Here is a 71,538-nt window from a genome sequence, read left to right as displayed (position 1 = left end):
CTTAGATGATCCATCTATTGTATCCCTCCTTATCCGGATCTTTTTCATTCTAGTAATCCTATCAATCGAGAATCTCTTGCTTTGCAACTCTATTCTTAGTTGGTCTTTTACTCTTTGGACTTCTATTTGGATTTGTCGATCTTTTGCAAGAGATTCTACCTTTGGTCTTTCCTTCGCACTTCTATCGAGTTGGTGGTTCGGGCCAACGAGGATAACCGATTGTGTGTGTGTGTGTGTGTGTGTGTGTTTGTATCGTGTTCTTCGCGCTCATCCACTTCCCCGCGAATCCCCCTCCGCAATCACACTCACCCGGGTCAATTCGTGAGATCGGGCAACCCACACGAGCTCAGCCCGCATCAATGAGTATGAAACTGGAGATGATGTTGATCCCAGTGCTCTAGATGAGGATGATTATGACAGTGATGGTTATGATGCTTTTCCTTCTGAAGCTCAAACTATTGTTGTCTCGCAGCGTGTTCTTAATGTGCAGTCAAGTGCATCTACACAGCGCTGTAATTTGTTCCAAACAAAGGCACTAGTTGGTCCTGATAAAGCTTGCAAGTTCATTATTGATGGCGGGAGTTGTCGCAATCTAGCAAGCAAAGAGTTATGTGCCAAGCTGAAACTGAAGTATCAACCGCACCCGCACCCGCATCCATATTATATTCAGTGGTTGAGCAATAATGGTGAGATGAAGGTGAGCCACATGGTGCGTGTTGATTTTGAGATTGGACCGTATAAGGATTCCATTGATTTTGATGTGGTTCCTATGACGGTTTGTCACCTGCTGTTGGGCCGGCCATGGCTCTTTGACCGTTCTGTGCAACACAATGGCCGCGCCAATACATATCACTTGGAGTTCAAGGGCAAGAAAATTAACTTACAGCCTATGTCACTACAGCAAATTGTCAATGAGTCTCGTCAGAAGATTGAAGTAAACTTGGAGGATGCATCTATAGATAGGCGAGAGAATTGTAATGCCATGAGTGATATAACGAAAAGTGAGAGAGTGAATTCCTTAGTCTCATTAGCCACCAAATAAGATATGAGAGAATTTAGTGAGAATCCTACAGCCATGCCTCTTGTGCTCTTGTACAGGGGTACGGTTTTGGTTTCTAACGACATGACCCCTCTTCCTCTTGGTGTTTCTAATGTTTTGCAGGAATTCCATGACGTGTTTCCGGAGGATGTACCCGCGGGACTACCACCATTGTGTGGTATTGAGCATCAAATAGATTTGATTCCCGGCGCCTCACTGCCCAATAGGGCGCCATATAGAATGAATCCCGAAGAGACGAAGGAGATACAGAAGCAAGTACAAGCGCTACTCGACAAAGGTTATATCCGCATAAGCCTTAGTCCTTGTGTTGTTCCTGTTATTCTTGTTCCTAAGAAAGATGGTACATGGCGTATGTGCCTAGATTGTAGAGCGATAAACAACATTACTATTCGATATCGTATCCTATTCCCCGTTTAGAGGATATGCTAGATGAATTGAGTGGTGCTGCTATTTTCACTAAAATTGATTTGCGTAGTGGTTATCATCAAATTAGGATGAAAGAAGGGGATGAGTGGAAAACATCCTTTAAAACAAAATTTGGTTTATATGAGTGGTTAGTAATAACTAATTTATTATTGCCTCTTGGGCATATCTCCAACAGATTTCGGGTCAATCGCGAGATCAGGCCACAACCTAGGTCTTAGACCTCATCATATGGTATCAGCAGCTTTTGGTTACCGCGATTTTGACCCCCCACCCACCCAATTTCGTCTCTAAATTTTTTCCAAAAAAAATAGCCCTAAATTGCCTTTGGATGGATCTGCGATTTTGTTGAGTTTTGAGTGGTTTTGATCCATGGATTTGGTGTTTTTAGTGTTGATCTACTATTTCCCCCACCTTTTAGCCTCCAATTCCTTCGTTTCCCTTCGATTTGATCTTTTGGTTTTGGTTTGGGGAAGAACAGGAGAGAGAAACACGACCAGTCGGTTGAGAAACCGGTTGACCGGCCCCCAGACCGGACAGACCGGCCCAGAAACCGGTCCGACCGGCCTCCTGACCGGGCCATCCAGCCGACCGGGCGCCAATCCGTTTCCGACCCGAGTTCGCATTTCGATTAACACCACCACCACCACCATTGCAGGTATAACTTGAACTTTTCCCTTGTAGCCCTCTTCTTTTTGCGATCTATCCCACCGAGCGAAGCTTTTCGAGTGTTGCGAAACATTGCAAGAAGTCCCGACCGTGAGGGTGTGCGTTGTGTTGAGTAAAGCTCTTAAGCAAAGCTCAGGGTGGAAAGCAAAAGTGTAAGAGCATAGTGTGCTAGAGAAAAAAAAAAGGAGAAGAAAAAGAAACGTGCAAGTGCCACCGATACAAAAGGAGTTGATAAGCTTGGTATTTCATCTCTATGCAACCTAGCTATCGCCTCTCCTTGAGTTAGTGTGACATCGAGCATCAACTTCGCTAATTGTTTTTTTCCATTTTTCCGCTCACTCCTTGGTTGCACTAACCCCGCTTATCCCGTGTGTGCGTTCCACAACTTTTCCGTGTTTATAGTGATCTTCACTTTGACACTTGATTTTTGGACCTCACACACTTTTAACAACATACTTAATTTTGGATTTCATCTTTTGGTTTTCCACCATTCTCACCTACCACTATATTTGCTAGCCTTTGCGTGTGGCATTGCGTGTGTACCCGATACATTTGGTTTTGCTCTCGGTTCGGTTGATCGCCTCAATACTATCACACCAAGGTAACAGTGCGAGGTAGTCTTCTTCCACTAACATACACAACATAGTTCTTGTCTTTCTATCATGGATAGGCACGGAGACGAAGCAAGGGAGGATGAAGTCCTACGCAACACCGAGAGGTTGGCGACCCAACACAACCTATGGGTGCAACGCCAAGAGTTCAAAGAGCAACTTGCCTTATTCAAGACACGCATCGACGAGCAATATGAGGAGGTGGCCAACAACTTCTCCATCGTCAATCAAGATATGACTCTCCTTCAAGAAGCGGCGGACAACTTGAATGGCCAAATGGCGGCCAATGATGCGAACATGGAGCGGCGCATGGATAGTCTCGAGCACGCCATCAACAACTTGGATCGCCGACACCGACATCGCTCTACTTCCTCATCATCATCAAGCTCGGCGCAAGAATACTACTCTCATGAGCGCTATACGTCCTCAAGCTCCAACTCAAGGCATGAAGACCATCATCGCCTTCATCGCCCACATGCTCGTCATGAAGACTCAAGCTCCAACTCAAGGCATGAAGACCATCATCGTATTCGTCGCCCACATGCTCGTCATGAAGACTCTCGCTCCAACTCTAGGAGAGGGGAATTCCATCGCCATGCTCATCCCATGAACGTCCTCCACAAGAACAAGTCCTACACCAAGATCGTCATCAAGTGGATCGCCATGCCCACCATGGGCGTGACGACCAACCCCACGGCAACGTCATCCACAACATGGAGCCGGTACCTCATCGTGAGCCACATGTTGTTGCTCAAGACCAAGGTCATCAAGATCAACCTCGGCGTGATTTCCGAAATCATCCTCGCCATAACCAACATGGAAGAGGAGACCCGCAACATGCTCAAGATGAGATGGCCATCAATGGGCGTCGTCAACAACCTCAACAACCTCGTCAAGATCTTCAACAACAACATCATCGTGAACCAAGTGAAGCTAGTGTTCAACTTCAACGCCAACCCAATTCTATGGTTTGCCGTGGAAGACCTCCTCTACCACCTCAATCCGCAAGAGATGAAGGCATCCGTCCTCGCCGAAGGAATTTGGAAGATGAAGAGAACATGTTTGGAAAGCTCAAGTTCAACATGCCCAAGTTCAAAGGTGAAGACGATGTCGAGGCCTACCTCTCATGGGCACTCAAAGTTGACAAGATTTTCCGCATCCACAACTACTCCGGTGCCAAGAAAGTGGCCATGGCGTCTCTTGAGTTTGAAGATTATGCCAACACTTGGTGGGAGCAAGTACTCACTCTAAGGGAAGAAAAGGGTGAACCCCCAATTGACACGTGGGAAGATATGAAGGAAGAGATGCAAGCTCGCTTTGTACCAACACACTACCTGACCGACCTCTTCAACAAACTACAAAAATTGAAGCAAGGCACCAAAACCGTTGAGGAGTTCTTCAAGGATATGGAGTTAACTATGATGCGAGCCAACATCCAAGAATCCGAGAACCAAACAATCGCTCGATTCTTCAATGGCCTCAACTACCCCATCAAGAGAATTGTGGAGTTCTAACAATATTCAACATGGTTGAGTTGGTTCACCAAGCTTCCAAGGCCGAGCGCCAAGTGAATGAGGACATCAAGTACTCCAAGTCTAAGTCATACTTCGCCTCCAAGGTCGCTACAACAACTCCTACAACAAGTGTCAAGCTCGCCGTGTCCTCTACACCATCCAAGCAACCGACTATCCAAAGTCGCATGAAGCAAACGGTGTCCTCCACCGCCTCCTCAAAGGCCTCTAAGGGACCCTCTAATGTCACTTGCTTCAAATGTGGCGCACAAGGCCACAAGTCCTTTGAGTGCAAGAATACCAAGGTCATGATCACTATGGAGAATGGTGACATAGAGACGCTAAGTGAAGGTGATAATGAAGCTCTTGTACAAGCCGTCGTCGCCAATGAAGAAGATTATGATGAATAAAGTGAAGAATACTGATGAGATCTAAGATCTAGGGTGTGGCCCGTTCTCGCGATTTACCCAAATCCAAAGGGAAAAGGAGGGAGAAGATGAAGAATGCGAAGAACACGGAAACGAACACACGCACACCAACCCGATACAGTCGAATCTTACCCTCGTGGCTCGATGGACCACGCCAATAGAATCACCCGGAAGAGACGCGAGGTAGAATTCCGTGTGAGAGATTGGGGTTGGAGACGGAGACCGGTGAGAGAGAGAGTGGAGCACACTAGAATCTCACTCACAAATATCCAAATCCTCAACAAGAGTTGCCTTGGTTACAAAGGGGATCTAACCCTAGGGAGACAAAGCTCAAAAGTAGTTTTAAGCTCAGATTATGTCTCAAGAGTAAAAGGGGGTGTCTAGGGTACTTATATAGGCCTACAGGGCCCACGGGTCGAAAAGATACATAAGCGAACGACTTAGGCAGTTTGGGTGGAGACTGGTCGACGAATCCGGTCAGTGGTCCGGTCAGACCGGGCCTGGCGCCGGGGCGTCCGGTCCAAACCGGGTCCAGGACCAGGCGGTGACCGGAAACGCCCCAGTAACGCGTCCGGTTGGCATCGGCCTGGGATCCGGTCCAGACCGGGTGGCCGGTTGGGCGTCCGGTCGGCCGGACCTGCGACCGGGTGGCCCGATCAGGGGCCCGGTTGGCCGGGTCCTGGGCCGGCTGGCTCTCTCCCTTCCTTTGCGCGCTTCGGATGACGTCGGGTCCAGCTCCATGCCCATCTTCACGTCCAGGTGCTCCTCTCCTCCTCTTGACCATGGTGTGTCCTCCTCTCCGGGGTCTTGATGCACCTTGTACCTAATAACACAAAGCATGTCGGCATGAGGTAGCATTCCATCCAATGAAGAGTTCAAGGTGAGTGTGGAGAGGAGCGAGTTCACCTCTTGGTGTATGGCCTTGGCCCGAGCTCGTGTCATTGGGCCACGAGGAGGGCTTGACGGTCTTGAGGAGGAGTTGTCCAAAGGCCACCCCGCATCATCTCCCCCCCCCCTTGGGAGAGAGTCGTCCTCGACTCTTGTTCCTCCTCATCTCCATGATAGGGGGAGAGATCCAAGATGTTGAACGTGTTGCTCACCGAGTACTTTGAGGTTGGTATGTCGATGACGTAGGCGTTGTTGATGATGCGTTTGAGGACTTTCAAAGGTCCATCTCCTCGGGGCTTTAGCTTGGAGTTTCGTTCAAGAGGGAACCGCTCTTTGCGAAGGTGAATCCAAACGAGGTCTCCTTCTTCAAATATCCTTTCCTTCTTCTTGGCGTTGAGGCGGGTAGCTTGACGAAGCACGTGTTCTTGGATGGTTGCTCTTGTTTCTTCATGTAGTTTCTTCATGGCGGTGGTGCGCTTGTCGAAGTCCATGTTTGTCCTCTCATGAAGTGGGAGTGGGAGGATGTCGAGTGTCGTGGGAGGGTCGAAGCCGTAGACGATCATGAAGGGACTTCGTGATGTTGTAGAGTGTGTGGCTCGATTGTAGGCGAACTCCGCGTGCGGAAGGCACTCTTCCCATGACTTCAAGTTTTTCTTCACTAGTGTGCGTAGAAGAGTTGGTGAGAACAAGAGCTTCACTCCAAACTTTGCCATGAGCGACTTTCATAGATAGCTCATTAACTCTACGTCTCAATCCGACACAATGCTTGCCGGTATTCCGTGTAGGCGAACAATTTCCCTGAAAAACAACGAAGCAATGTGTGAAGCATCATCGGTCTTATGGCATGGTATGAAATGAGCCATTTTGGAAAACCTATCCACTACCACAAAGATTGAATCATGACCATGTTTGGTGCGAGGCAATCCTAGTACTAAATCCATGCTTATATCCGACCAAGGTGCATAAGGAATAGGCAACGGTGTATAAAGGCCATAGGGGTTGGAGGTAGACTTAGCTTGTAAGCAAGTTGTGCACCGTCGGCAAAGGTGTTCCACGTTGCGGTACATTCTTGGCCAATAGTAGTGGGTTGAAAGCATGGCATATGTCTTCTCTCGTCCAAAGTGTCCCATGAGGCCACCACCATGTGACTCTTGCAAAAGTAACTTTCGAAGAGAAGACTCGGGTATGCAAATTTTGTTAGCTTTAAACAAGTAGCCATCGTGCAAGTAGAACTCATTAAATCCTCGTTCAATGGAACACTTCTCAAATATTGGTGCAAAGAAAGAATCGGAAGGATAGAGTTCTTTGATCTCCTCAAGTCCCAAGACATGAAAATCCAAGCGAGTAAGCAAAAGGGTGTTTTTGCGGGAAAGAGCATCCGCCACTACATTGTCCTTGCCCTTCTTGTATTTGATTACATACGGGAAGAACTCAATGAACTCAACCCATTTTGCATGTCGTTTTTTCAAATTGTGTTGGCTTTTCAAATACTTCAAACACTCGTGGTAGGAATGAATGATAAATTCTTTTGGCCAAAGATAGTGTTGCCAAATTTCAAGAACCCGAACCAAAGCATAGAGTTCCTTGTCATAAATAGGATAGTTGGGGTGTGCGCCATCCAACTTCTCACTATAGTATGCCATGGGTTTTCCATCTTGCATAAGAATGCCACCAATACCAAGTCCACTCGCATCACACTCAATCTCAAAAGTTTTTGCAAAGTTTGGAAGGACGAGAAGGGGAGCTTTGATAAGGCGTTTCTTACTCATCAAAAGCATTTTGTTGAGCCTTGCCCCACACAAACGGAACATTCTTTTTGGTAAGCTCATTCAAGGGGCAAGCAATGGTGCTAAAATCTTTCACAAAGTGGCAGTAGCAACCGGCAAGTCCATGAAAACTTCGGACTTGACCAACATTTGTAGGAGTAGGCCAATTGTGGAGGGCCTCAACCTTCGAAGAATCAACTTCTTCCACTGGCGGAAACCACAAATCCAAGGAAAACCGACTTGTTTTGAGCAAAGGTGCAATTGGGGCGGTTTGCATAAAGCTTCTCATGACGCAAGATGCATAAGACTTCTCTCACATGTTGTACATGGTCCTCGAGATTTTTGCTATAAATGAGAATATCATCAAAATAGACAACCACACTCTTGCCAATGAGAGGTCGCAAGATGTGATTCATGAGACGCATAAAAGTGGATGGAGCATTTGAAAGACCAAATGGCATGACAAGCCATTCATAGAGACCAAGTTTGGTCTTGAATGTCGTCTTCAATTCATCACCAATTGCCATGCGGATTTGGTGGTAGCCACTACGCAAATCGACTTTAGAGAAAATCGTGGCACCACTTAACTCATCAAGCATGTCATCTAAACACGGAATGGGATGGCGGTATCGAACGGTAATGGCATTGATGGGGAGACAATCCATACACATTCGTTGCGTCTCATCCGGTTTAGGCACAAGAATCACGGGGACGGCACAAGGACTAAGGCTTTCGCGAACGTACCCTTCAGCGAGGAGATCTTGTATTTGACATTGAATCTCCTTTGTATCTTTGGGGTTGGTGCGGTAGGCGGCGTGGTTTGGGAGCGGAGCGCCGGGTATGAGGTCGATGCGGTGCTCTATGCCCCGAAGTGGTGGAAGCCCATGAGGAAGCTCGTCGGGGAAGACATCTTTAAACTCCTTCAAAAGATACAACAAAGACGAAGGAATGTTGGTTAAGTCGTTAGTCGTCGATGATGGTCCCTTGCAAATGAGCACATAGTGCAATATGGTGGATGGGTTCTCTTGCACTTCTCTCCACTCTATTTTGGTGGCTAGGAGGACACTCTTTATCTCACTCGTGTATGGCTTGTGGCGCTCACTCTCTTTTTGGTGGGTCGCTCCCTCTCCTCTCAACTCACTATGGTGGGTGTGATGTTGTGCCCTCGCTAAAGCCTTCGCATTGTCCGCGATTATTTGGCTAGGAGTCATGGGGCGTAGCTCAAACTTCTTATCCTTGACCTTGAAGGTGTATGCATTGGAGTGTCCATCATGTATAGCCTTCTTGTCAAATTTCCATGGGCGGCCAAGCAACATGTGGCATACCATCATGGGCACTATGTCACACTCAATATTGTCTTCATAGGGTCCAATCTTGAAGTTGACGGTGACGGTATGTTGTATCTTGACATTGCCCTTGTCGCTCAACCATTGGACATGGTAAGGATGAGGGTGCTTGCGAAGTGTGAGATTGAGCTTCTCACACAATTCGGTGCTTGCAAGGTTATGACAACTTCCTCCATCGATGATGACCTTGATCGACTTACCACCAATACCGGCACGGGTTTGTAAGATGTTGCACGTTTGGTCTTCCATAGCTTGGGGTTGAGTTGTTAGCACCCTTGTGACCACAAGTGAAGGGCTTGGGTCATGCAAACATAAGAGAGGGTCTTCTCCACTTTCTTCATCATAAGCTTCTTCATTGGCGACGGCGGCCTGTACAAGAGCTTCATATTCATCTTCACTTATCGTCTCTATGTCACCATTCTCCATAGTGATCATGACCTTGGTATTCTTGCACTCAAAGGACTTGTGGCCTTGGGTGCCACACTTGAAACAAGTGACATTAGAAGGTCCCGTAGAGGCCTTTGAGGAGGCGGTGGAGGACACCGTTTGCTTCATGCGACTGTGGATAGTCGGTTGCTTGGATGGTGTAGTGGACACGGCGGGCTTGACACTTGTTGTAGGAGTTGTCGTAGCGAGCTTGGAGGTGAAGTATGACTTGGACTTGGAGTACTTGATTTCCTCATTCACTTGGCGCTCGGCCTTGGAAGATTGGTGAACCAACTCAACTATGCTGGAATATTGTTGGAACTCCACAATTCTCTTGATGGGATAGTTGAGGCCATTGAAGAACCGAGCAATGGTTTGGCTCTCGAATTCTTGGATGTTGGCTCGCATCATAGTTAACTCCATCTCCTTGAAGAACTCCTTAACGGTCTTGGTGCCTTGCTTCAATTTTTGGAGTTTGTTGAAGAGGTCGGTCATGTAGTGTGTTGGGACAAAGCGAGCTTGCATCTCTTCCTTCATCTCATCCCAAGTGTCAATTGGTGGTTCACCCTTTTCTTCCCTTAGAGTGAGTACTTGCTCCCACCAAATGTTGGCATAATCATCAAACTCAAGAGACGCCATGGCCACTTTCTTGGCACCGGAGTAGGTGTGGATGCGGAGAATCTTGTCAACCTTGAGTGCCCATGAGAGGTAGGACTCGGCATCGTCTTCACCTTTGAACTTGGGCATGTTGAACTTGAGCTTTCCAAACATGTTCTCTTCATCTTCCAAATTCCTTCGGCGAGGATGGATGCCTTCATCTCTTGCAGCTTGAGGTGGTAGAGGAGGTCTTCCACGACCAACCATAGCATTGGGTTGGCGTTGAAGTTGAACAATAGCTTCACTTGGTTCACGATGATGATGTTGTTGAGGTTGTTGACGACGTCCATTGAGGGCCAACTCATCTTGAGCATGTTGCGGGTATCCTCTTCCATGTTGGTTATGGCGAGGATGATTTTGGAAATCACGCCGAGGTTGATCTTGATGACCTTGGTCTTGGGCATCAACATGTGGCTCACGATGAGGTACCGGCTCCATGTTGTGGATGACGTTGTCGTGGGGTTAGTCGTCACGCCCATGGTGGGCATGGCGATCCGTTTGATGACGATCTTGGTGTAGGACTTGTTCTTGTGGAGGACGTTCATGGGGGCGAGCATGGCGATGGAATTCTCCTCACCTAGAGTTGGAGCGAGAGACTTCATGACGAGCATGTGGGCGACGAGGTCGATGATGGTCTTCATGCCTTGAGTTAGAGCTTGAGGACGTATGGCGATCATGAGAGTAGTAATCTTGTGACGAGCTTGATGATGATGAAGTAGAGCGGTGTCGACGATGACGACCCAAGTTGTTGATGGTGCGCTTGAGACTATCCATGCGCCGCTCCATGTTCGCATCATTGGCCGCCACTTGGCCATGCAAGTTGTCCCTAGCTTCGCGAAGTAGGGTCATATCTTGATTGACAATGTTAAAGTTGTGAGTCACCTCCTCATATTGCTCATCAATGCGTGTCTCGAATAAGGTGAGTTGCTCCTTGAACTCTTGGCGTTGCGTCCATAGCTTGTGTTGGGTAGCCAACCTCTCGGTGTTGCGTAGGACTTCATCCTCCCTTGCTTCGTCTCTGTGCCTATCCATGATAGAAAGACAAGAGCTATGTTGTGTATGTTAGTGGAAGAAGACTACCTCGCACTCTTACCTTGGTGAGATAGTATTGAGGCGATCAACCAAACCGAGAGCAAGACCAAATGTATCGGGTACACACGCAAAGCCACACGCAAAGGCTAGCAAATTTAGTGGTAGGTGAGAATGGTGGAAAACCAAAAGATGAAATCCAAAATTGAGTATGTTGTTAAAAATGGGTAAGGTCCAAAAATCAAGTGTCAAAGTGAAGATCACTATAAACACGGAATAGATGTGGAACTCACACACGAGATAAATGGGGTTAGTGCAACCAAAAAGTGAGCGGAAAAATGTAAGTAAACAAGGGTGCTCGGTGTCACACTAACACAAAGAGAGGCAAATCTACGGTTGCATAGAGATGAAACACCAAGATTCGCACAAGGTCTCTCTTCTCAATCTCTCACGCTTGCTTCGAAGCTTATCAAATCCTTTTGTATCGGTGGCACTTGCACGTTTCTTTTTCTTTTCCTTTTTTTTCACTAGCACACTATGCTCTTACACTTTTGCTTTCCACCCCGAACTTTTCTTAAAAGCTTTACTCAACACAACACACACCCTCACGGTCGGGACCTCGTGAAATGTTTCGCAACACTCGACAAGCTTCGCTCGGTGGGATAGATCGCAAAAAGAAGAGGGCTACAAGGGGAAAGTGCAAGTTATACCTGCGATGGTGGTGGTGGTGGTGGTGGTGTTAGTCGAAAAGCGAACTCGGGCTGATGCGGATTGGCGCCCGATCAGGAGGCCGGTCGGACCGGTCTCTGGGCCGGCCGGTCCGGTTTGGGGGGGCGGTCAACCGGTTGCTGGGCTGGTCAACTGGTTTTCTCAACCGGCTGTCGTGTTTCTCTCTCTTGTTCTTCCCCAAACCAAAACCAAAAGAGCAAATCGAAGGGAAACGAAGGGATTGGAGGCTAAAAGGTGGGGAAAATAGTAGATCAACACTAAAAACACCAAATCCACTGACCAAAACCACTCAAAACGCAAAAAAAATCGTAGATCCGTCCAAAGGCCATTTAGGGCTATTTTTGGGGATTTTTTGGAAAAAATTTCTAGAGACGAAATTAGGTGGGTGGGGGGTCAAAATCGCGGTAACCAAAAGCTGCTGATACCATATGATGAGATCTAAGATCTAGGGTGTGGCTCGATCTCGCGATTGACCCAAATCCAAAGGGAAAAAGAGGGAGAAGATGAAGAACGCGAAGAACACGGAAACGAACACACGCACACCAGCTCGATACAGTCGAATCTTACCCTCTTGGCTCGATGGACCACGCCGATAGAATCACCTGGAAGAGACGCGAGGTAGAATTCCGTGTGAGAGATTGGGGTTGGAAACGGAGACCGGTGAGAGAGAGAGTGGAGCACACTAGAATCTCACTCACAAATATTCAAATCCTCAACAAGAGTTGCCTTGGTTACAAAATGGATCTAACACTAGGGAGACAAAGCTCAAAACTAGTTTTAAGCTCAGATTATGTCTCAAGAGTAAAAGGGGGTGTCCAGGGTACTTATATAGGCCTACAGGGCCCACAGGTCGAAAAGGTACATAAGCGAACGATTTAGGCAGTTTGGGTGGAGACAGGTCGACGAATCCGGTCAGTGGTCCGGTCAGATCGGGCCTAGCGCTGGGGCGTCCGGTCCAAACCGGGTCCAGGACCGGGAGGTGACCAGAAACGCCCCAGTAACGCGTCCGATTGGCATCGGCCTAGGATCCGGTCCGGACCGGGTGGCCGGTTGGGCGTCCGGTCGGCCGGACCTGGGACCGGGTGGCCCGGTCAGGGGCCCGGTTGGCCGGGTCCTGGGCCGGCTGGCTCTCTCCCTCCCTTCGCGCGCTTCAGATGACGTCGGGTCCAGCTCCATGCCCATCTTCACGTCCAGCTGCTCCTCTCCTCCTCTTGACCATGGTGTGTCCTCCTCTCCGGGGTCTTGATGCACATTGTACCTAATAACACAAAGCATGTCAGCATGAGTTAGCATTCCATCCAATGAAGAGTTCAAGGTGAGTGTGGAGAGGAGCGAGTTCACCTCTTGGTGTATGGCCTTTGCCCGAGCTCGTGTCATTGGGCCACGAGGAGGGATTGACGGTCTTGTGGAGGAGTTGTCCAAAGGCCACCCCGCATCAAAGACCCTCTCTTATGTGTGCATGACCCAAGCCCTTCACTTTTTGTCACAAGGGTGCTAACAACTCAACCTCAAGCTATGGAAGAACAAAGGAACAACATCTTCCAAGCCCGTGCCGGTATTGGTGGCAAGTCGATAAAAGTCATCATCGATGGAGGAAGTTGCCATAACCTTGCAGGCACCGAATTGTGTGAGAAGCTCAATCTCACACTTCGCAAACACCCTCATCCTTACCATGTCGAATGGTTGAGCGACAAGGGCAATGTCAAGATACAACATACCGTCACCGTCAACTTCAAGATTGGACCCTATGAAGATACTATTGAGTGTGACGTGGTGCCCATGACGGTGTGCCACATGTTGCTTGGCCGCCCTTGGCAATTTGACAAGAAGGCTATACATGATGGACACTCCAATGCATACACCTTCACGGTCAAGGATAAGAAGTTTGAGCTACGCCCAATGACTCCTAGCCAAATCATCGCGGATAATGCGAAGGCTTTAGCGAGGGCATAACATCACAACCACCATAGTGAGTTGAGAGGAGAGGGAGCAACCCACCAAAAAGAGAGTGAGCGCCACAAGCCATACATGAGTGAGAGAAAGAGTGTTCTCCTAGCCACCAAAAGCGAGTGGAGAGAAGTGCAAGAAAACCCATCCACCACATTGCACTATGTGCTCATTTGCAAGGGCCTATCGTTGACGACTAACGACTTAACCAACGTTCCTTCGTCTTTGTTTTCTCTTTTGAAGGAGTTTCAAGATGTCTTCCCCGACGAGCTTCCTCATGGGCTTCCACCGCGTCGGGGCATAGAGCACCGCATCGACCTCATACCCGGCACTCCGCTCCCAAACCGCGCCGCATACCGCACCAACCCCGAAGAGACAAAGGAGATTCAACGCCAAATACAAGATCTCCTCGCTAAAGGGTACGTTCGTGAAAGCCTTAGTCCTTGTGCGGTTCCCGTGATTCTTGTGCCTAAACCGGATGAGACGCAACGAATGTGTATGGATTGTCGCCCCATCAATGCCATTACCGTTCGATACCGCCATCCCATTCTGCGTTTAGATGACATGCCCTATGAATTGAGTGGTGCCACAATTTTCTCTAAGATAGATTTGCGTAGTGGCTACCACCAAATCCGCATGGCAATAGGTGATGAATGGAAGACGGCATTCAAGACCAAACTTTGTCTCTATGAATGGCTTATCATGCCATTTGGTCTTTCAAATGCTCCATCAACTTTTATGCTTCTCATGAATCACATCTTGCGACCTCTCATTGGCAAGAGTGTGGTTGTCTATTTCGATGATATTCTCATTTATAGCAAAAATCTCGAGGACCATGTGCAACATGTGAGAGAAGTCTTATGCATCTTGCGTCATGAGAAGCTTTATGCAAACCTTCCCAAATGCACATTTGCTCAAAACAAATTGGTTTTTCTTGGATTTGTGATTTCCGCCAATGGCATTGGAGTAGACTCTTCAAAGGTTGACGCCATACATAATTGGCCCACGCCTACCACCGTTGGTCAAGTTCGAAGCTTCCATGGACTTGCCGGTTTCTACCGCCGCTTTGTGAAAGATTTTAGCACCATTGCTTGCCCTTTGAATGAGCTTACCAAAAAGAATGTTCCGTTTGTGTGGGGCAAGGCTCAACAAAATGCTTTTGATGAATTGAAGAAACGCCTTACCGAAGCTCCCCTTCTCGTCCTTCCAAACTTTGCAAAAACTTTTGAAATTGAGTGTGATGCGAGTGGACTTTGTATTGGTGGCGTTCTTATGCAAGATGGAAAACCCGTGGTATACTATAGTGAGAAGTTGGATGGCGCACGCCTCAACTATCCTATTTATGACAAGGAACTTTATGCTTTGGTTCGTGTTCTTGAAATTTGGCAACACTATCTTTGGCCGAAAGAGTTTATCATTCATTCCGACCATGAGTCTTTGAAGTATTTGAAAAGCCAACACAATTTGAACAAACGACATGCAAAATTGGTTGAGTTCATTGAGTCCTTTCGGTATGTAATCAAATACAAGAAGGGCAAGGACAATGTAGTGTCGGATGCTCTTTCCCGCAAAAACACCCTTTTGCTTACTCGTTTGGATTTTCATGTCTTGGGACTTGAGGAGATCAAAGAACTCTATCCTTCCGATTCTTTCTTTGCACCAATATTTGAGAAGTGTTCCGTTGAACAAGGATTCAATGACTTCTACTTGCACGATGGCTACTTGTTTAAAGCTAACAAAATTTGCATACCCGAGTCTTCTCTTCGAAATTTACTTTTGCAAGAGTCATATGGAGGTGGCCTCATGGGACACTTTGGACGAGAGAAGACATATGCAATGCTTTCAACCCACTACTATTGGCCAAGAATGTACCGCGACGTGGAACGCCTTTGCCGGCGGTGCACAACTTGCTTACAAGCTAAGTCCACCTCCAACCCCTATGGCCTTTATACACCGTTGCCTATTCCTTATGCCCCTTGGTCGGATACAAGTATGGATTTCTTACTAGGATTGCCTCGCACCAAACATGGTCATGATTCAATCTTTGTGGTAGTGGATATGTTCTCTAAAATGGCCCATTTCATACCATGCCATAAGACCGATGATGCTTCACACATTGCTTCGTTGTTTTTCAGGGAAATTGTTCGCCTACACGGAATACCGTCAAGCATTGTGTCAGATCGAGACATCAAGTTTATGAGCTATCTATGGAAGTCGCTCATGTCAAAGTTTGGAGTGAAGCTCTTGTTCTCATCATCCTCGCACCCGCAAACGGACGGACAAACGGAAGTGGTCAATCGAAGCCTCTCCACTCTTCTACGCACACTAGTGAAGAAAAACTTGAAGTCATGGGAAGAGTGCCTTCCGCACGCGGAGTTCGCCTACAATCGAGCCACGCACTCTACAACATCACGGGGTCCCTTCATGATTGTCTACGGTTTCGACCCTCCCACGACACTCGACATCCTCCCACTCCCACTTCATGAGAGGACAAACATGGACTTCGACAAGCGCACCACCTCCATGAAGAAACTACATGAAGAAACAAGAGCAACCATCCAAGAACATGTGCTTCGTCAAGCTACCCGCCTTAATGCCAAGAAGAAGGAAAGGATATTTGAAGAAGGAGACCTCGTATGGATTCACCTTCGTAAAGAGCGGTTCCCTCATGAACGCAACTCCAAGCTAAAGCCCCGAGGAGATGGACCTTTCAAAGTCCTCAAATGCATCAACAACAACGCTTACGTCATCGACATACCAACCTCCAAGTACTTGGTGAGAAACACGTTCAACATCTCGGATCTTTCACCCTATCATGGAGGTGAGGAGGAACAAGAGTCGAGGACGACTCTCTCCCAAGGGGGGAGATGATGCGGGGTAGCCTTTGGACACCGCCTCCTCAAGACCATCAAGCCCTCCTCGTGGCCCAATGACACGAGCTCGGGCCAAAGCCATACACCAAGAGGTGAACTCGCTCCTCTCCACACTTACCTTGAACTCTTCATTGGATGGAATGCTACCTCATGCTGATATGCTTTGTGTTATTATGTACGAGGTGCGTCAAGGCCCCGGAAAGGAGGGCACACCATGGTCAAGAGGAGGAGAGGAACAGCTAGACGTGAAGATGGGCATGGAGCTGGACCTGACGTCATCCGAAGCGCGCGGAGGGAGGAAGGGAGCCAGCCGGCCCAGGACCCGGCCAACCGGACCCCTGACCGGGCCTCCTGGTCCCAGATCCGGCCGACCGGATGACCAACCGACCAACCAGTCCAGACCGGATCCTAGGCCGGTGCCAACCGGGCACAGTACTGAGGCTCGGGAACCCCTTCCGGTCACCGTCCGGCCCAGGACCCAGTCTGGACCGGACGCGCCAGCCCCAGGTCCGGTTGGACCGGATCCCTGATCGGATTTCACGACTTGGCTCGACCGAACCTGCCTTAGTCGATTACTTTTGTACCTTTTCGACCTGGGTCGCCCTGTAGACCTATATAAGTACCTAGGGCGCCCCTTTTACTCTTCAGACATAATCTTGGCTTAAAAACCACTTTTGAGCTTTGTCTCCCTAGGGTTAGATCCCCTTTGTATCAAGGCTACTTTTGTTGAGGATTTGGCTACTTGTGAGTGAGATTCAAGTGTGCTCCACTCTCTCTCCCTCACCGGTCCCCGTCTCCAACCCCGATCTCTCACCCAGAATTCTACCTCGCGTCTCTTCCTGTTGATTCTATTGGCGTGGTCCATCGAGCCACGAGAGTAAGATTCGATTGTTTGGGGTTGTGTGCGTGTGTTTGTTCTTCGTGTTCTTCGCGTTCTTCATCCTCTCCCCCTTTTCCCTCTTGATTTTGGGTCAATCGCGAGATCGGGCCACAACCTAGGTCTTAGACCTCATCACCAATACTAGTATTTTATAAAATCATGGTCGAACATAAGATTGTTTGAAATATATTTAGAATATCTTGGTAAAACTTTGTAAGGATTTAAAACATATTCCCCAAAATATTGGTCCAAATTTTAGATGGTTTGACTATAGTACTCCTTATTCTCTAGAACCAGGGGAATATAAACAAATGAAAGTCTTCATCAATATTGCATGGCACCTTTACTGATTCTATTTCTATTCTACCTTAAATTTTCCAGGGTGTAATAATAAAGAAACTTAAATACTAGGGGGCCTTTTTCCTATGGAACAACATGCACATTAGACCATACTAAAATTCATATAGATGTCAAATTCTATAACTATATATGTCCATACCACAAGAGGGTTATGGTGTGCGCCTATGGAATTCCTTTAAGGCAAAAGATGCCAAGACAGTTCAGCAAATAAGAGGTGACATGTTGTATATAAGTTACGTATGTAAAAAAAATTAGGGAGGAAATGTTAGAAAATTGATAAGGATCCCATGCATAAACATTTCCAAGCTCAGTAACGGCGAACACAAGTCGGTTATGCATAATTGCATCGCAGTATCTGGTGTTGTGTTCAAACTGGTTTTCAAGAAGTATCCATGTACGAGGATTTTCGCCATGGAGGTAGGCAATTGCAAAGTCGAAGATTGCGACAAGGGAGAAATCTTCATACCCCCCAGCAGCTATAGGAACTTGGCAAATAGCTATCTTCTGCAGTTGAATAACATAACCCTTATACCAGAATATAAGTGGATTGCATGTGGTTTCAAACTTCTTCCTCAGAGATGGAAGGTCAATATTGCGATGAGTGTAGACATTGAGGAGGCTCCACTTGCATTCGGGGCCAACTGTGGCGATCCAATCTCCATTGGCGCCTGCCCGCACCTCATCCTTACCGTGTGGCATTAGGGCATCGTAGGAGAACCTTTCCAGCGGATCTAGTTTGCACTTGCTGTGCACCGGCAAATCCTCCTTGAACACCCATGGTTTATCCGTCGGGTCACAACAGAGAACACACGGAAGGCCAAACGGCTCAGAAGAAGGCAGAGTGGCACTGTATTTGGCCGATTGAAGAATACTTTTGGAGGAACCGACTAGGGACGCGGCGGTGATGGCGTCGCACTGGCTGATGAGTTCTTCAAGGGGGCCTTCTGTAAACACCTTGTGAAACAGCCCAGATCCATAGACTGTGCTCGATTTCGCCATCGCAAGGAGGCATGTGGTACAATGGGGTTGGGGATTTTTTGGGAGATTTACTGATTGGAACTTCGGGAGAGAGATGGCGATCAATGGCGGTAGGTGGGGGTTTGAGATGGAGAACAGAGGCTCCTCAAACTAGGCACTGCTGGATAGGATGCGAAAGTGCCATGGCGGAGACGCGGGCGCGTGCTATGGAAGGTGGGTGGAGTGGGGATAGACGAGTCAGACGACGGAGGTGAACCAAGACTGCCTACTGCAGTTTCGAGGAGAGTGTGAATGTGTTCAAAAAAAGAGGAGAGTGTGAATGTGTTCAAAAAAAGAGGAGAGTGTGACTGTGACCCGACACCCGAGTAGGAGCAGACGGACTAGTATAGGAGTAGCCCCATCATTACAGTCCATTAATCGTGCTTCCTACACAATAAATAAGTGAAACGTCCCAGGCTTGTGTTGTCTAATCAAATCGATGGCCAACAAATAAAAAAATACACCAACCTTGTTCTTTTTGCAACGTACACCAACCTAGCAAGGCATCAACCTTCTCGCCATCAACTAGGACTTTGTGGCTCCGTCCCACCAAAGTTGTCTCAACTTTGTAAAAAAAATAGATGGATACATCTATCCATCTAAATTTGAGACACTTTTGGTGGGACCAAGGGAGTACAAAAAAACTTTACTACTCCATGCTAGTATCGGCCACTTTTCGAAAAGTAATTCAAATTTCAACTGAAGGCGTGCTATTTTATGGTCCTGAAAATTGCCAAAAAAATACAACCAAAAAATGCAACAGATCCATGTTAAGGGGGTACACCCTACGCAATATACATTAAGAAACTTCGAAACTTCAGCGACCTTGTAAGAATGCCCATGACAGTGCAGTTTTGCCAAATTAGGAAGAGACGAAATATGAATTCAACCAAAGAAATCTAAACGAATCCTTAGAGAATAGCATAGTTAACACGTTCAGAAAAAAAATGATGACTCCAAGAGAACAACATTAGCAAGAAATACTCCATTTTAGTTTGAACTTGCAATCACATATATATACTAGTAGTACTAATAAAATACTAATACGCCGAGCTGCGTTCTAGGACTCCAACTAGCTAGCTAATAGTTCTGGAAGAGTAGTACTACCATACAAGTCCAAAATACATCCGAACGAACCCTATTTCGAACAAAACTACTCCCTCCGCTCTTCGAGTAACTAGATTGCAGTATGACTAAACGAAGATTATTGTATAACTTTCTTGTTGATGCAAACGCACATAGGCAATACACGCTGCCCTCCATTCTTCTTCGCGTAAGGGGGCGGCACCGCTAGGAAAGAAGTGAGCTGCTGCAACATGATCAAGCTAGGCGTCGGGGAGCTCGTCGGCTAGATTACCGCCATCAAGGTGTCCGTCGAGAGGTCACTGGTCCCAGCCGGCGCCGGCGGACCAATCACCAGCAGTTGCGCCTTGTACATCGGAAACAAGCACGCGGCCGACCTGATGCACACACAGGACACAATGGTGGTCGGGCCGAGCGCGCCAACGGTGATGGCGAACACGGTACCGTCTTCTTCCCCACTGCCGATCAGCAGGTGTCCCTGCGGTTGTACCGGAGCACGAACTATGCACCAGGCAGGTATGCCATACTAGAACGTAAACACTGGGATGGAGTGGGATGCTTGGAGGTGTACCAGGAGCTCCCGCGGCGGGCCGGTGAAGCTGCAGCTGGTACTCATGGCCTCTGTGCAGCCGCACGGACCATGCGGGCACGCGATATACTGGTTGTAGGACTCCCTGGAGGCGACCAAGCTCTGGCAGCCGACGCACTTGACCATTGCCCCAGATCGATTCGACGGCGGCAATCTTGCCCAGATCGATTCGACGGCGGCAACCTCGCCGACTGCTCGCACTTCTTGCACGGGTTCGGTGCAAGCTTGCCGACGCAGCGCCGACAGCCCATATGGCCGCCCTTGCACTGCACGGAACAACGTACGTGGCATCAGTTGTCATTGACATTTCTCACAGGTGAACCTAAGAATGAAATCGGAAGGGAGCGACCTTGGATATGGGGGGTTTGAAGGGCAGCAGGCAGAGGGGGCACAAGAAGAGGGCCTCCTCCATCTTCAGAGAAGAGTGGTCGGGAACACGAGAACAGGATGGGTTCTTTTTTTATACATGCCTTGGAGTGGAGTATGGATACTACTTATAGGAAGAACTTGCTTGCTAAGAATCGGCGTCGGCCGTACGCAACCATAGATGCACAACCTTTTTTTGGGGGAAAACCGGCAACGTCAGCGGCTCTGCAGTTTGTCAAAATAAAAGGACGGAGCTGCAGTGACTTGAAGCCTCCAAGTCTCAGTGTGACTTGGTGCCACCATCTACCATCCATTTGAGATCCAACGTTCCAAACTATCTCTTATTTCGAACCTAAAAACAAAAACTATTCAGAAAATTTTGAAAAAATTCCAGTAAAATGTAGATGCCTTGTTCTAAAATCTGTGAATATTTCATCCCACTCGGACGACTAGCTTGCGATTAAAGAGTTTTTTACGTATACGAGCACTAGTTTAAACTAAATATATATTTGCTCACAAACCTTTGATTCAAATCGAATGAAACTTCACCAAAATATAAATCGAAATATGCACGATTTACTGGAAGTTCTTCAAATATTTCTGAGCAATTATAATAATTATTTAGTTTAAATTCTGAGTCGATCGCATACGTTGGATCTGAGATGGATGGTGGATGGTGGCACAAAGTCACTGTGAGACTTGGAACTATCAAGTCACTGAAGCTCTATCCCAAAATAAAATCTTCATGAAGGGGGCAGTTTGGTTCAAAAAAAAGACAGTGCCAAGCAGTTGTCAAACAATACCATATCGTCAAATGTACTCCCTCTGATTCAAATGAATTGACTCAACTTTGTCTAGATATATGGATGTATCAAGTCACTGAAGCTCTATCCCAAAATAAAAGCTTCATGAAGGGGGGAGTTTGGTTCGAAAAAAATACAGTGCCAAGCAGTTGTCAAATAGTACCATAACATCAAATGTACTCCCTCCGATTCAAACGAAATGACTCAACTTTGTATTTTGCATGTTAAATGTTTTTCGTAAAACTTGGTCAATCTTAACATAGTTTGCCTTTCTAAAATAAATATAAGCCCTAAGGCTCCTTTGATTCATAGGATGGGAAAACCGTAGAAATATGAAAAACATAGGATTGAGATTTAATGGCTAGCTAGTTGAATCATATAGGAACATGAGTTGTGTTTGATTGTGCCAAAGGAAATTTTCCATGAGGTATGACCTAATGTTTTATTCTTATAGGATTTGCACTGCAAGATTCCTATAGGATATGTTCCTATGAATCAAACAACTAGTGTGGGAAAAATTCACATGTGATCTAAATCCTACATAATTCCTATACAAATCCTATATATGAATCAAATAAGCCCTTAAGATTTGGGATGGATGTTGTGCTACTACCTCTGTTTCGATAAATAATGAACACGCGTGTATTCCAAGATGAAGTTTGACCAAGAAAAAGCGCAACAAAATCTTCATTGTATTGTAGGTAATTAGTATCGTTGGATTCGTTTTGAAAAACACTTTCTAATGATGCTAATCTGTATCACTAAATATTGTACGAATAACTTTGAATATCAATTGTTGGACATAAAGATAGGCAAATCCCAAGATTGATGATTGAAAAACACCATCTCTGCAACATGGCCCACATGTGCATTCGCCCGGCATCTTTTCCTAGAAAAAGGAAAGCGATGGTGTTCTAGACGTTTAGAGGCACCTAGACAATTGCGATCATGCAGAGCACTGGCGAATCCCTCTAAAGTTAGTCGTTCGAGATTCTGGAACCCATAAGCTAGGATTGATGCTCTAATGCACAGTTAAAAACTACCATATTATATTATATTTATATTAAAAATGGGTGTATAGGGAACTGAACCTTAGCACTAAGATGGGACCCACAAATGATATTGGTGTACCCTCATGCTTGAGAGAGGGAGGAGAGAGAATTTATTTTCTATTGCTTATGGACAACCCACACAAGCTGCTTGTAAGTCACCCAATAAGAATTTTTCCTGGCAACCTCCACTAATGTACAATATATAGACAACTTATCGACTACTTTTTCCTTTGTGGTGGGTAGGTCTAGTGGACAACATGTATAGTCTGGATGACCTTAGGGCATCACCTATAGTGTGAACTTTTGCCATAAGATATGTCCCGTTCCGCTATATGAAGTCAAGGTTAGCATTAGGATGGGACCCCCCCCCCACACACACACATATATATATATAGGTAAACTAACTGGTGCACCATGGTGCCTCTAGGCACCACGAATCATAAAAGAAAACCTGCACAGGAAACTACGAAGTGATTTGTCTCTATTTCTGATAAATGGAAAGTGCATTCTCACTCCTGCTGATATTTGGAAAGTGATTTTCTCTCCTTTATACACCTATGATGCAATCTCAAACCCATGATGTAATTGTACGGTCATGATGTATTGTGCCTATGCACCATGGTGTGTGTGTGTGTGCTATTCGTGTACTCATGTATGAGAGGGGAAGGGGAGGTAAATTATTTCTATTGTTTCTGGACGGCCCACAAGCTGCCTATAGGTCACCCATGCATAAGAAATGTTCTTGTGGATAACCTGAACTAGTTAATAGACAACCTTATCTACTATTTTTTTCATTCTGGTACGTATATAGGTCTTGTGGAGACAACATATTGGATGCTCTTAGCCTTTTGCACCATGAACACTAGCTATGCATAGTCCTGAAAACACACTTCACCATCATTCTACAAGCTTCTATGTATGCTTAAAATATTCCCATTTTTGGAATATAACTGCTATTATTATTATTCTTTAAATATAATCTTGTGTTCGGACTATATATATACTAGTAAGTTACATGTGCATTGCACATGAGAACTGATAAGGGATAAGCCCTAGGGGAGCCCCGATCTTCACGGATTTGGATGGGATTCATGGGGGAGGTGGAGGAACGCGAAGAACACGGGTGAAAGCGGGGTGGATCGAAGATACAAACGCAACACACACACACAACCGGTTGTTCTTCGTTGGCCCGATACACCAGCCCAATGGAATTGCAAGAAAAAGAACCGCAAGGAGTAGAATCCCTCACAAAAGATTGGCAATAGCAATTGATAGAGTTCCAAAGAGGAAAAGAGTGCAAATAGATAGAATTGCAAAAGCAAAAGATCCAAAACACTAGAATTCCTAGAATGGAAGAGATCAACTACCTAGAAGAGTAGATAACTTCGTAGATGGGTGGATCTAGAAGGGTTTCCCTAAGGGAGGAGCAAAAGCTCAGGTTTTCTCTTTCATCAAGTCTGAATCTCAGATCTGAGCCAACAAGGCTATTTATAGTTGGTGGGGCGAAGGGGTAACTTACATGTTGAATCTGCCAGTTTTGGTGCTGAAACGCGTGCAGGCGGAAGTTCCGGCCTCAGGGGGCGGAAGTTCCGGTCGGGCGGAAGTTCTGGTCGTCCTGGGCGGAAGTTCCGGCTGGATTCCCTTCACTTGGGGACTGTACAGCATCTTGGAAGCATCTGGGCGGAAGTTCCGGTCATGGAGGCCGGAAGTTCCGGTCGGGGCAGAAGTTCCGGCCAACTTCCGGCCTAGTTCCGGAAACGGCCGATTTCCTTGCAGTAACATCCCGGGGTGTTTTGGCGCGTTTTCAGAACAAGGGCGGAACTCGGGCGGAAGTTCCGGTGGCCGGAAGTTCCGGTCGTCCGGGGCAGAAGTTCCGGCTGGATGCTTCTTCTTGGGCGCTGGAGGGCATCTGGCCGGAAGTTCCGGTCCTGGGGGCGGATGTTCCGGCTGGAGCGCTGGGACTCCATCTTCTTCATTTCCAGCTCCCTCTCCATTGGCGTGATCTCCATGGCTTGCGTCTTGGTCGATGTACCTGATTGAACATAGGGTATTTGCATGAAGTAGCACGCCATCCAAAGGGGTATCAAATGCATACGTGGAAAGGAGCGAATTCACCTCTTGGTGTAGGGCTTGGGCTCTAGATCGTGTCATTGGACCACGAGGAGGGCTTGTCGGTCTTGACGAGGCGGTGTCCAAAGGCCACCCCATATTATCTCCCCCCTTGGGAAAGAGTCGTCCTCGACTTTATGTTCTCCTCATCGCCATGATAGGGTGAGAGGTCGGACACATTGAATGTGTTGCTCACCAAGTACTTGGATGTTGGTATGTCGATGACGTAGGCGTTGTCGTTGATGCGCTTGAGGACCTTGAAGGGACCATCGCCTCGGGGCTTGAGCCCTGAGTTTCTTTCTTGAGGGAAGCGGTCCTTGCGAAGAACTTGTTGCTCGATCCGTGCCTTCATTGAAGATCCGTGCCTTTTTCTTGAAGATCCGTGCACCAAGAGGTCTCCTTCATTGAAGATTCGTGCCTTTTTCTTCATGTTGAGTCTAGTTGCTTGACGAAGAACTTGTTGCTCGATCGTTGCCCTTGTATCTTCATGTAGCGTCTTCATGTATTGGGCTCGCTTGTCGATGTTCATGTTTACTTGCTCATGTAGCGGGAGAGGAAGGAGGTCAATCGCCGTAGGTGGTTCAAACCCGTAGACGACCATGAATGGACTTCTCATTGTTGTAGAATGCTTGGCGCAGTTGTAGGCAAACTCCGCATGCGGGATGCAATCTTCCCATGACTTCAAATTCTTCTTGACAAGGACCCGTAGTAGTGTGGAGAGGCTTCGGTTCACCACTTCGGTTTGCCCATCGGTTTGTGGGTGTGAGGATGATGAAAACAAAAGCTTGACGTTGAACTTGGTCATTAGTGTCTTCCAAAGGTAGCTCATGAATTTGACATCTCGGTCCGAAACAATGCTTCTTGGTACACCATGGAGTCTCACAATTTCCCTAAAAAAACAAGGAGGCAATATGTGAAGCATCATCCGTTCGGGAGCATGGTATGAAATGAGCCATTTTAGAGAATCGATCAACCACTACGAAAATTGAATCATGTCCATATTTGGTTCGAGGCAATCCTAGTATGAAATCCATGCTTATATCGGACCAAGGAGCATAAGGAATAGGTAACGGTGTATAAAGGCCATAGGGGTTGGAAGTGGACTTAGCTTGTAAGCATGTTGTACACCGTCGGCAAAGGCGTTCCACGTCGCGGTACATTCTTGGCCAATAGTAGTGAGTTGAGAGCATTACATAGGTCTTCTCTCGTCCAAAGTGTCCCATAAGACCACCACCATGCGATTCTTGTAAGAGTAAAAGGCGAAGCAAAGACATGGGAATGCAAAGTTTGTTGCCCTTGAACAAGAATCCTTGGTGCAAATAGAAATCATCGATGCCCTTATCACTAGAACACATTGCAAATATTGGGCCAAAGAAAGTATCGAAAGCGTATAGGTCTTTGATTTCATCAAGACCCAAAACATGGAAATCCAAGCGAGTGAGTAGAGCTTGCGGGAAAGAGCATCCACAACTACATTGTCCTTGCCCTTCTTGTATTTGATTACATATGGAAAGGACTCAATGAACTCAACCCATTTTGCATGTATTTTTTTCAAATTGTGTTGACTTTTCAAATACTTCAAAGACTCATGGTCGGAGTGAATGACAAACTCTTTTGGCCAAAGATAATGTTGCCAAACTTCAAGAACACAAACCAAAGCATAAAGTTCCTTGTCATATATAGGATAGTTGAGGCATGCGCCATCCAACTTCTCGCTATAGTATGCCACGGATTTTCCATTTTTCATAAGGACACCACCAATTCCAAGTCCACTCGCATCACATTCTATCTCAAAAGTTTTTGCAAAATTGGGAAGAACGAGTAGTGGTGCCTCGGTGAGTTTCTTTTTCAATTCATCAAAAGCATTTTGTTGTGCCTTGCCCCAAACAAACGGAACATTCTTTTTGGTAAGCTCATTTAAAGGGCAAGCAATGGTGCTAAAATCTTTCACAAAGCATCTATAGAAACCGGCAAGTCCATGAAAACTTCGAACTTGACCAACGTTTGTAGGAGTGTGCCAATTTTGGATGGCCTCAACCTTCGAAGAATCAACTTCAGTCCCATTGGCGGAAACCACAAATCCAAGAAAAACCAACTTGCTTTATGCAAAGGTGCACTTGGGAAGATTTGCAAAAAGCTTTTCACGGCGCAAGATGCATAAGACTTCTCTCACATGTTGCACATGGTCCTCGAGATTTTTGCTATAAATGAGAATATCATCAAAATAGACAACCACACTCTTGCCAATGAGAGGTCACAAGATGTGATTCATGAGACGCATGAAAGTAGATGGAGCATTTGAAAGACCAAATGGCATGACAAGCCATTCATAGAGACCAAGTTTGGTCTTGAATGCCGTCTTCCATTCATCACCAATTGCCATGCGGATTTGGTGGTAGCCACTACGCAAATCAATCTTAGAGAAAATCGTGGCACCACACAATCCATCAAGATTGTCATCTAAACGCGGAATGGGATCGAGGTATCGAACGGTAATGGCATCGATGGGGCGACAATCCATACACATTCGTTGCGACTCATCCGGTTTAGGAACGAGAATCACGAGAACCGCACAAGGGCTTAAGCTTTCACGTACATACCGTTTTTTGAGGAGGTCTTGTATTTGGCGTTGAATCTCCTTTGTGTCTTCGGGGTTGGTGCGGTAGGCGGCGCGGTTTGGTAGAGGGGCGCCGGGTATGAGTTCGATGCGGTGCTCGATTCCTCGAAGCGGTGGTAGTCCATGAGGAAGCTCGTCGGGGAAGACATCTTGGAACTCCTTCAAAAGAGACAACAAAGATGAAGGAACTGTTGTTAAGTTGTTAGTCTCCGAGGATGGCCCCTTGCAAATGAGCACATAGTGCAATTTGGTGGATGGGTTGTGGTGCACTTCTCTCATCTCACTCTTGGTAGCTATGAGGACACTCTTCATCTCACTCACATATGGCTTGTGCCGCTCACTTTCTTTTTGGTGGGTCACTCTCTCACCGCTCATCTCACTAGTGATAGTAGCTTTAGCCCTCGCTAAAGACTTTGCATTGTCCGCAATTACTTGGCTAGGAGTCATTGGGCGTAGGATGAATGTCTTGTCGCCGACCTTGAAGCTATAGGCATTTGTGTAGCCATCATGGTTTGCTCTTTGGTCATATTGCCAAGGGCGGCCAAGTAGCATGTGGCACACCATCATGGGTACGACATCACAATCAACGGTGTCTTCATAGGCGCCAATCTTGAAAGATATTGTGACGGTGTGTCATATCTTCACATTTCCATTGTCGCTTAGCCATTGCACATGGTAAGTATGGGGGTGTTTCCGGAGCGTTAGGTTGAGCTTGGAGCATAGTTCGGTGCTTGCAAGGTTGTGGCAACTCCCTCCATCGATCATAACCTTTATTGACTTGCCATTGATTCCGGCTCTTGTTTGGAAGATATTGCATCTTTGGTCTTCATTGGGGAGTACATGGGTTGTCAACACTTTGGTCACCACAAGTGATGGGCTTGCATCATGCACACATAGGACTTGCTCTTGATCTTCCAAGTCATCATCTTCATGATTGATTGCGGCTTGTACCAAGGCTTCATATTCACCTTCACTCAAGTACTCCACATCTCCATCATCCCGAGTTATCATAACTGATAAGGGCTAAGCCCAAGGGTGTGCCCGATCTTCACGGATTTGGATGGGATTCGTGGGGGAGGTGGATGAACACGAAGAACACGGGTGGATGGCAGGGTGGATCGAAGATACAAACGCAACACACACACAACCGGTTGTTCTTCGTTGGCCCGATACACCAACCCAATGGAATTGCAAGAAAAAGACCCACAAGGAGTAGAATCCCTCACAAAAGATTGGCAATAGCAATTGATATAGTTCCAAAGAGGAAAAGAGTGCAGATAGATAGAATTGCAAAAGCAAAAGATCCAAAACACTAGAATTCCTAGAATGGAAGAGATCAACTACCTAGCGTTTCCAAGGCGGCACTGGACCAAAAGAAAAAGGAAGTAGCCAGAAATCGGGGGGTCAAAAAATCCAAGAAAAGAAAGATTTCAATTGGGCTTCATCTCGCCATATGGGCCTTCGAACTATCCTGCTGGACGCTTTTTGACTCGTACAATTTCAGCCCACTCCAAAACAGGAAAGTCCTATGCTAAGCAAAAATAAAAAACAAGGAAATTCAACATAAGTTTGCTTATGTAAAAATAAAGATTTAATTTATCCGTTTGCAATAGCTCAGAGCGAAATACATTGTTTATTATCTGCATGAGATCGAAAGAAAAAGGCAAGTGGCCAAATATCAGGAGCCAAAAGTAATCCAAGAAAAGAAATTTGATTGTACATAGAGGATGTCATGCGGGTCCCATTTTGCAGCATCGGTCTCAACTTTTCAAATGTGGCATGGGATCGAAAGGAAAAGGCAAGTGACCAAATATGAGGTGCCAAAAATAACTCCAAGAAAAGAAACTTGATTGTACATAGAGGATGACATGCGGGTCCCATTTTGCAGCAGCGGTATCAACGTTTCAGAGGCGGCACGAGATCGAAAGAAAAAGGCAAGTGACCAAATATCAGGTGCCAAAAATAACTCCAAGAAAAGAAACTTGATTGCACATAGAGGATGACATGCGGGTCCTATTTTGCAGCAGCGGTCTCAATGTTTCAGAGGCGGCACGGGATCGAGAGAAAAAGGCAAGTGACCAAATATCAGGTGCCAAAAATAACTCCAAGAAAAGAAAATTGATTGTACATAGAGGATGACATGTGGGTCCCATTTTGCTGCAGCGGTCTCAATGTTTCCAATGCGGCACGAGATCAAAAGAAAAAGGAAATACCCAGAAATTAGGGTGTCAAAAAATCCAAGAAAAGAAAGAATTTTCGTTCATAGAGGATGACATGCGGGACCCATGATCCCGCATCGTAAATGGCTCGATCGGGGAACGTTGAACGAGATGGTGCGATCATCGCAAGTTGTGTGTTTCGACACAGCCTAACATTTTCATCTAGGTATAACTTGCACACCCTTTGTAGCCCCGTTTCTTTCTTTGTATACCTATCCCATTGAGAGTGGCTTTCCGAGAGTTGCGAAACATTGCACAACTGTCACGACTATGAGAGGGTTTGTGTGTGTGCATTGAGTTGAGCAAAGCTCCAAAGCAAGCTCGGTGAGAAAGATACACAAAAGAAAAAAAAACGTGACATATAGAGAAAAATAAAGCTTCTAAGCATAGAAAAAAAAGAGAAAAGAAATAGAAATAGAAAAAGAGTGTGTGTCCACCGATACAAAGGAGTTGAAAGCTTCTAAGCACAAAGAGAGAAAAGAGAAGAGTGACATCTTGTGCAAATTTTGTTGCTTCTCTCATATGAAACCAAGCTACGGTTTCTCTTGGGTTGGCGCGACACCGAACTTATAGTCTTCGTTAGGACCATTTTGTCAATTTCTCACTTTCTTGGTCGCGCTAACCCCATTGATCTTGTTGTGTGTGTTTCCGTGTTTCCTTGGCATAGATCACCACTTTTGACATTTGACTTTGGTTTTTACCCACATTTGACAATAGACTTTTCTTTTTGTCTTTTTTCATTTGTATCCACTCCATACCTACCACATATAGAGTTCTTAGACTTTTGCGTGTGCTTTGAGTGTGTGTAAGCGTACCCCGGTACAATTTGACTTTGCTCTTGACTTGAACCATTTTTTCGATACCATCTCAAAATGTGGGATACTTGTGTAGTTTTTCTTCCACCATATACATATACACCTTTCCTTGTGAGAGCTATACAATATGACCCCACACGAACAAGCCGAGATGAGAGCATACTTCGCCGAGTTAGATGCTCGATAAGCCAAGATGACCCCCCCAAGACAAAGCCGAGTGCAAATCCTACTTCAAACACCTTGAGAGCAAAAGTGACAACCCACATGAGTTGAGTGAGGACACTTTGATTTTAACAAATTAACATCTACTTCTCTTGTGTTGTCTTCCTCTTTGCTAGGTTGCTTGGACATCGACGACGTCATTCCCAGAGAGATGAGGGACACCGCCATATGTGAGATGAGTGCATCCACTATATGTGAGATTGAGAGCCACCACTTTGAGGACATGAGTGATACACCGAGTGAGATGAGAGAGGTAGTTGATAGGTCCATGGAGGCCAATTCACATTCTAACAACTTACCCTCTTCCTCTAGTGTCTTCTCTTCTGTCTCACTAGGTTCCATGGATGACGAGACGCCGATCATGGAGAAGATGTACATGGTGCATGAAGATGATGATATCATACCATGATTGCTTGAAGATGAACATGGAGGCCACATGGAGCCTACCACTTCCACACACCTACATCAAATGAGAGGGACTACAAAGGTACCTATATGGGTGTTGATGATGCCATGATCCCACTAATGGACATGATGACTTATGAGTGCATGCATGATCTTGATGATACAATTGCTATGTCATATGCTTCGTTCTCATTCCCATGTGATGATTTGCTTGATAACAATTTTGAGAATGTGGAATTACTTGTTTGTGATAATTTGACCATGCCATGCTATGATAAAATTTTGAACATGTTTTGTGCAAAATGCTTGCAATATTCTCCCATTAGTGCAACCAAAATGTTGAATACTTTCTCTTTTAAATGCTTGGTTCGCAATGATGTTAATATGCTTGTGAATGAGATTGCCCCCACAACTCTCTAAAATTTTGGAGACTTTGCATTAACCTATGTTGAGCATGTTCCTAAGTTTACCCCGCATATCCACCATGTGTACTATGATAAAGTGCTTAATGCTAATGGTGATTTGCAAAAGAAATGGAACATCATGATGGATGATGTGTTCATATACCATGCACACATGTTGTTCTTGTTTTCTAACATGTGTGTAGGTACCCAAACTCCAATGGCAACTTCGATTGAGCACGAGTTGACCAAAAGATCTCTTGAGAGCATAATACAAGTACAAGATTGAACCCGGCTCTAATACCTTTCTCATGCTTTGCATTGAACATGTCGAACAATTTCACTATCTTATGGTTCTTTTGCAAGCATGATGATGTGATTTTTACCGTTGGTGTTGCCTCAAACAAGTTGAACAATTTCTCTGTCATTTGGTTTGTTGGCACGCACGATTGTGAAAATGTTGTTTTGGTGAACTTTTTGAAGAATGTGTTTTGTATTGTAACAAACATGAGGACCAATTTCTCTTTCCAATGGTTTGTGCGCACACATGTGGATGATATTTTGGACACTCTCTCTTATGTGTTTTTGCCAAATTATCCTCGTATTGCTTCAAGGATATTGAACAATTTCTCTTTCCGACTCCTTGAGTGCAATAATGACAATGAGTTTCTAAATGACATGGACATCATGGTCGTCTCACAATTTGGAGTTTTTGTGTTTTCACATTTGGAAGATGTTCAAATGGAGTTCTTACACATTGACCTTGCGCATGCATTATTCTTCATATATTTGTGTTGTGCTAACGGTGTTGTGAACAATAATGGACATGTCGTTGATGATGTGCTCCTCTATCACGTACAAAAATATCTTGCTTGGTCTTTCTTATGTGAAGGTAAAAGTGACTTGTGGATGAGCTCCAAGGCGTGGTTTCGACCACATACATCTACTACACAAGATCTCTTAGTGAGAGCACATCGGCACTTCGATAAGGTGACCTCCTTCTACTTAGGCGCTCTTCCTAAACCCGTTGAACTTTGGTTACTCTTTGAGCGTTGCTTTGCTTTGCTTGTGCTATTGATAGGGCTCATGACTAGTGAAGGGACATTTAAGAGTTGTTTTCCTCTACCTCCTCTACACGTTCATGATGAGTTATCGTCGAGGACGACTCTTTTTCAAGTGGGGGGAGATGATGCGGCCCGACCATCGGTCTCCACCGCCTCATGTGCGTCAACGCCATGTCACGCAAAGGTGAATCTTCTCCTTTATGCGTGCCTACAAATGTCTCTCATGAATGGTATGCTACTTCATCCTCCGTCATATGACCATGATAGAAATACATCGCCAAGTACGGAGGAAGTGGAGGACACCATGGAGGCTCGAGGACTCAAGATCGAGGTCGTGGAAGCATGCAAGAGATCGTCAAGGAGAAGGAGACGCGTCGCGAAGGCCGGCACTGCCGCCCATCTCCATCGGCACTGCCGCGCGGCCACTACGCCTAAGGACGACAACACTGTCGCCCTACTACAAAGAACATCAAATCTGAACCTTTTGTCCCTTTGTATGCCTAAACTACCCCTCCTTAGTGGATGCCTATATATAGGCTCCCACCCCCCCCCCCCCCCCCCCCCCCCCCCCTTCATGAGGGAAGAGCTGAACTTGAGAGAACCTAGGCTTATGCCTCCACCGTCTCTTTGAGATTAGGGGAACCCCACCGTCTCTTTGAGATTAGGGGAACCCCCTCCTTAGATTACCAAATCTATTGTATCAAAACGCTCCTTATATAATTTATCTTTCACACTTGTGATTCTACCGCCAGTCTTTCACACATGTGACTCTACTGATCGTATACCGGTCTTCTCTGGGGGATTCAACCTCGTGTTTTTCCCTCGAGAGATTCTATCTGGATAGTGGTTGGAACTATCGAGAGTAAATCAGAATTGTATGGGGTTATGTTGCGTGTGTTCACCGTGTTCTTCGTGTTCAACCCTCACCCCCTCTTTTCTTGGCTTAGCCCGCATCAATATCTTTATTTATATATAAATTATGGTTATAAATGTTAATGATCCATAGCAACACACAAGCATTCAACTAGTTTCTTTCAATATGGCAGAATATTGAATTGACCACCCAATGCACAATGTTCCAGATTGCAGCCTATTTGTTAAAGTAATTTATCCATACAATTTTCCCTCTTCTCTGTCATTCCACAGTCCACAGTTCCACAAGAAAGAAAAAAAGGTATGATTCTCTTATGACTTTCATCAGATCGGCCTATACTGTATTGTACTTTACAACTCCACGGACAAGCTTTTGCTTGCAACAGCAGGGTGAAATGCTATCTAGACTGGGACTAGGGCTCTCAATCAAGCCATGCATTTGCAGACTACCAGACCCAAATATGGCAACAAAATCATAATTACTCCTTATTCACAGTTGGTGGTGTATGACAACCCTCGGGTACACGCACAGTTCACCGGTATAAAGATATTTCATAAGGTACATGGTTGCTTCCTGTCTCCTGATGTGAAGGGGTTACTAGCCTTTGCAACGTCTTCAGGTAGCTTGTTAATTGGATGAAAGAAGGACGCAAGTTTGGATCCCTAACAAATGAAAACGGCGATAGAGAAACCATTTATGTTTGCGCATAAACATTAAAAAAGCATTACATTTATACTGAAATAACTCACTTCTGCCAGCAATCGCGTATGATCGATGCAACTATAGGATCAACTTCCTTTGGAATATCGAGCCGTCGGTCCTGGAAGCCAACTGCGCCCACAACCTGCATTTGGTTCATCCCATGCCATGGATTTCTTAGTGTTGCTAGCTCCCACAAGATGACACCAAAGCTGTATATATCACACCTGGAAAACTTTCAAGAATGAGTGTGATTACAAATGTGTTGTTTGTAGTGTGCAAAGAGAAATAATAGGCACTGTAGATATTAAACCGAAGTTTTCACAGAATCATAGAGATCAGAGATCTAACACGGATCCATATTAGTTGCAACTAATACGGATGTATCTAGACATATTTTACTTCTAGATACATCCATACTAGTGTCAAGTAATATGAATCAGAGGGAGTAATAGTTTTTATCCATACAGATACTTCACAATTGATTTTTTTTCCAGTCATATAGTTCTGTATGCTGGAGTGTGGAGCGCAATGTATCACAAACATCAGATCATGTGCAAAATCATCCGAAGGCATGACACTGCACCTTGGCCAACTGGCTAGAGCTCCAACGGTCTAAGACCTAGAACGAGAATTGGGAATAAGTGATCTCACAGAACATTTTGAATTTTTAGTTCAATATCAGGGCCTCGCAATGGCATGACATTATGTCAGGATATGACTGATGGGGAAAATATATCTAATAACACTTCATGATACATGTAATTAAACTCAGATCTCAGAATATCACATCCAACTTGGCAATAGACCTCATATTCCATACTACCTACATAATAATTAATAGAGCACAGAGTAGTAAGATTGGGGACATATGACGTGAAGCTACAAATAGCATGTCCCAGAAAGACGGCAACGTACTTGCATGCATAGGCGGGCACAAGTGTATTCATGGGTATTCAGATGAATACCCATTTTTACACCAACAAATAATCGCTTAGTATTTAGCCCACATAGCTCAATGAGTCTAGCTATCTTTTTGGCCAAATAGCAGCAATACTAGCGGTAGATTTGCTCCCGTAATGTCCAGTGGTAACACAGCAACGCCATAAGCAGTCCGAGCTAGGTGAGAGCAACGGAGCTAGCAAGAGGTAGCGATGGATTCTGTGTATTTTTTCTCTTGAATACCCATTATTGATACCCTGTGCCCGCCTTGCATGACAGATCGTAGGTGCAAACACTGATTGAACAGCAGAGGCTCTGTACAATAAATAAATAAATAAACTACTAAGATTAGCTTCTTTCATGATCCAGCTTACAAAGCGATACACCACTCATGGATAAGCAACAGCTTTGTCCAAGGAGAGTATAACTGGAAGCGCTCCGATGAGACAAAAGTGGCTTATCCTACAAGTCAAGCTTGTATTTAGGAAAGAACAACCCACTCTCTTTAAATTTTACTTTAAGCTTATTTAGGAGAAACTGAAACTTAATCTAGACTAAACTTGATTAAATGAAATATGTGAAGCTGACAAATAAGAGCATCTGAAAATGATACTCGAAAATCACTTACTTCTCATTCGATTGCTCGTTCCGCAAAACTTCTGGTGCCATCCACTCAGGCTGGTATAAGAAGGAAAACGACAAATTTTAATACAGGGTCAGTTTATGTTCCTGTAACAATAAAATGCAAAAGTCATTCGACGGTTTGACTGCCAAGTACTTACAGTCCCAGCAGTGGATTTTGATGACAAAAATGTACTGTGCTTCAAACGAGAAAGTCCAAAATCAGACCTATGTGTATGTATTTTATTAGCCAATAGTAACAGCTATGCCGAAACAGTAAATGAATTAAGAGTTCATGATGTCAGCTAGATACCTTAACAGTCCAATTATCGTCAACCAACAAGTTTGGTGATTTTAGATCCCGATGAACAATTGTTGGTACACTAGTATGAAGACAATTCATTCCTCTGGCCTACAGATAGAATATAATCATATGGAAATACACATGGAAATAAGCATGAAAGTATAATATCCAAGTTTCAGTATTACCACATCAAGGGCCATTTTAATCCTGCGCTTCTCATCAATTTGGCAATTAGGGCGATGAATAATCTGATATAAGCTTCCCCTGAACGAAATAACAGATACATAATTTTCAGTGTTGAAAGAGGAACAGTTCAATCCATCACCGACCAAAAAACTGAAGTGCCGAATGGAATCATGATAATAGGTTCAACTTATAAACTATTTGTTTCACAATATTTGACACTCCTCTTACCCACAAGATCTCTCTCAAAATGCTTGGCACATTCCTAATCTCCCCTATCAAACCTACCAATGCCCAGATTTGGTGCACCATAGCACCAGTGCTCCTGGTTTTTAAAATTGTATTATGTGTTCCAAAAAATTATGAAATTTATTAAATGAATACATATACATGCTCTGAATACTCGTACAAAATTTTGGGAACAATTTGTTGTATTTGAGCTACAGGAAAAAAAGCAAATTTGTGGCTGCATGCATAGGTTTGAAAACTCACTTTTTTGTCGGAAATTTGTATTTTTCGTATAGCTGAAAATAAAATATATCTTTCCCTGAAATTTCTACTGTACCTTAGAAATGGGTATATGCATGTGTGTATTTAATTTCATATTTTTCTGAGTCCCAAAATATGTTTTTGAATTTATTTTTAAAAAACCGGGAGCACTGGTGCTCATGTGCCAAAGACACTTTCTGGAAAAAATATTGCTTACATATGAAAATTTCAGCTCACGTATCGTGAAAGTGAGGTAGCGCATAACAGAACTTTGTTAATGATAATTTGAGTACATTTATATAGCCCACAGTATGATGTAAAATTGTTGGGTGTGCTGTGCAACTGTGCATGTAAAACACAATGATATTTTCTTCTCAGCATTTATTTATCACCACACACACACAATGTGTTCTATCTGACTAGTCATTTTCACTCATAAGACATTTTCTTATTGCATTTATTATGTGTATCATATTCAGCATTGTCTCGTTCAAAAATTTGAATGTGCATTGTAGTGTTGCACCAGTACCCAACACAAGTTATGTCCGAGTTCATACACAAACACAACTTTCTATACCTTGGAAGATATTCTGATACGATAGACAAGTGTGGAGGACGTGTTACGGCACCCATAAAGAGAACAATATTTGGATGACGGAGCCGACGCATAATCCTCACCTAATAAAAGAAAAAATACATTACGATTAGCAAAGGCTTTAGGCAACAGTGAGCTGGAGATCTGGAATGATGGTACAGATTGAAGTTATAGGACAGTTCTCAGTACAAAAGCATCATCTTTAACCTACTTCGCAACGAAATTCATCCAAAGCATCACCATAAAACTCTTGATCCAAGAACTTCTTTACAGCTACTTCCTGTATATTAGAAAACGTCAATACATTACCATAATGAGCAAATCCAATCAGAATAAATAGCAACCACAGACCTTCATTTGACATGTTAACTTTATGTTATGTGTCAGTTATGAGTTCACAGTGAATATAAATGAGGTTGATGCCTAAGCTCATAATATAAGCTCCCAAAGTTAAACGACAAAACTACTTACAGTTCCATTCCAATCAGCATGGTAGACTTCTCCATATGAACCTAAAATTGAAGACTCATTTAGTCACAAAAAAAATATAGCATAGGAACAAAATGGCTCATATTGCACAGCAGATACAAAGATTATACATGATTCTGATTTGACAGTGAATTTAGAGTATGTTTTAGTAATGATGCTATCTGCAAATTTCTTTTCAACCTATATGGCAAGCGACCCTGCAACCAATGTTCAATTCAATAAGTGAAAGGACAGCTAGAGGATAGATCAAAAACTATTTATATATATACCTATGCCAATCCTTTCATCGATTACAAGATCTTCCCAGAGGATTTCGCATTCAGACACTTCATCCAACACCATGTCAACTGTGCTTGATCCAACATGGGATGGAGAAACACATTCTGTATTCTGTTTTCGTGTGTCCATGAATCTGTCAAGAAGGGGCTTTCTTGGATCAGGATGAAATCTTTTGTGGTCATGACTGCCACAGTTTTCCTTGTGCTCGCCCCCTTTGGGAACAGATCCTTGCGCACTGCTAGAAAGTTGACCATCAAATGCAGAATAGATGGGATATTTTCCCAGATCATCACAAGGTTCCTTTTCCTCAACCTTCCCAATTCCAGATGTAGAAGCTGCATTGGCAGAAGAGGTACCGAGCATCTTGCCATAATAGAGAGCAGGTGGAGCATATGATCTGTCAATGTGCTCTGTAGTCGATGCTCTGGGCATAGCTGAGGTACCAACTATCGTATTGTTATAATTACGAGCAGGTGCTGCGTACACCACCCTATCGTTTAGCTCTCTAGCATTGGAATTGTAATGCTTTGAAGTTGACAACGCCAACTGAGATGAGGATGCAACATTGTCATTGGCATTTCTCCGAGAAACTGACCCATCAGCAATATTGTATTGCTTGTTATTGGAGATGTCATTGCAAGCAGACCAGTTTTTCATCACCAATGGCTGTTGAGATCTTCCAGATGCTGCTGGGACACCATTTTCTCTACGCTTTTGGAATTGATTGTTTCTATTATTGTTTAGTCCTTTGAATGCCAATGAACTTCTACCAGATTCGGTAGCATTGAAAGGATCAAACTCCACAAATAGTTTTTGGGACTCTTCAGTTTCATGAGATTCTGGAATCAATTGCAAATTATTTTTCTGCTTTGAAGGCGCACCAGTAAAAGTTAATGTTTGACCTAATCGTGTCTGAGGGGCCAATGTTCCAGATTCACTAGCACTACTTCCAGCAGTCACTGTATTCTCACAGCCTGACTGATTATCTGATATTCGATTACTATTGGCAAACATATGCCCTTGGTTGTGTTTATGCTCAGACTGTAATGCAACTGGGTCATTTTTTATGTTACTTGCTGACTTTGCCACCTGACTCTGACCCAATACCTGACTAGAGTTGAATGAAGTACCCCTTGAATTAAAAACGTCTGCTGGAATGAGAGTCCCTGGAGCAGCCATAACATCAACCAAAAATTCCCTACAGATAAAATTGAAATACAGACAACAAATCAGCAGATGCGACTGGAAAATAAAATAAAGCTTACTGTTCACAATAATGAGAGAATGGTTCATGCATAATCTTGACACTAAATATCTAGTTCTATGAACTATTTCAAAATTCCTGATTAAATATGTAAATACCTTCTGTTGTCCATCTTTATTATGTTAATCGCATCATCTTCAAGACCAGTGTAGTGACTCCCTTTAACCAGCTTACATGGGATACCAACACTATCAGCAAGAATCTGCATCAACACATGAATGTAAGACAGGAGAGTATGCTCCATGATCAGTTGCTAAATGTCAAACCATGTGGAAAGGAGTTCACAATTCTGCAAACAAATCATATGTTACTTCACCATGTTTGGCTATCTAATCTTCAAATCATTTATAAGCAAACCTAAGTCTCTTCATAATTATGCTTCAAACCATCAATATGATTCCAAACTTATTTACAGAAGAAACTACGAAAGGTGAAATGCATCACAGGCATGATTTTTGAGTCGCCGAGTCAAGTCAAGTCGCCAAGGCTGCGACTAGTGACTTGCCGACTTGAGTCGACGACTCAGCTCGTATAGTCACCCCAAGTCGCCATGGCTTAGAATATGAGTAATAAGCAGAGATACAGACTAGCAAAGCACAAGCAAAGAAGAGAACAAGCGAATACAGTTGGCCCGTCAGCCAGGCCAGGCCCAACACGGCCCAGCTAGCCTCTCCCAACCTCACCCATTCACTAAACCTAACCCTATACGTGAATCCTCCCACACCCAGCCTCAGCCGCCAGACTCCTACACTCAGCCGTCGAGCCTCTCGCCTCTCCTTCCTCTACACCGCTGGCGAGGAGCAGCGCCGCCGCCGGCCATCTCTTTCCTCTGCGCCGCCGGCCAGGAGCGGCGGCAGCTCGAGCCTCTCCTCCCGACCTCTCCTCCCGACCTCTCCCCTTCCTTTGCCTTTACTTTTCTTTCTCTCTGAAATCCCGAGGCAGAAGCGACCGGCGACTATCAGCCGCTGCTGTATAGTCGCTGTATAATCGCCGGCGAGCCAGCAAGTCGCGCGACTCGCCCCGTGAGTCAAGTCGCTTGCGCGACCCAACCATGCCGCGCCGACTCGGCGACTATACGGCGACTATACAGCGACTATACGGCGACCCAAAAACCATGATCACAGGTCTAAACAAGCATGAACTACGAAAGGTAAAATGCATCACAGGTCTAAACAAGCATGAACATATCATTTAGGTCCCTGAGCTTGCACATTGCATGTATAGGTCCCTGAGCTTGCGGTATATTGCATATTTATGTCTCTAAAATTGTACAAGTGTGTGGATGCATCAAGAACTGACTTGGTGGCAAATAATTGATTACAGGGCAATGGCACATTGACAGCATAGTTTAAAAACCAGACCGGTGACTGAACCTATGAGGTACTCGGTTCACGGTTCACTGGTTGGACCACCGGTTCATCCAGTTCAGTTGCCGGTTTATTAAAGATAGAGCACTAGAGAAAAAAAAATAATCAGTTGAAAAAGCTAAAAATAATTTACACATATCTCATATGTGTACTATTATGACACAAACAACTAGTGGACCAACTGGCTATCCCAGTTCAGCCACTTGACCGCGGAGTGGGAGGTCACAGATTCGATTCCTGTCCTCTGCCAATATATTTTTCGCTCCTGAAGGGCCTCCACCGGTTGGTCCGCCGGTCTATTTGTCCGGTTTTCCCCAAAACGTCAGTCCAGTTTGGGCGGTTTTCAACGGTTCACAAGCGCGGGCGGTCCAGTGCACTTAACAAACCGGAGGAGGCCCCGGTTCTGGTTTTTCCCGGTTGAACCGTCAGCATGGTCTGGTCTTTAAAACTATGATTGCCAATGTAAGCTAAACGATTCAGCACGTTGTTGCTAAGTAATACCAATTAAGATTAATCCCAGGTGTTATCTTATCTCTAATTGAACTAAATAAGAGCTTATGGTGCACTTCCCTCTAAATAACGGTAGACATTGTAGTCATTCATGGGACAGTCTCACGCTCGAATGCACTCTTGCAGTCTTACTGGCAGAATAACTAAGATTATTCAAAGGAAACAACATGGTAGAAGGTGAGGAAAATAAAGTGTTCCTAAGATTCGAATATACCAACAACTTTCAACATAATGACCAATATCATAATTAAATTGCTTATAAATAGAAATATATAATGCTAAAGATCTGTTTCAGCTTGTTTGTTGGATAACATATGTATTTTTGTTAAATTTCTATCACATTGTAGCGAGGCAGCAAATGGAGAATTAGTCGCTCCCATTCCATACATCTCTGGGAAAAGCAACACAAGAGAGAGAGAGAGAGAGAGAGAGAGATGACCTTGAAAAGTAAGGCACGATGGCGCGACAAGCCTATCTCTATGCTCCCAATGTGCAGAAGACTTGTCTGATGTGATGTTCTCTGCTCAATGCTTTTGCTCAACCACCTAGTGATCATTTCATTTGCATCTATCACTGGACCACCCATATGGTCTGCAACAACTTCAGCTATCCGTCGCACCAATACTGTAATCTCAGGACAGCCCAACAAGCAGCACTCCGCTACCTCCTTCATCTCCTGTAAGGCAGTATCAAATTTATGGTCGACAACAATTACTTCATATCCAAGATCCCCAATGCTACTCTGAAGTTCTGCCAGTGATGGTATCTTTCCCAGCCCAGACGATTCCACAGAGATGCCAAATATGTCGTAGAATCCATCAATTACTTTCTCATTGTAATCAAGAAAGTTATAGTCCTGAACAAAATACGAACTAAAGTTAGGAACAGATAGAGCAACGCATACAGAAATCAGAGTAGAAAAAAAAAAAAACCCACTCAGCAAATATCCTATGAGCAATTAATTGGCAAAGAAGATATCCTGATTGTAAGATAACCCGAACTATTGCCTAGTGGTTTGCAAAGCATCTTCTATAGAGGTGAGCCACTATACTTTGGTGCTTTCTATATGATAATATCACTTTGGCTTACTGTGCTCCTCATGGGTGATAGAAGGAGAATAAAACCAAATAATTTTCTGACAGGTCAGTAAAAAATGAGTCACAAGATACTCTTAACCGATTTACTCAAGGAAGCATGGACAAAATAGTATGCCTGCTGGTTTGCCTCTACTGCATGTTTATGTAATTGCAAGCATCGTGTATTTGTTTTCCCCGATGTGTGCATTCAATCATTGTGCAACTGCAAGTGTCTGCTCAAATGAATGTCAGCAATTCAACCAAGTAAATCTGCTATCGTACTTTCTTTCTATGTATAAAAGAATAATTCATATATACTCATCACTGCTCTACTTCACGTGTGGGAATCAATCGAAGTGTTACAGTTGTGATATAGCTGAACTCTACCTTCTAATCCTTAATGATCTAATCTAACATGACCTTGGTGCTATGCATCCACAAGACAATATATCCAATACGAAACAACATAGAGCATTTCTAGCCACAGTAATGATTTTATCCACCAGGGACAATACTCAGCGAATTAAAAGGTTTTGGATAGTCTAACCCTGTAGCGGCGAGAAAGCGACTCCGCGGTGTCTCCATCACCAGGATCACCGGTGTCGACCGGGTCGCCCCTCCCGAGGCTCATCAGCTTCGCCTTCCTGATCTGCTCCCCGTCGGGATCGCCCGCGCCATCGCCTCCTGACGCCGACGCCGATAGCGCTAACGCCAGCTGCATCTGATACTCCTCCTCCTGCAAAATAAACTCATCCCCTGCCGCCTCTGTTGTCGCCACGGGCAGCGAAGGAGATGGGGCCGCAGCCGGCGCCGACGACCCCGACGGAGACGGCAGCGGAGGGAGATGCTGCTCCTGCTGCTGGCCTGAAGCCACGGCCGAATTTGACGGCCCCGCGGGCTCGTTCGATCGGTGCGACCACTTGGTCACGAACGGGATCTTCATGGCGCTCTACGCGAGCACTAGGGTTTGGGTTTCGAAAAATTTCCTCTCTTCTGTCTCCCCTAATTTTTCGACTTGGCGATGTGATCGGGAAGCGAGATGGCCGGAAATGGGGAAGACGCGGAAAGGGAGGGGCGTTTAAGGAAAACTAGGAAGTTGACGGCTGTGCGACATTCTTTTTTAAAACGGTGTCTTTTAGGTTTAAGAGTGCGGGATTCGTTTTCAAAAATAGTTGAAGAAACATCTAAAACTCGACTTCGTCCTTAGTATCAAATCATTGTTGACAATTTTATACTCCCTCCGTCCCGCGGAAAGTGTCGGAGCAGCAGTACAAAGTATTTTTTGCAAAAAAGTCCAGACACACAGATAACGCTTCGAAATAGGACTTCCGGTTTGAATTTCAAACAGCGATCTTCCCCGACCTCCGTCTCCGTCGTCCATCTCCGCCTTCCGCCATCACGATATCAGCTCGCCGTCGGCCCCGGCGACCGATCCACCAGAAATTACGACGGGGGCGCGGTCAGAAAACACATCGATTCTCTCTGGGACCATCGCCCCCGTCGTGTTCCCGATTGACTGTGATCGTCGCCGCCGGCTCTCTGCTCCGTTCGCCGCCGCCGCTCTCTGCTCGTTCGCCGCGCTTGCTCGCTCCGTCGCGTCGCGCCCGAGCTCGCCTCGCTCGGCCCATCGCTCTGTGCGCGGACGCCTCTGCTCCTCCTCTGCTCCACGTGCCTCATTCTTTGCACCACTCGCACACACCGTGGCTCGCGGCACCACGTCGTCGACCACGAGCTCCTCTGTGGCGGCTGGTCCTCCGTTGCGCAGCCATTGCATCCCGGATTCTTGTGCGCTCCTCGCGATCGTCGCTGGCCTAGTCGCGGCCATACCGCCGACCTCGTCATTGTCCTCGATGGCTGATGTGACGGCGAGATCCTCTGCTCCCTGGGCAAGATCCTCTGCTCCCTGGGCAACAGTCCTCCCCTTGAACAAGCTCGCCGTCCTCTCCTGAACGAGCTTGCCGTCCTCGTCCCTGAACTGTTACCTGAAGAAGGTACTGCAGTTTAAACTTCAGTTTTAGAGAAATTGTTGCAAACATTCAGAATTACTTAGCTGATTAGTTTCTTCTTTATTGCCTGTCACAGTAAATACACCAAATGTAAAACTGTAGAACGGAGACATGCTTTTAAATGATTATTTTCACTGGAATTGTATTGCTTGCTGCTACTGGACAAATTACTCATGCTTTTCCTTCCATTTCCTGGTACTCTGGAGTACTACTGTAAAAATGCTACTTCTCAAACTTGACAGTTCACCAATGCCTTTCGGATTTCATGAACAAGTTTTGAAAAAATGTGCAGCAGAAGAAGGCCAAAATGATGAGATTGATATTCTTTTTTCTGTCGATGACTAGGCCAAAAGATGCTCAGGAAAAGGTGCAAAACAACATGAAACTATTAGTAAGAGGATAGACCTGTAGTTCAGGATTTCCCTGATGTAGTCCACTACCAGCAGAAAGCAGAAATATGTCCCTGATGTAGTTGTAACATATGTCCCTGAAGAAGCAATCAGAAAAGGAATTGGTGAAGATGAAATGTATTGCTCAGGCATCATACTTACACTTGATCTCCACCCATCTCTTGCTTGGTTCACAAACTGATGCAGACGTCGCTTCATTTTCCTGTAACAACACATGCAACCCATCCTTTTTAGGGTCTTGCATAAACTATGTCAGTAGTAAGAAACATCAGAAAGAAGTTGAGAGTATGAATGACAGGCAAGAAACATCGCATAACTTGATGAAAAAGGCCCTGTCTTTGATGCATCGATAATGACAGCAAGAAACATCGATATAACTTGATGTTTCTCACAGTTAAGATTTATATGATGATAGTGGATTTTATTGCACCAACATAATGCAGTTTGTCAATGTACTGATATGCTTACTGTTATCTGATACTGAACTTGTTGCTTACAACCTGTCATCTAAAAATTATGATGCCTTTTGGATTTCAAGATTTCTTTGTTTGAAAATGCAGACAACAAGAGAAACTTGTTAAGAGCATGATACAAGACATGTCTAGCCTCCAATATGATGAGGAGATTGTACTTTCGAATGAGTAAGAATAAAACTTGTTAAGAATATAACTTGTTATTTCTGACGGATGGCGGTGCTTAAATTTGATCTTGTCTTTGCACAGCTTAATGAGGCAACTAATTGCTGGCGACAATTTACGGGAGCTGGTTTCCAAAAGGAGAAAAATGCCAATTACAACAGTGGATGTGTGGAAAGATAACCGGATGCGCCAAAATGACATATTCTCTAAACCTTTGGTACACGGTAAGCTATGTGTACTGACTTACATAATACCAAAGTGGAGTGCTATGTGTAAAGTACTGACCTACAATATCACTCTGTTTCAGAAATGTGTACTGGCCTACAGAATGTATACAAGATTGAATTTCCTCGGATGATTGTCTCTCAGCAAATGAGACCTATGAAGCTTGATTTGAACTCGACTCCAGCAGCTGGTGTGCTTGATCTGGACTTGACTCCAGAAGATGATGGTTTGCTTAATCTGAACTCTAGTCCACCACAAGATGAGCCGATTCAAGATCAGCATGGAGGCCTAAGTGGTGTACCTGATCCGAACTCTAGTGCAACACACAATGAGCCGATTCAAGATCAGCATGGAGGCCTAAGTGGTGTACCTGATCCGAACTCTAGTGCAACACACAATGAGCCGATTCAAGATCAGCATGGAGGCCTAAGTGGTCTACCTGGTGGAGTACCCCGAGAGATTCAAAAAAATCTGACAAGTCAGGAGAGATATGGTGTCTACTTTGCTCTAAAAGTAATCGAGCGCAAAGATGGAAAGTTCACAACTTGCGACAAAGAACTTGTCGCAAGCATGTTGCACACAAGTGTACGGTCAATTGAGTGAGTCTGGAAAACAGCCCAAGAGCAGCTTGAACAAGGACTACCAATCTCCAGCAAGAAGAAAGGCAAATGTGGCGGTAAAAGGAAAGATTTGGATCTATCGAGAACATCAACAATCCCATTAAACAGAAGGAGAACTATTCGATCTCTTGCAAAATCTCTGGGTGTTAGCCGCTCAACATTGCATAGAAGGTTTAGGTTGGGTGAGCTAAAGCGCGTCAGTAACACCCTGAAGCCATCGATGACAGAAGCTAACAAAATACAGAGGCTACAACATTGCCTTTCTATGCTCGATGAGAACTCACCATGTAGGTTCAAGGATATGGACAACTTTGTCCATATTGACGAAAAATGGTTCGACATGACTAAAGTGAACAACTCGTACTACCTACTCCCAGAAGAGCCAAAACCATTGCGCACAGTGAAAAATAAGAATAGCATAGGAAAGGTGATGTTCCTTGCGGCAGTTGCCAAGCCAAGGTATGGTGAAGGAGGGGTAGTCACATTTGATGGCAAAATTGGGACATGGGCATTTGTGAAGGAGACCCCAGCTCCTAAGAAGAGTAAACTTAGACCTAAAGGAACACTTGAGCTAAAAAATGTGAAAGTTACCCGAGATGTCATGAGACAATACATGTGCAATCTAGTGATTCCAGCCATCCAAGACAAATGGCCCGATGAGGATGAGGGAACAACAATCTTCATTCAACAAGATAATGCGAAACCTCACCTCCTCCCTCATGATGATGGTTTCCGACAGGCAGTAGCACAGACTGACCTAGACATTCAGTTGATCCAACAACCTCCGAACAGCCCGGACTTAAATGTTCTTGACCTAGCCTTGTTCAGGTCTCTACAATCCCTTACTGATACGAGAGCACCTAAGAATATAAAGGAACTGATTGAGGGTGTGGAAGAAGAATACAATAATTATGAGGTCAACAAACTGAGTAGAAGCTTCTTTACTCTCAAGACAGTTATGATTCAGATAATGCGGGTAGAAGGAGGGGTAGAATATGATATCCCGCACAATTATAAGGACCTCCTCGAGGCAGAAGGAAGGCTAGAAGAGGTAATGGATGATCTCTGTGTCCCGACGAACATACTTACAGAAACCAAAACTATTATACTCCGGTACATCAAGCAACAAGAAGAACTAGCAAGAGAAGCAAGTGCCAAGCAAGCAGCCGAAGAAGCAAGCAACCAAGCGGCAAGAGAAGCACATGAAGCAAGCAAGAAACAAGAGGAGCAAGTGGCAAGAGAAGCATGCAAAGCAAGGAAGAAACAAGAGAGGCAAGCGGCAAGAGAAGCACGCAAAGCAAGGAAGAAACAAGAGGAGCAAGCGGCAAGAGAAGCACTCAAAGCAAGGAAGAAACAAGAGGAGCAAGCGGCAAGAGAAGCCCTCAAAGCAAGGAAGAAACAAGAGGAGCAAGCGGCAAGAGAAGCACTCAAAGCAAGGAAGAAACAAGAGGAGCAAGCGGAAAGAGAAGCACTCAAAGCAAGGAAGAAACAAGAGGAGCAAGCGGCAAGAGAAGCACTCAAAGCAAGGAAGCAACAAGAGGAGCAAGCGGCAAGAGAAGAACGCCAAGCACGGAAGAAACAAGAGGAGGAAGCGGCAAGAGAAGAACGCAAAGCACGGAAGAAACAAGAGGAGCAAGCGGCAAGAGAAGAACGCCAAGCACGGAAGAAACAAGAGGAGGAAGCGGCAAGAGAAGAACGCAAAGCACGGAAGAAACAAGAGGAGCAAGCGGCAAGAGAAGAACGCCAAGCACGGAAGAAACAAGAGGAGCAAGCGGCAAGAGAAGAACGTGAAGCAAGGAAGAAAAGAAAGCGACAAGAGAAGCTAGAAGCAAGAGAAGAAAACGATGCAAGCAACAACAAGAAAGCAAGCGAATCAGATGTATAGACATCAATTGTTATAGCCATGGTTATAGCCATGTTATAGAACAAGATACAAATGTTAATATCTACACACAAGAGTCACTTATATGTTGACACTCTTGAATTCAGCATGAATAACTTTGTAAGCTCTTTCTTGTGATAAATTTATGATATCCAGTATACTAGATGCTAGCAATCTAGCATAGCTTTTAAAATAATTTCTAAACTAAATTTTACATCTCTGAAACTACAGTAGCATCTATTCTGGAAGTTTGAACTTTCAATAATAGCATCAAGGTTAAAGAGTAGCGAGACATATCGAGTTACCTGTATGACAAAACCTTCAAGGCTGGACAGCTTGCCGAGTGCAATGGCCACGAAGCTCCCAATGTTTGCGTCATCGGCAAGACACCCGCTGCCCTGGGTGAGAGCTTCTTCTGCCTGCAACGACTTCTCGACGCCACAGATGCCAACCATTTGCTGTTCAGTCAAAGGATCAAGCTTAGTTTAGCTATCCAATCCAATGCATATTTTTCAGCTAAGAATCAGTCGTGTACATTAGGTTCTGCTTCCTAATTTGCAGAGCTCTCTTTCAGCTAAGTGCGAATTGATTATTTCACTAGAGAGTTGTGAACTTAGGGATTGTTCCTCTTAGTTTAGCTATCCAATCCAATGCATATTTTTTGGTAGTTCATCAATTTTACTAGAAAGCAGCATGCACCTAAAGTAGACAATGACCCAGCTAATCAGCTACTTCCATGGAAATCAGGTACTGCAATCCATCCGTGAAGCATGTCGGTCCACTCAACCAATACGAGATGCCAACCTATCTGAATGCTGAAATAATCAAGATGAATTCTTGGTAATGCAATAGCAGAGACTAAGAAAATCATTTGCTGCTACCAGTTCAAGAGAAAAGTGCAAGTTGTAGGCTCAAAATTTGAACCTTTGGGTTTGGAGGTCGACGCATTGGGGGAGCGCAGACTATGCCTTCAAATCCGGTGCGTAGAGGAAAAATCAGAGCTCGGCGGTGGGGGAGCGCAGACCCTGCATTCAAATCCGTCGCTTCTACCTCCTCTTCTCGCCGCTGGTGGGAACTACGACGCGGATCCGTCGAAAAACTCCAATTTTCAGCTCCACCGAAATGGAGACTACAGGGCTGCGGGAGGTACCGACAGTGGATGCGGGAGAGGAGCTCGTCGCGGGTGAGCGAGTTGAAGCTGTCTTCGACGCGGCGCCAGAGCTCGGCGGCCTCGACGGAGACGGTGGTGGCCAGCGAGAGAGCGGCGGCCCTTGAGCGAGCCCTTGCCGCCTATGCGCGACCGGTTGACCTGCGCTTGGATGCGGGGCTACGGGAGGGAGCGGCGGTGGCTGTGGGGGGCAGAGGAGGTGCGAGGCCAGCGAGGGAGCGGCGCCGGCGACGGCGTTGGGGTCAGCAAGGGAGCGGCGACGGCGTCGGGGTCAGGAAGGGAGCGGCGCTGCGGACAGGAAGCAATACCCACTTGTTTGTCGGGAATTTGCGGAGGAGCTTTTTGAAAAAAGGACCGACCGACACTTTCCCTGGGACGGAGGGAGTATAAATAATACAATATCTGAGCTGCCGAAATACCACGGAAGTGCCAGTGAAATAGGCCGCGGGTGGTGGAGTGCTTTTGTTTCTAGATTGTTGGTTAAAATATTGTAAAAACTAAAAAGTATTTGGGTTGTGGAAGTACCGCACAAGTGACGGCGAAATAGGCGGTGGATGGTGGAGTGCTTTTGTTGTCGTTCTTGCTACAAAAGAAAATGGTTGTATTTCTCGGGCCGAAAGAGGCAAATCTTTCTATATTTACCCTAGGAGAAGGTCATCCCAGATGAAAATGTGACGGATGATTGAATAAGTATAATTTTTTGATGTTACCGTAGAGGAACACAACTGTCACAACATTATTTTTCCTGGGTAAAAGAGGGGGTGGATGTTGAATTTTTTTTAATAATTGTAAAGAATTATGCACTACTAAAGAAATGTCGCGGGTAATTAACCACAGTTGAGGTTGAAGGTTCGTGTAAAAATTACTACCCTTGTGCGTCGTTGTAAAATGATCGGCGGAGAAATATGTGGCCTTGAATAATTAATAGTAGGTAGTTAACTGCGTGTTTCATAGTTGATATTAGCAATGTTCAAGATGTCTCCTGAGAAATTACTTTCTAGAAAAATATAGGTAATTGCCGCCTCGTGAAAAATTACTGCAGAAACTAAACTTGAGGTTGAAATTACCACGATGTTGCACCGTTGAGAAATTATTGTCACTGAAATATGCGCCCTCAAATAATTAAATATTAGGTAATTAACGATATATTTCATAGTTAACACCGGAATTGACGTTGAAGGATTGCACCAAGAAATTGTTTTTGGGAAATTATAGGTAATTACAGCATTGCAAAAAATTACTGCTATATTTTTAACGCGACAAATTATTACGAAAGCTAACTATTTCAACCGATGATCTACTGCGAGAAATTACCATCAGTCAAATTATGATGAAAACCGACAGAGAAATTACCATCAGATTTTTTTTAAAATAGTATGAGTAATTTTAAAAAAAATTGAAATTGAAAAAAAACGCACCGTAACCAAATCAATGAGAAAGCAGCAAAGGACTTCAACTTATATATATACTACTAAAAAGTAAGGCACGGCGGTATGCCGCTAGAGTGCTAGCAAGTGGTACATGCAGAATTCGATCATAATTTATAGAATAGGCAGTCAAGTGGTACACCAAAATGAGCAGGACATAATAGATAGTTTGTACTTAGCTTGGCACGAAATAACCTTTTTGGTGTTCACAGGTTAGAGGATAGGACATAAGATATACATTTTGTTCCTCCCAGAAAGAATATAGGTTTTGTTAGTTCTTAATTTTTTGGGCGTAAGTGGTTCTTCTTAATTTTAGGTGAAAGAATAGTTTGTCTTCATGCATGTCATGGGGGAGTGCTATGCCGGAGCAGTCGGTGGACATGTGGCTGAGTGGCAGTACACGTGGCTGGGGGTTACCTCGTCAAGCCGTGCTGGTCCCTTCTTATGTTTCTCACAGTGCATTGTACTGAAATACTCATCCCCTCCCCTTGTATGAATCATCGGTCTAGTTCTATTTGGCAACACTCCAGATCGGTGGACTTTCCTCTCATTGATCTAGCCTAGACACCAAAGGTTGCTAGTCAATCAAGATGGAAGGGGTTGTTGAGGAGGGGCGATCCTCGGTGCGCGGCGCGCTGCATGTCCACCAGAGATGGTCGAAGCGCCGGAGCGAACAAAGGGACGCCAAGGGAGAAGTATGCAAGACATAAGGAAAGAAAAGGAGGCAAGCGGAGTGGAGAGGGACTGATCTGATGGCAGGCACAACTGGTTGGAGCGATAGCAAAGACAGACAGCCTCGAGATGGCCAATCTGCACTTCATCGTAAACTAAAAGGTAATTTCACTTACCAATCATAACAACAGAGTCTGTCAAGAGAATTGGTGATGAGTATAGAAGAAGGTAAGTAGTTTAAGCGTTGAGGTTCCCTACAATAGAGAATTATTTAGTGGAGAAAAATCAAAATAAAAAGTAAATAAAAACAACAAAAACGGCCATCCAGCTGTATTGTTGGAGATCTAGAACTGTTTGTTTGCCTCACATTCAAAACGATGACTATCTTTGAATAAATTGATGGTAAGGGCAAAGAACTGTAAACAAAAAGAACATAAGGGAAAACTGAAAGCAGCAGATCAGTGAAAAGTCATACACTTGGATAAATCCAGTTTGTCTACCATAGGTAAGATCATTGTTCGAAATTGAGAGAGTTTCTCTGACACGCATGAGCAGTGAAGGTGTGTGCACTGCTGTGAATTTTTGTGAGCACGAACAGCTCCTGGTTGAGTTGTTTGTACCTGCCCTGGACAAAAATAACATGTTTGCTAGTATTAGAGATCTAGGCTTTGTGTGAAGGTTAAAGTGCAAGCAAAATGGAGTAACTAAAAGTGAGGAAGAGCAGATCAAATATAAATTTGACATGATTCAAGAGAAACAGTATCACGGTAGGGACGAAAGAATTTATCTGAACTTTGAATAACGAAAGCTATGGACAGATAACATTCTATGGTAGAAGAAAAACATATAGCAAGATTGCTATTAGGAATCTAGGATCCAAAGCTATGGTTAAAAAGTCAACAAACTGGATAAACTAAATGAAAGAAATAGAAGAAGAGATCTGATTCGTACATGAGTTCAGAGAAATAGCATCACTGTGTCAACAGAACAATTAATCGTACCGCTGTAGCCAATAAGTAGGTGACACTCATACTGGCTACATAGTTGTAGGTGGATAATGTTCTCCGTTGGGTCAGTCTGAGACAAAGAATGAAGATACTTTTAATGCTATAGAAAAACGGTATTGTTCTGCATGTATGGACATACAGATAATCTGCTAGTATTTCATTGTTGAAGGAAGCTCCCATCCCATATGGTATGTCAAATTAACTCACAAAGTGTCATTTGTCATAATCATATAGGAGTAATAGTAGCTTGATCAGATCCACTTGGCATATTTATACATAGGTACTTAATACATAAGTTGCTTGCCATTCACACTTCATCGTTGTCGTGGTTTTCGTTTAACAAATTTGAACTAAAACCATGACACTTAATATAGATCGAGTGAGTATTACATTTACCGCTGAAATAAAACAACATGTTGGACAATTAACTGTCGAAGAGTCTGTTCTTATCCATGCTTTAGGGATGATGAACATCTCTAATAGAAAGGTCGAACCTTACTTCATGTGTTATCTTCCTTCACTTGTTATCTGAATTGATCTGTGTGGTTGCTTGGTACACATCCCTCCACTCTATTTCCCTCTACCATCGACCAAAGCTGAAATTATAGTTTATACAGAAGACAACTGAAATTTTTGTCAGTAACTTAAACAGCAAGATTTCAGGAACATGTGTGCAACTTGGTATAGTTTTTCTATCCATACATACTCATAAGTGCCCATGCAAGAATTAGGTGAGCTCACTTTATATAAATGCCTTTTTCTACCGTGTTTGCCTTTCTGTCAAAACGGCTTGTTAAATTGGAATTTTGTGCTCTGGGAGGCACCTGATCATATGGTTGGCAAAGTGTTTTATTTTATTTTGCTGCAATTTGGTATCTCTCGTTTTCACTGATGATCCTATAAAGTTCCTACCAAAAGAGTGACAAATAAGAGTTTGGTCGCACTTAACTGAAAATAAGAGTGACAAATAAAGTTCCTACCCCGCACACAGTTTTTATAGGAACTCCTACCAAAAGAGTGACAAATAAGAGTTTGGTCGCACTTAACTGAAAATAAAATTAACCAATTGTAAAGGGACGACATGCTGATTATACAAAGAGGTAAAGCCATCTGTAAAACTTGATTATAAGGAATTGATGAAGGAAGCCATATATCATTTGCAATATGTTGAATTCCTATACGAAATATAATTACTAAATTGAGCTTCTTTTATATCCATTCATATATAAGAGCGAGCAAATCAGAGGTCTGCTACCTTATAGTCAACGGAAGAGGGGCATAATGTGGATAGATTACTTCAAATTATATGAAACTGTGTGCTAGAAATTATACCCTGCATCGTGTTCTAATTAGCAGTCAAGCTATTGGTGAATATTTATTCTTGGGTCTTGATTTGTTTTTTATGGTATGATATCTGTCAGCACGTACATTAAACCAACATCCCGTGACAGATGAGAAAAATAATGTTTTACTATGTTACGTACAGAGAAATAGCAGTCGAAGGAAAATAATAATAACAATAATAGGATAGAATGAATAATATAAGCAGTGTGCGGGGTGATGATTTACTGGATATTTGAGCGCGTCAATCTGAACAGAAGTAGAACAAAGTCATGCTTTGAGTAACTATGAGCCTGCAAATACCATGCACAAAAGTAAAATCTAGAAACCTCACATGTAACTCAAATACTGTAAATTTATATTCTATGGAGTCTGATTACTCACCTTATGTACATGGAGAGAGCCAGAGAGGACCAAGAGGATCCCCATTTAAATAGACCTCAAGAACAACTGAAAGAACGTTTAATTCTTGCTAATATTAACACCACTCTTCTTGGACTAAACACTCCAACAATGTCGTCAGCTGCTGGCTACACTGGTATATGACAAATTGAACCAAAAGATGAGTAATATAGCTACAACGAAAAGGGATGAAAACAGAGGAAACAAAAAATCTTAACCTTAGTACCTATGGGACATTCCATCAAATGTGAAGATATGTAGCACCACCGTCCTGACTGCTCCTTGTGCCGCTTGGCCTTTGCACCTCGGCTGCTCCCGTGGGAGACCAAGGAGAGTAAGAAATAGAGAGGGGGCAGGAGTAGAGACTGACCAACTCGCAGTACGGAGGACACGCATCGGCCAAAGAGATGGCGTCGCCTCGCCCACTGTTTGTGTTGCCGCATGTGTCATCGTCAACGCGGACGTCTTTGGCGGTGAAGGACAGGGTTGTTGCCCGTGGAGGAGATGCGGCGGAGGTAAATCTCCGGTCCTGCACTTGCTTGGGCCTGCTTGCGCCGTCATTGTCGGGGATGCGCCGCCGCCGCCTCCCCCCGGAAGCGAGGAGGTGGAGCTCCAGTTTGAGCCCGCGCCTCGTTCGCCACGGCCGCCTGCCGGCCCTCGAACTCCTCCAGCCGATTGCCGCCTCCAGCGACAAAGACGTCCGGATGGGTTCAACTCTGGCCGTCCTCGGCCGGATGCAGCAATGCTCCTGCCTCTGCTCGAAGCCGGCGGTCAGTAGCCTTGTCTCCTGCCGTGGCGATTAGTCCTCCCCGCCTTACTTTTCTTTAGAGGAAAGGGATGAGGATACGATTGGCTTCCTCGATTGTTCCGGATGGGCAGAGGGGAAAAGAGTTCTGGAGGTCAGCGTTCTCCTCGTCAGTTCAGTCCAAGCGGTGCAAGCTGGGCCAACACGATTAATGCACAATTAAACAAAGAGGGAAGAAACAGACACGTAAAGAGGATACGTGGCAAACAATGGCAACGGAATTTGCCGTAAAACATGCACATCCGGTAGAAGCGGATGAAACCGGAGATCAAAGGTAGAAAGCACGTTCTAATTGTGGAGCAGCCGGTCCGCATCTGGAGATTTGACCACTGCCTGCCGGTAATCACGTAATTTAGGAAGGGAAAAAAAAGAAAAGGAAGGGAAAGAAATTCCGGCCGGGGCAGAAACGATGGCGCGTGAACAGTGCAAAATTCTATCATGTCTAACCGTGATTGGTGGAAACTGGGAGGGCAACAGTGCCCAAATAAATCTCATTGCGGTAGATGGGGTTAACTTTTATATAGTGAATAATGGTGTGGATTAGTCTGTTCAGTAGAGGCATAGTGGGATTAAGCATGAAGTAAGTGATTAAGGGGTGTTTCAATGGAAAATCTATGGACACTACTAGGAATCCAGGGGGATTTGATTTCTCAGCCTCCTGCTTCCCGTGATGACACGTGTCCTTTTTGCTGCCGTGTAGCAAAAAACGGTTCACCCACGAAATAAAAGAAAAAGGTTGAACTCGTCGGATAGACCACCGGACACCTCGCCGGAGAGCGGGTAGCAAAAATTTGTGCTATTATAGCAAAAATGGATATCATTGGAAACATCGACAGGCAACTCGCCGGAGAACTCACCGGAGACATCGACGGATACCCCAGTAGCAAACATATTGTGCAGTTGTAGCAAAATCGTAAAAATGTTATAGCAAAAAAAATTTGTGCTATTGTAGCAAAAAACCAACCTCGCCGGAGACATTGACGGAGAACTCATCGGATACCTCGCCGAAGATAACATAGCAAAATTAATTTGCTATTGAAGCAAAACCAAAAAATATTTGTAGCATACAACATCGCTTCTAGCAAAAAAGGCATGACATTTGTAGCAAAAGAATAGCATCGGCTACTTTGCTAGAAGCGATGTTGTATGCCATACGTAGCAACACCGGCGTGCTTTGGTAGCACCCTCGCTCACCCCTGGTAGCATAGGTGGCATCCCAGCTCACTGCTGGCAGCTACGTCGGGTGCTCCTAGCAGCGACGACATATATAGTTTGTTGCCGCCCTTCCTTTGAAGCACCAAAGGCTGCAGCCCCTAGCAAGGTGGCATCTGAGCTTGCTCCTTGGCCAAGCTCGGTTCGGCTGTCGCGGTGGCGAACGGCTGCGAATCCGACCGCCGGCACCGGCAACCAACCCCCATCAGTAGGGGCGACGGGAGGAAGCGGCGAGCTCGCGGAGGTTTCTGCGAAGAAGAGAGGATCCCATGGGGAACGGCGAAGTACAAGGTAGATGCGCGACGGAGGACGGCGAGGTTGAGGCGCGCGGCTGTAGGAAGCCACGGGGCGCGGTGGCGAGGATCCATGGCGCGGTGGCGGACGACCGAGATGGCTGCAGGAAGCTATGGCGCCGAGATGGGAACGCGGGGTTCGATGGCGGGGTCGAAGTAGCGCTGGCAGCCGGCGAGGTCGACGGAATCCAACCATAGGGAGGAGCAGGACTTGCAGGAAGGCGACCGGCGACGAGCTCTCCTGGGAAAAAGCGCAGGCTGTGACTCGTGAGGATAAGGTTGCAGAGTTGGAAAGAAGAACCAAAAAAAAGAAGAAAAGATGGGGGCCATGCACGTGGAGCTGTGTGTCCCTCAGTTGTCCGCGTCCGCACGATGCTCTTATCCGACGGTGATGCACCAAGAGGTTGCGAAGCTGGGATCCCTTAGGGAGAGCAATCATTTTCCAAATTCTATTTACCAAATCTCCACTAGTCACGTCGTGTTTCTTGTCAAACTTTGACTAATGATTAGTCAGCTAAATATAGGTTAACTATAGGAAATATGCCCGCTCACGACCTATCAGGAAAAAAGCTAGTACACTACTATAGGTTGAATTTTATTGAATAGTTATCCGCTCATAGAGAATTTCACTAATAAAATGAGTTTTTTATTGAAGGAATGAAGAATTCTGATGAGGACATCCCTACTACACCATTACCTCCGTCATTACCAAATGAAGATGAACCTGTTGTGAAGCTCAAATCCAATGAAGTTAGGATTGGACCAATTACAAGGGCTCGTGCGAATCTACTTAAACAACAGGTGAACTTGTTCATAAACCATACCTTGATTGATGAGAACTTTATACTGCCTAAGTCTTGTTACTTATGTATCATCAGGTATGAAGAGGAGACAAGCATCGCACGAGGAGGAGAGGAGTAACTGGACGTAAAGAAGGACGTGAAGCTGCACATGGAGCTGGACATGAAGATGTCTCATGGACGCGCGAGGGAGGAGCGGGAGGCATGCGCGAGAGGAGAAGAAGAAGTCCAGGTCGGCCCAGCATCCGGTCAGACCGGCCGCCACGCCGGCGCGCCCGGTCCCTGGCCCGGTCCAACCGGGCGGCACGCCGGATGTGTCCCGGCGCCAACCGGACGCGACGCTGATGCCAACCGGGCGGGTTACTGCAGAGCAATTCCTGTGCCCGGTCAGCACCCGGTCACTGGCTCGGTTTGAACCGGCCAGCCCGGTCCCAGGCCCGGTCGACCGCCCCCCAAACCGGCCGTGTCCGAGTCTGTCTCGACCAGATCTATTCTGGGTCGGTTATTCTTGTATCTTTTCGACCGGAAGTCGTCCCGGACGCCTATATAAGTGCCCAGGACGCCCCCTAGCTGCTTTAGACCACGTTTAAGATAAACCCTAGTTCATAGTTGTTTGCTAAGAAAAACTATTGTTCCCCAACTCTCCAATTCGTTGCGATCTGGAGTTTTATGCTACTGAAAGTTTGTTTGATCTGCTGTTCCATTGGGGATTATAAGATTGTAATCTACCGCTTCGTGGTCGGCGGCTACGTGCACAAGTGTGTGGAGTTGCGAATATCTTGCAGGGTTGAGGGCTGTTGCATTGGCATCAGGAATCAAATCGAGAGACTTCGTCGGCGTCATACAAGTTATCCTCCTCATCATCATCGATTTCATCCGCTGCTACCATCATGTGTTCATCACCACCCGTCGCTTACTGAGAAGATCGGGCAACCCCTTATCATCTTGGTACAAGATTTCCGGTTTTCCTCGGTAAGCCATCCACAATCCACCCCATAGTTGAGTTGTGAGTGTTTTCCTATCCAGAAAAAGCCATAAAAAGTTAGGGTTAGGGTTTGCCATAGCCTTAGATTGCACTAATTTCGAGTTTTAGTTGCTTTTCGTAGTTGTTTTTGCGTACCTTTTTCTTTCATCTAGTATTGTTAGGGTTTGAGTCTCCACAATTGTCTTGTGTTTACTTTATCAGTGGTATCAGTTTTTATTACTCCGAGTCTACATAGCGTACAGTGTGCTTGTTCCCAACCATAGACACAGCCTTTCGATATAAAGTGACTAGGAACTTCCCCAGAAGAGACTAGTTTTACCGCTCGACGGGCTGCTCATTAGGGTTTTGGTGCTTTGCATATCTTGTTGGCCGTGTTATCAAGGAGTTGAGTCATATAAAAAAAAAAGAAAATTGAAAAGAAGCAAAAGAGCTACATAGCTGCGTGTTATACAACAAGAAAACTACAAAAAGAAAAGTGAAGTGCTAGAAGAATCAAGTGAAGGCCTAAGTTTACTTTACTGCACCCGTAGTTGAGCAATCTTGTGCCTGTCTCGTTGAGCTTTGCTAGCGTCTCTCTAGTGCATTGCAACCTTTCCTACATATAGTTGCATTGCCACATTTATCGCCTTGTGTGAGTATCATTGGTTGTCTACGGTCAGCGCTAGAGCTTGTTATTGGTGCAAATAGGTAGCCCACCTACAGCCCCACATATATCCTGCTTTGTCGTGTGATTTGTTCTTATACCCTTGATATTCGCTTCGCTACATCCGTGCACTAGTCCGTCAATCCAAGTTGGTGAGCACTACTAATTCACTTTGGAGCGGTAAGATTTACCCTTCTTATCAGTTTTGAGTGAGGTTTGAGAGTACCACCAAAGATTTTTGTTTAGTGCACTAACCTACTAATCATGTCTACTGAGGATGTTGATGTGATGCAGAAGAAAGATCCAGCAGCGACAGTTACTTGGCTGGAATTTGAGGCACTTTGTGATCATATGCAACGTGAAATACATGTTGCTAGTGACGTGTTGGATAAAGATATTTAGAGTGTCCACTTGAAGGTCGATGAGGCTACTACAGCGGTTAACACCGTTCAAACATCGATGACGACTCTTCAAGCGTCTATACAAACGTTGACAAACGCCGTTGGTGAGATATGTACTATGGTGCAACCACAACAACCACCGCATGATGACGATGGCAATATGCAAGGCGACAATGCTGAAGCTGCTAATTCTCAAGGTCGTGGTATGGGTCGTGGTCTTGGTTGTGGTGTTGGTGATTTCCGTGGTCGTGGTTTTGTCCCCGTCGCAGCCCAATGTATTCCTCAACAACAAGAAGATGGTTTGGGTAAGCCCAAGTTCTCAATTCCCAGATTTGAAGGAGGTACTGATGTTGAAGAATATCTTACATGGGAGCTGAAGATTGAGATATTATGGCGTTTACATCCTGACTATACTGAAGATAGGAAGATCAAGCTTGCTTCCTCTAAATTTGATGGTTATGCATTGCGTTGGTGGGATGGACTTGTTCGTGCTCGAGAAGAAGATGGTGAGCTTCCCATTATCACATGGCGTGTTATGAAGGGGGCAATGAGAGCTCGTTTTGTGCCTACCAATTACTTGCGTTCCGTCTTTGACAAGTTGACCCAATTGAAACAAGGTGTGTTGACAGTTGATGCTTACTACATGGAGATGGAGATGCTTATGCAGCGTGCCCGTGTCCGTGAGTCTCTTGAGATGAACCTACAGTGATTTCTGAATGGTCTCAGATTTAACATCAAAGGCATTGTGCGTCATCACACTTACGCTACTATGAATGAGCTGCTACATCATGCAAGAGAAGCTGAGTCACAGTTGGCTGAAGAACTGCAAATGAAGGGCCGTGCTACAGGCGCGGGGCGTTACACACCCCGGAAGCCGCCCTCCATGGCGCCATCTTCGCGCCCTGCGGATGTTCCTACTTCGTCTAGCAAGCCGGTCTCTATGGTGTCTAACACAAAGAAGCCCGTTCCTGCAGCAAGTGGAACTAGTTCTAACATGTCGACAGCGCGCAACCGCGATATGGCTTGTCATACATGTGGTAGCAAAGGTCACTTCAAGCGAGATTGTCCTAACCGCAAAGTTATGATCATTAATGAGGACAATGAGTATGAAACTGGAGAAGATGTTGATCCCAATGCTCCATATGAGGATGATTATGACAGTGATGGTTATGATGCTTTCCCTTCTGAAGCTCAAACTATTGTTGTCTCACAGCGTGTTCTTAATGTGCAGTCAAGTGCATCTACACAGCTGTTATCACCAGAATTTGACCGAGTCAGAGGTGGGCCACGATTGAGAAAGACTTGAAGATATACATGGAAGGGAAAAACAAGAATTGGCCTTATACACGAAATTGGGCTGAATTGCCCATTGTATCTGTAATATAGTAGATCGTATCTTTAGATTAAAAGTTAGAGTTTTACTCGTGCACGGTTAGGTGCACGTCCGAATTAGAAAGTCCGCTGGACTATAAATATGTATCTAGGGTTTATGGAATAAACAACAACACAACGTTCACCCCAAAAAACAAACCAATCTCGGCGCATCGCCAACTCCTTCGTCTCGAGGGTTTCAATCAGGTAAGTGACATGCTGCCTAGATCGCATCTTGTGATCTAGGCAGCACAAGCTCCACGTTGTTCATGCGTTGCCCGTACTGAAGCGTCTTTGATGGCGGGCAACGTAGTTATCATAGATGTGTTAGGGTTAGCATAGTTCTTCGTATAACATGCTTACGTAGTGCAACCCTTGCATGTCTAGCCGCCCTCACGCCTATCTCAGGTGTGGGGGCGGCACCCTGCTTGTTCATCATCTAGTAGATCTGATCCGTTACGATTGCTCCTTGTTATGCAAGGATTGGTTTAATATCTGCAATAGTTAGGCCTTACAAAGGGGGGGAGGATCCAGTGGCACGTAGGGTGGCGTTCGCAAGTCCTAAACAGGATGTTCCGCGGATCAACATCATTGTTGGTTCTTTGGCCTTGTTTAGGATCGGCTTATGAGCACCGTGCGTGGCCGCGAGGCCCAACCTGGAGTAGGATGATCCGATTATGCGGTGAAAACCCTAAATCGTCGTAGATCTCATTAGCTTTATCTTGATCAAGCAGGATCACCAAGTATTCGTGCACCCCGTACGAATCATGGGTGGATCGGCTCTTTGAGCCGATTCACGGAGATAACCCGAGAGCCGATCGAGGCTCGTATTTAATGTTTACGTGTATGCCATGCAGAACTAAGCGAGGCATCCCCATCACCTTCCCGACCAGGTATAGGTCAGGTGGCACGCCTTGCACTTCGCATCGCCGCGTGTGACCAGAAGAGCATTGCGGGCCGTCGCTCGGAGGGTCTCGGCCCGGCCGCAGCTCTAGGCTCTTCCCGGCTCTACCGTGTTGACAGCCGCTGCCGGCCGGTGGGTTTTGGCGATCAACACATTCGGCACGCCCGGTGGGACAATCGTCTACATCAACCACATCGCCATCTACATCCGAGATGGCGACGGACGGCATGCCGATCACCTACGAGGAGCTGCCTCACGAGCTCAAGAAGAAACATGACGAGATCAAGGCCACCCTCGAAGCCGACCTCATCGGCTCTTTTCGAGAGAACCCGTACCCATGGCATCGGATGGAAGGGGTTCTCACCACAAGGTGCATTCGATGGGATAGATCTCTCGCCCCGTCGGAGGAACGCACCAGGGCCTGCGGCAGAGATCAACTACTTGGTGGCTCACTCGCTACACCGCCACTCGAAAACTTGGTCAACGTGTTGGAGCGTCTCGCTCTGCGCGTGATCCGAGAGATCATGAGCCACCGGTACTCGCCGTCGGGACCAGCTCTCGGGACGCACCAAGGAGAGTTACCACTCCGGTCCGTCCACCGCTGCCATATGCGTTGGCGGCACCACCTGAAGTGCCGGCTACACCGGCATTCGTCGTCTACAGGATCGGTGGTGACCCTAGTGACTACCAGTTCTTGGCTGAGGCGCCCAAGGAGATCCCTCAAGGATACGCATGCACGTATGTGCCGGTTGTGGCAACCGGCCACTCTCAAACCAGGCCACAACGTCGGGGACTCCGGCACAAACGGGAGGAACGTCGGCGACGAGCTTGAGAAGCGGACGTGGCTAACTAAGTACGCCACCCCGACGAAACTCCGAGCCCGGCTCCTGCGGTTGGCTCGTGAGCTGGAAAAGCAAACATGGCTGGCTAAGTACGCCACCCCGGCGAATCTTCGAGTGCATCTCCTGCGGCCCGATGCGGCGGATCGGATCGGTACCATGCGAGAGACCGGTTCGGCATTATGCCGAAAAGGAGGGCAATCGGCTATTCTAAGCCGTACCCGACGAGTACGAGATGATCCCGCTGCCACCTAAATATCGGCTCCCGACTTCTCCAAATTCGGTGGATCGGATGGCTCCAGACTCCATTGAGCACATCGGCCGATATTTGGCGCAACTAGGACCGGCTTCGGTGTCGGATCAGCTACGTGTGAGGCTCTTTTCACGAGTCCCTCACAGATCGGCTTTTGGATGGTATACCTCTTTGCCGGCAAACTCCATCCGAGTCTTGGAAGCAATTGGAAGAACAGTTCCATATGCAATATCATTCGAAGCTTCCGAGTCTAGCATTGCCGATCTAACACAACTACGTCGAAGCGCGGAGAAACGGTGACGAGTACATCCGGCGCTTCGGGAATCTTAGGAACCGATGTTATTCGGTTCGTATAAGCTGAAAAGGAAACGATCGAGTTGGCGATGGCTGGCCTTGCAACACGGCTCAAGGACATGGCCTCCCAAGCAGATTATCCCTCGGCGGCGCACATGGTTCGAAACTATCGGCATATGAACAGCGCCACCCGGACTGTACCAAGACAAGTTCAAGCGTGCGGTAGTCATGGTCGATACGAGAGGAAGGTGAAGTGCTGCGGGGAGACCAAGAAGTAGCGATGGCTGAATGGACTCGGGAGGAGCCCCTGTGTCCTGCAAATGGGTAAAGCCACCGGGGCCGCCCGGGGATTTGATTTTGACGTGACCAAGACTGAACAAATCTTCGACCTCCTGCTCAAGGAGAAACAGTTGACGATTCCTGAAGGTCTCAAGTTCCCTACGGCGCAAGAGCTAAACGGAAAGCCATACCGCAAGTTCCACAACTCGCTTTCCCATGCCACCAACGATTGCAGGTGTGGCGTCGGCACATCCAAGCGGCGATAGAGAAGGGGCGTTTAATTTTCAACCGATGCGCCATGAAGGTAGTCACCCAACCCTTCCCGCCGTTAACATGGTAGAAGTCATCTACCACGAGAGTTGCCGACCAGGTCCCACGTTCGGCATCAACATGGTAGGACACAGGGAACCACTCTGGCAAAGATGGAGATGAGGGCAGCTGCTCTCATAGCAAGGATACGAGAGGAGGCCGCTCCACGCGATCGGCTCCATCATGATGGCAAGCGCTACGTTACGAGAGGGAGAAGTGAAGAACATAAGATATCAACGACCTCTCTCTAATCACCTCCTCAACAAATATGTGAGACAAGATGACCAACGCCGACGGTCCAACTATGATGATGAAGGAGATCGTCGGCTAGAGAAGCCGAGAAGGCATCGTCGGCAGGATCGCTATGAGGAGGAGCACGAGCGCCGTGCCACGGACACATCAAGGGAGCAAGATGACAACGCCGGACACCTGGACTGCCCTTTCTTCGGACAACTGCTGGGATTCGGGAATGAGCCGATTGCCCACAATCGGCAATTGCCCCAGAATGCAACAAGAAGAAGAAGGAGGCAGCCAACGTGTCTGTGTTTGAGCGCTTAGGGCCTCTCCCACCACCAAGCAAACGTCTTGAGTCACTTCGTTGGGCAAATTTTGAGGATTCCGAAGACGAAGGACTTGAAGAAGAAGAAGACAGTGCCACCGTCCGAGGTGGTGCCCGACGGACTCAGCCGTTCACAAAAGCGCAGGTTCAACGTTTGCGCGGCCTAGAGGAAGCCGAAAGGTTATACCTGCATACGCTAAGGAAGGCACGGCCCGATCTGCTGCGAAGGTTCAGCGAGCCCTGGATGAAGAGGGTCGTCCACGGAAAATGGAGTGGCGCCCCAAACAAAGGAGAGCCGATGATGAAACATCGGGTGGAGCAGACATGGTGTTCATCCTCCCTTCGAGTTCGGTGCCCCGGGGTTAGATGAGACATCCGTGGCACAACTTGACTGCGGCCCACGGCCGGTTATCTTTGAGAAGCCACGAGATAAGAGCTACGAGCATCTGAAGGCCCTATACTTACGAGGATATATCGATGGGAGGCCTGTGAATAAGATGCTGGTGGACACCGGAGCGGCGGTTAACATCATGCCGTACTCTATGCTACGTCGGCTAGGACGCTCTAGCTCGGATCTAATCAAGACCAACGTAACATTGAGCGATTTCAACGGCCAAGCGTACTGAGGCACAAGGAGTTCGAACGTGGATCCGACCGTAGGAAGGAAAACTATCCCTACAACGTTCTTCATCGTCGATAGCACGAGCGGTTATGCTTTGTCTTCTTCGGGAAGAGATTGGATCCACGCCAACTGCTGTATTCCCTCCACGATGCACCAATGCATAATACGGTGGGATGGAGATGAGGTAGAGGTCGTCCAAGGCGACGACTCACCCGAAGTTTCAACGGTGGCATGAACGCATGGGAAGCGGCGAGGCCAAGAACCCCTCTCGGGCATCAACTTGGACGATTGCGAGCGTATTGATGTGACAAAGGGAAGGGTTAAGCTGGTTTTATCCACTGGCCTGACCATGTAGTCGAAGCAAAGCGACGTGCAACTTGGCGAGGCTGATCCTTGTGATCGGCCCCAAAGGTCTATGAAGGGACATTACGGAACCTTCGATCAGCGCTCCAATCATTATGGAGGCCGATCCCAGCAATCGGCCAAAATTATCCTCACCACATGTTCTGCTTGTGTTCACCTTTGACCCTATCAAGAGCCGACGTGCGAATTACAGAGCCGATATCTGCCATTCTTTAACAGATTCGGCTCGGGGGGTACCTAAATACGGGAACAGATGCAGGGGTACATGAACAAGATGCAGGGGTACATGTGTGCAATGAATACTGGGGGCTGATAGGAGAAAATCGGCCAGTAAAAAAAATTTTACAGCCGATGCAAGGGCATCGACTTTAGATTTGAGACTTTAGAATTGAGAGGCAGCCGATGCGCAGCCATCGACTTTAGTGGATTTATGCAATTTTTATCGAGTCTCCACCAGATCCAGGCTAACGGTGGTACCTTCTGTTGCCTCGAGTGAGTAAAACAATGGAAACTTCTTCAGCTACTTCGAGCCGATCCGGGTTCCTGAACCTCTTTGTCAAGGATTTCCAATCTTTGGGGCTAGTTCAGCTGAAATGGAAGATTATCGGCTGTTGAAGGAAGAAAGAGGATCGGCTGTGGTGCATTCTCTCTGACATTCTCGCCCCGAGTAAGGCTCGGGGGGCAGCAGGCTCGAGTAAGACTCGGGGGGCAACAGGCCTAGTGGATACTCTGTTTAAAGAGCCGATGGGGATGCCATCGGCTGATTTTTCATTACAGCCTCCTTCACAGATGATGAGTATTAAAAAGGACCATTGGTTTTGGTTGGAAGAATTCCAAGGTTTTCCTGAAGATTCTGCATTATCCGCCAGAATTAGAAAAAAATCATCAGTTGAAGAAGGAAGGGACGAATTTCGAAGGACCGATGCGTTGTTATCGGTTTATTACGCATTGGCAAAGGGGGCGAATCGGCAAGGTCAGTAGAAGAGGGAATCGGCTAAATTGAACTAAGAAGAAATCGGCAAAATCAAATTGGGGAAGAGATCTTCATTAATAGGCAAGATTTCTTACATGAAGAGCTGATTGCTCTCAAAAGGAAACACCAGGGGTACATTGCCCCATCTACTACTCTGGCCCTATTCTAGAGGTCCTATCTATGGGCCATCACTGCTCTCGTCGTCGCCGTCGTCGCCGCTTATCGGCGCTGCTCCCGGCGGGCTCGTCGTCGCTCCAATGGCCGCCGACCGGGCCCTCGTTGTCTTCATCTTCTTCGTCGGCGTCGTCCTCGTCGGCGTCGAAGTCGCTCGATTGCCCGGCCAAGGGCAGAACCGCTTGGCCGGCGGCTCGTCGGAGGAGCTCTCGTCGTCGTCCTCCTCCTCCTCTTCCTGCTCCTCCTCCTCCTCGGAAGCGGTGAAGTCGCAGGAGAAGCTGTCGTCATCGCTCTCCTCCTCCGTTTCCCCAACGGCGAGGAAGCGGAGGTCGCTCTCCCCGTCGGTCAGGGACTTGTCGTCCTCGGACCAGATGGAGAAGTCGTGGCTAGACTCCTCCCCGGCCGCAATGGCGCGGCGGGTGTTGGCCGCGTGGTTCTCCGCCGGGTTGTACTCCGGCGTCGGCTTGCGGGACGTGGAGGACTGGCTGGCAAGATCCGATGGGGCAGAGGAGGAGGAAGACATGGTGGCGCAGGAGGGCTCTTGGAGTGCTAATGCGAAGGGGATGCAGAGGAGAAGCGTTCGTGGCGGTTAAATAAAAGGGGATATAGTGGAAATTCAATGCCACAGCGGTTTCCGAGGAAGTGGTGCCACGCGGAGAAGTTGAGAAGGCAAGGCATCATGATACGCAACGGTTACGCCACGACATGACCCGACGAAGGAAAACAGAGTGATTTTGGAATTACCAATTCCAAAACCAGGGGGGCATGTGTTATCACCAGAATTTGACCGAGTCAGAGGTGGGCCACGATTGAGAAAGACTTGAAGATATACATGGAAGGGAAAAACAAGAATTGGCCTTATACACGAAATTGGGCTGAATTGCCCATTGTATCTGTAATATAGTAGATCGTATCTTTAGATTAAAAGTTAGAGTTTTACTCGTGCACGGTTAGGTGCACGTCCGAATTAGAAAGTCCGCTGGACTATAAATATGTATCTAGGGTTTATGGAATAAACAACAACACAACGTTCACCCCAAAAAACAAACCAATCTCGGCGCATCGCCAACTCCTTCGTCTCGAGGGTTTCAATCAGGTAAGTGACATGCTGCCTAGATCGCATCTTGTGATCTAGGCAGCACAAGCTCCACGTTGTTCATGCGTTGCCCGTACTGAAGCGTCTTTGATGGCGGGCAACGTAGTTATCATAGATGTGTTAGGGTTAGCATAGTTCTTCGTATAACATGCTTACGTAGTGCAACCCTTGCATGTCTAGCCGCCCTCACGCCTATCTCAGGTGTGGGGGCGGCACCCTGCTTGTTCATCATCTAGTAGATCTGATCCGTTACGATTGCTCCTTGTTATGCAAGGATTGGTTTAATATCTGCAATAGTTAGGCCTTACAAAGGGGGGGAGGATCCAGTGGCACGTAGGGTGGCGTTCGCAAGTCCTAAACAGGATGTTCCGCGGATCAACATCATTGTTGGTTCTTTGGCCTTGTTTAGGATCGGCTTATGAGCACCGTGCGTGGCCGCGAGGCCCAACCTGGAGTAGGATGATCCGATTATGCGGTGAAAACCCTAAATCGTCGTAGATCTCATTAGCTTTATCTTGATCAAGCAGGATCACCAAGTATTCGTGCACCCCGTACGAATCATGGGTGGATCGGCTCTTTGAGCCGATTCACGAGATAACACGAGAGCCGATCGAGGCTCGTATTTAATGTTTACGTGTATGCCATGCAGGAACTAAGCGAGGCATCCCCATCACCTTCCTGACCAGGTATAGGTCAGGTGGCACGCCCTTGCACTTCGCATCGCCGCGTGTGACCAGAAGAGCATTGCGGGCCGTCGCTCGGAGGGGTCTCAGCCAGCCGCAGCTCTAGGCTCTTCCCGGCTCTACCGTGTTGACAGGCCGCTGCCCGCCGGTGGGTTTTGGCGATCAACAACAGCGTTGTAATTTGTTTCAGACAAAGGCACTAGTTGGTCCTGACAAGGCTTGCAAGGTCATTATTTATGGCGGGAGTTGTCGCAATCTAGCAAGCAAAGAGTTATGTGCCAAGCTGAAACTAGAGTATCTACCGCACCCGCATCCATATTATATTCAGTGGTTGAGCAATAATGGTGAGATGAAGGTGAGCCACATGGTGCGTGTTGATTTTGAGATTGGACCGTATAAGGATTCCATTGACTTTGATGTGGTTCCTATGATGGTTTGTCACCTGCTGTTGGACCAGCCATGGCTCTTTGACCGTTCTGTGCAACACAATGGCCGCGCCAATACATATCACTTGGAGTCAAGGGCAAGAAAATTAACTTACAGCCTATGTCACCGCAGCAAATTTTCAATGAGTCTCGTCAGAAAATTGAAGTAAACTTGGAGGATGCATCTCTAGATAGGCAAGAGAATTGTAATGCCGTGAGTGATATAACGAAAAGTGAGAGAGTGAATTCCTTGGTTTCATTAGCCACCAAACAAGACATGATAGAATTTAGTGAGGATCCTACGGCCATGCCTAGTGTGCTCATGTACAAGGGTACGGTTTTGGTTTCTAACGACATGACCCCTCTTCCTCTTGGTGTTTCTAATGTTTTGCAGGAATTCCATGACGTGTTTCCGGAGGAGGTACCCGTGGGACTACCACCATTGCGTGGTATTGAGCATCAAATAGACTTGATCCTCGGAGCTTTGCTGCCCAATAGGGCGCCATATAGAACGAATCCCAAAGAGACGAAGGAGATACAGAAGCAAGTACAAGCGCTCTTTGACAAAGGTTATATCCGCATAAGCCTTAGTCCTTGTGTTGTTCCTGTTATTCTTGTTCCTAAGAAAGATGGTACATGGCGTATGTGCGTAGATTGTAGAGCGATAAACAACATTACTATTTGATATCGTCATCCTATGTTAGATGAATTGAGTGGTGCTGCTGTTTTCACTAAAATTGATTTGCGTAGTGGTTATCATCAAATTAGGATGAAACAAGGGGATGAGTGGAAAACCGCCTTTAAAACAAAATTTGGTTTATATGAGTGGTTAGTAATGCCTTTTGGTTTGACTAATGCACCTAGCACTTTCATGAGACTGATGAACCATGTTTTGCGTGATTTTATTGGCAAGTTTGTGGTTGTGTATTTTGATGACATATTAATCTACAGCCGCAATGAATCTGATCATACTATACATATTAGACATGTTTTGCAAGTGTTGCGTGATAGTAAACTCTATGGTAATCTTGAGAAGTGCACATTTTGCAAAGATAAGGTCATATTTCAGGGTTATGTTGTCTCTAAGCATGGAGTAGAAGTAGATGTGTCTAAAATTGAAGCTATTCAAAATTGGCATACTCCCATGAATGTGAGTCAAGTAAGAAGTTTTCATGGTCTAGCTGGGTTTTATCGCCGTTTTGTGCCCAATTTTAGTACTATTGCTGCACCTTTGAATGAATTGACTAAAAAGGGTGTTGCATTTGAGTGGGGCATTGCCCAAGATCATGCTTTTGATGAACTGAAACGATTGTTAACTTCTGCACCGTTGCTTGCACTTCCTGATTTCAATAAACAATTTGAGATTGAATGTGATGCTAGTGGTATTGGAATTGGTGGTGTGTTGATGCAAGAGGGTCGCCCAATTGCATATTTTTCTGAGAAACTTTCTGGTGCTAAGTTGAACTATCCTATATATGATAAAGAATTGTATGCTTTAATTAGAGTTCTTGAGGTTTGGCAACATTATTTGTGGCCAAAAGAATTTATCATACATTCTGATCATGAAGCTTTGAAATATCTGAAAGCCCAATCTACTTTGCATCGGCGTCTTGCTAAGTGGGTTCAGTTCATTGAGTCTTTTCCATACATTATTAAGCATAAGAAGGGAAAAGATAATATTGTCGCTGATGCTCTATCTAGGAAAACTATGCTATTAACTCATCTTGATGTTAAAATTCCTGGATTAGAAGTACTATGTGATTTGTATGGCACTGATCATGATTTTGCTGAACCATACCGCTTGTGTGTTATTGGTAAAGCATGGGAGAAATATCACATACATGATGGGTTCTTGTTTAGAGCTAACAAACTATGTGTTCCAGTATCGTCTATGCGTTTGCTCTTATTGCAGGAATCACATGCTGGAGGATTGATGGGTCACTTTGGGCATGACAAGACGCTACTCATGCTCGCTGATCACTTTTATTGGCCAAAGATGAGGCGGGATGTGGACAGGTATGTGAAGAGGTGCATTACTTGTTACAAGTCCAAGTCCAAGCTGAAGCCTCACGGTTTGTATACTCCTTTACCGACACCTACTACACCATGGGAGGATATAAGTATGGATTTTGTGTTGGGTTTGCCGCGTACTAAGAGAGGCCATGATTCTATATTTGTGGTAGTGGACAGATTTTCTCAAATGTCACACTTTATTGCCTGCCACAAGAGCGACGATGTGTCGCATATTGCTAACCTGTTTTTCAAGGAGATTGTACGACTACAAGGAGTCCCAAAGACTATTGTTTCTGATCGTGATGTGAAGTTCATGAGCTACTTCTGGAAGACACTTTGGGGAAAGCTGGGGACAAAGCTACTTTTCAGTACTACTTGTCATCCCCAAACTGATGGTCAAACTGAGGTGGTGAATCGAACCTTGTCACAACTGTTGAGATCCATGATCAAGAAGAACCTGAAGGAGTGGGAAGAGTGTTTGCCGCATGTGGAGTTTTCTTAAAACAGGGCGGTACATTCTACCACGGAGCTGTGTCCTTTTGAGGTGGTGTATGGTTTCAAACCCATTACTGCACTTGACTTGTTGCCTTTGCCCATACATGAGCGAGTTAATATGGTGGCATCCAAGAGGGCAGATTTTGTGCGAAAGATCCATGTGAAGACTAAAGAGTTCATAGAGAAGAAAGGCAAGAGCAATGCTACAAGGATGAACAAGAAGCGCAAGGAGATGTTGTTCAAGCCTGGTGATATGGTCTGGGTACATTTTCGCAAGGATAGGTTCCCGAAGCTGCGGAAGTCCAAGTTGCTTCCTCGTGGTGCTGGTCCTTACAAAGTGCTTGCCAAGATCAACGATAATGCATACTCGATAGATCTTCCACTTGATGAGTTTGGTGTCAGTAATTCTTTCAATGCTGCTGATTTGACACCATATCCCTACTACACCATTACCTCCGTCATTACCAAATGAAGATGAACCTGCTGTGAAGCTCAAATCCAATGAAGTTAGGATTGGACCAATTACAAGGGCTCATGCGAAGCTACTTAAACAACAGGTGAACTTGTTCCTAAACGATACCTTGATTGATGAGAACTTTATACTGCCTAAGTCTTGTTACTTATGTATCATTAGGTATGAAGAGGAGACAAGCATCGCACGAGGAGGAGAGGACCAGCTGGACGTAAAGAAGGACGTGAAGCTGGACATGGAGCTGGACATGAAGATATCTCATGGACGCGCGAGGGAGGACGATACGTCTCCAACGTATCTATATTTTTTGATGTTTCATGCTTGTTTTATGTATCATTGTCACATGTTTTATATGCATTATATATCATTATTATACATTTTCCGGGACTAACCTATTAACAAGATGCCACAGTGTCAGTT

General features: G+C 45.7%; 3 protein-coding genes across 15 annotated transcripts; 1 reads left to right on the top strand and 2 right to left on the bottom strand.

Annotated features, from left to right (window-relative positions):
- Nucleotides 1-33,393: 33,393 nt before the first annotated feature.
- On the bottom strand, nt 33,394-43,602 carry LOC127298072 (serine/threonine-protein kinase EDR1). Of its 4 annotated transcripts, XM_071828824.1 has the most exons (14): nt 42,605-43,602; nt 41,421-41,837; nt 39,203-39,306; nt 37,831-39,038; nt 37,544-37,584; nt 37,284-37,352; nt 37,055-37,155; nt 35,991-36,069; nt 35,815-35,913; nt 35,763-35,764; nt 35,663-35,729; nt 35,509-35,558; nt 33,989-34,165; nt 33,394-33,901 (listed from the first exon to the last, which is right to left on the bottom strand). In XM_071828824.1, the coding sequence occupies exons 1-14, from the start codon at nt 42,998-43,000 to the stop codon at nt 33,772-33,774; spliced, it is 2,940 nt and encodes a 979-aa protein (XP_071684925.1). In that variant the 5' UTR covers nt 43,001-43,602; the 3' UTR covers nt 33,394-33,771. The 4 variants fall into 4 exon arrangements, 2 of the variants coding, with proteins under 2 accessions (XP_071684925.1, XP_051184013.1); XR_011756600.1 differs by lacking the exons at nt 33,394-33,901; nt 35,763-35,764 and having other exon boundaries at nt 34,036-34,173; XR_011756606.1 differs by lacking the exons at nt 33,394-33,901; nt 33,989-34,165; nt 35,763-35,764 and adding an exon at nt 34,199-35,195.
- A 249-nt stretch (nt 43,603-43,851) lies between these two features.
- On the bottom strand, nt 43,852-49,389 carry LOC127298056 (transcription factor TGAL4-like). 9 transcript variants are annotated; one of them, XR_011756571.1, is made up of 6 exons: nt 48,763-49,389; nt 48,144-48,296; nt 46,666-46,816; nt 44,615-44,675; nt 44,469-44,550; nt 43,852-44,051 (listed from the first exon to the last, which is right to left on the bottom strand). XR_011756571.1 is itself a non-coding variant. In XM_071828820.1 (5 exons), exons 1-5 carry the CDS (start codon nt 48,784-48,786, stop codon nt 44,036-44,038), a joined length of 336 nt encoding a protein of 111 aa, XP_071684921.1. In that variant the 5' UTR covers nt 48,787-49,388; the 3' UTR covers nt 43,852-44,035. The 9 variants fall into 9 exon arrangements, 4 of the variants coding, with proteins under 4 accessions (XP_071684921.1, XP_071684922.1, XP_071684923.1 ...); XR_011756576.1 differs by having other exon boundaries at nt 44,469-44,526; XR_011756582.1 differs by having other exon boundaries at nt 43,852-44,039; nt 44,469-44,526.
- On the top strand, nt 45,012-47,921 carry LOC127298045 (uncharacterized). 2 transcript variants are annotated; one of them, XM_051328041.2, is made up of 3 exons: nt 45,012-45,114; nt 45,196-45,335; nt 45,419-47,921. In XM_051328041.2, the coding sequence occupies exon 3, from the start codon at nt 46,177-46,179 to the stop codon at nt 47,839-47,841; it is 1,665 nt and encodes a 554-aa protein (XP_051184001.1). In that variant the 5' UTR covers nt 45,012-45,114; nt 45,196-45,335; nt 45,419-46,176; the 3' UTR covers nt 47,842-47,921. The 2 variants fall into 2 exon arrangements, with proteins under 2 accessions (XP_051184001.1, XP_071684920.1); XM_071828819.1 differs by having other exon boundaries at nt 45,110-45,335.
- Nucleotides 49,390-71,538: the final 22,149 nt, after the last annotated feature.

The sequence above is a fragment of the Lolium perenne genome, chromosome 1, assembly GCF_019359855.2.
Source record: "Lolium perenne isolate Kyuss_39 chromosome 1, Kyuss_2.0, whole genome shotgun sequence".
In the NCBI taxonomy this organism is placed as follows: Eukaryota; Viridiplantae; Streptophyta; class Magnoliopsida; order Poales; family Poaceae; genus Lolium; species Lolium perenne.
The sequence above is the reverse complement of the archived record's forward strand: the minus strand, read 5'-3'. Positions and strand labels throughout refer to the sequence as shown.

What these genes read in the sequence shown, in the direction of transcription:
- LOC127298072 (XM_071828824.1), bottom strand. Translation starts at nt 43,000, where the DNA reads ATGAAGATCCCGTTCGTGACCAAGTGGTCGCACCGATCGAACGAGCCC. An exon ending in TTAAAATGGCCCTTGATGTG is followed by an intron (nt 35,914 to 35,990) that starts GTAATACTGAAA and finishes TTCTATCTGTAG; the next exon opens with GCCAGAGGAATGAATTGTCT. An exon ending in ATACGCGATTGCTGGCAGAA is followed by an intron (nt 33,902 to 33,988) that starts GTGAGTTATTTC and finishes TTCATTTGTTAG; the next exon opens with GGATCCAAACTTGCGTCCTT.
- LOC127298056 (XM_071828820.1), bottom strand. Translation starts at nt 48,786, where the DNA reads ATGCGTCGACCTCCAAACCCAAAG. An exon ending in GTCGACCTCCAAACCCAAAG is followed by an intron (nt 48,297 to 48,762) that starts GTTCAAATTTTG and finishes TTGACTGAACAG; the next exon opens with CAAATGGTTGGCATCTGTGG. An exon ending in TTGAAGGTTTTGTCATACAG is followed by an intron (nt 44,676 to 48,143) that starts GTAACTCGATAT and finishes GTGTTGTTACAG; the next exon opens with GAAAATGAAGCGACGTCTGC.
- LOC127298045 (XM_051328041.2), top strand. Translation starts at nt 46,177, where the DNA reads ATGACAGAAGCTAACAAAATACAGAGGCTACAACATTGCCTTTCTATG.